At 39.6% G+C, this 72089-nt stretch overlaps 1 protein-coding gene across 1 annotated transcript; it reads left to right on the forward strand.

The window, feature by feature from the left end:
- The first annotated feature begins 2669 nt into the window (after positions 1-2669).
- LOC114680839 (zinc finger protein 883-like) lies at positions 2670-47749 on the forward strand. The gene is made up of 5 exons (XM_028854002.2): positions 2670-2952; positions 40678-40804; positions 41007-41064; positions 41442-41513; positions 42724-47749. Exons 1-5 carry the CDS (start codon positions 2782-2784, stop codon positions 44192-44194), a joined length of 1899 nt encoding a protein of 632 aa, XP_028709835.1. The 5' UTR covers positions 2670-2781; the 3' UTR covers positions 44195-47749.
- Positions 47750-72089: the final 24340 nt, after the last annotated feature.

The raw sequence follows: 72089 nt of genomic DNA on the forward strand, positions 1-72089 counted from the left end.
AGTTTCTTTATTGGTTGAAAACTCTCTTTGAAGCTTAGGCCTTTTTCTGTTCTTTTGGGTTTTTCTTTTCTTTTCTTTTTTTTTTAAATGTGATTTTCTCTGTAAACACGGAGGGCCTGAAACTTGCTAAGCAGACCAGTCTTGACTGAACTCAGGGATCCACCTGCCTCTTCCTCCTGAGTACTGGTATTAAAGGCATATGCCTATTCGTGAATGATGCTTAATGTTCGTGCTTCCCAGCAAAGTGACACCAAATAGCATGTCATAGAAAATAAGACCTCTCTGCTGTCATCAAGAAACACAGCTCACCATCAAGGAAGGATACTGCTGTGGGTAAAAATGTGGAGAGAGGTGGTCAACGCAAAGGCACCAACAAACAATGGCTGTTCGGGTTAGTTTTATGTCAAATTCACACAACTTGTCATGTGGGAAGAGAGATTCTCAAGGGAGAAAATGTCCCCATCAGATCTTCCTGTAAGAAACACTATAGGGAATTTTCTTTGGTTCATTTTATTGAGAGAGGATCTCACCCTAGGTTTTTGTGGCTTGTCTGGAACTTGCGATGTAGAACACATTGGTCTTGTACACCTGGAGAACCATACCTCACACTACCAACTACAACATGGGGTTAAAGCTATGTACTACTATAGTCTGTGACCATTTTTTTTTATTAATAATGATTGATGTAGGTAGGCCCAGTTCATTAGGGACACTGCCACCCCAGGGCAGATGGTCCTCTGTAGTATAAAATAGCAGGCTGAGCTACCTATGAGGAACAAGCCACTAATTAATATTTTCCATGTCTTCTGCTTCATTTTATGCCCCCGGTTTCATGCATTTGCTTCCTACTCTGATTTCTTTTGACTGTGATAGACTGTGATGAGGGGTTGGAAGTGAAAATAATCTTTATTTTCCAAGTTGACTGTGGTCCTGGTGTTTTATCACAGCCATAGAAACCCTTCCTAAGACAAGGGCATATCTAGTATAATATCAGAAGACAAATTTCAAGACAAAACTAGTCTGAAGAGGGTCACTTAGTGCTTACCAGAGGAACAACTTGCCAAGAGGAATTTACATCCTAAGCACACATGCCACACACATTGGTGTAATTAATTCCAGAACTGACATTGGTCCTGGAAAGCCTTACCCCGCAGGGATGAGGGCTTCCCTGTAGCTGCAGAGTCTCCCCGTTCCCTTCATTCTTCTGTGCCTCTGCATAAGCTGTCCCTTCCCCAGACTCCTTTCAGCTGGATCCTCAGGTGAGAAGCTTGTGCTTTCCTCCACTCTCCAGGTGTGGTTTAAATGGTTAATCAGCCCAGCTGTGATCACCTTTGGAAATCCCCCAAATGGAGGTTGCTTACCTAGGAGGACAGTCACTCAAAGCATGACTAAGATTAGTCACAATAGTCCTCCCTCTCATATGAAGAACAACCATGATGGTCATGTTTTAGAGACACAATTTGGTAGACCCCTGGAGAAAATATTTGTGAATTTTACTGTTTGCTTATTTTTTAAATCTTAATGCAAATAGGGGATGGAGAGATGACTCAGCTGTTAGGAGCACACACTTCTCTTCCAGAGGACCACAGTTGATTCACAGCCCCCACATGGTGGCTCAGAACAGTCTGGGACTTCAGTTCCAGGGAATAAAATAGCATCTTCTGATATTCCAGGGTACCAAGCACACAGGAAGCGCACTGCTGCACATGTAGGAAAAACTCCCACAATGGTGAAATAAAATAGGTAAATCTAATGTGGGTGTCAGTGACATGGTAATTCTGGAGAATATCTTATTGTTGAAACAATTATTTCATGGCCATGGAAGCAATAGCTGGCATGGTCAGGTCCCAAGGATAAATCATTCCGAGTGTCTGCATCACTACTAGAGAATGACAGGGCCCTTTGATAGCAATCTGTGAGATCCAGTGAATGGAGGCTTTCTTCATGATCATGGGCAAAGAAAACCTTTTCTGAAGTTTAAGGGTTTCTTTTCATAACTGAATTTTTAGTGGAGTACTCCTGCTATGTGTATTTTATCCATCCATTGTGCAATTGTACTTCCTTATTGGTGTGTTTTAATTATTTTGGCAGAAAATGGACACACTTAAACATGAGTGTGAGAAACTCATGGATTTTTACCTCATCCCTAATCTTTGAGGTTTCCTATCAAGCGCTACATGTGTTTCCTCTGCTTGAACCTACTTGGGACCTGTTTCTACCCCAAAGTCCTGTTTTTGTTTTTTCCCTTTGGGGCAAGAGATTGGAATGTACATAATAAATAAGGTACCATCTTTATGGAAAAGGCAGTTGCCAAATACAGGGTGTGCGAGGCAGTGAGTGAGTGCATTCCAAATCCCAGAGCATGTGTTCTTACAATGCAGTGAAATGCCAAAACAGAACAGGTTCATTCCAGAGAGTATGGATATGTTAAGAGTTTTTGTTTTTAAATTTGTTGTTGTTGTTTATTTTGCTTCCTTGTTTGTTTTGTTTTTTTGAAACAGGGTTTCTTTGGGTACTATTATCTGTCCTGGAGCTAGTTCTCTGGACCAGGCTAGCTAGCTTCCACTTAGTGATCACGATTAAAAATGCCTGCCACCATGCCGGGCTTTTTTGTTTCGTTTTGGGTCAGGGTGTCACCACGTAGCCCTGAATGTCTTTCACAGAAGTTCGCTTTCTAGAGTGTGGGAAGTCAGGGGTTGCACCTGAACTTTCCTAAAATGTTTTGATACTTATCGCTGAGTCAGTAGAGTTCTCCAATCAGGGACCATAGTACTAAAAGGAATGAACTGTCCAATCGGGAGCACGGATAGTCGCAGCGTGCGTCCCGGAAGTCTTTTTAATGCTTTGCTTAGTAACGGGGATCCTTGTGAGGACCTGTTTTGGGAGACTTTGTGTTCTGCCGACTACAGGCATCTTTGGAAGGAAACCCAAACACATCAGAAGCCAGGAATGGTGAGTGTGCCTTGGGCTCCTGGAATCTTGGGTGTCGGGGTTGGCACACCAGCTTTTTTTAAGTCGCCAGCACCTGGCGTTTCTCCTGGTGCCTGCAGTCCAGTGGAAATTGGAAACTGGGCCAGCCGTGCCTATGCCCACGCCTACGTGCTCTTGAAGTGTGCACCCCACAGGCAGCCTTGCGCCCCAAGCAGCCCAGTTTTCTCTCCTGGTGAAGCTGCTTGCTCGCAGTCCCCAGCCCTGTTGGGTGATTACTTTCCGTGTACCTGCGCCTACACAGACCTGCAGCACTGGCGGGCGGGTTGGTATTGCTGAGTCCAGACTGTGCTCTGTAGAGACGTGGGTGTTCTGTGCAGTTTACCTTCTGTTGTGTTTCTGTTTGCGCTGATTTTTTCCCCCATTATCACGTCGGATTTCATTTCTGTCTTCTTCCTTCCCCTCTCTCATCTGGTCTGCCTCAGAATAGTTCCCCCTTGCTTCGTGGTGTTCAAGAAGTTTCCCACAGAGCTGTATGTCTACTCCTTAACACCTCATTCAATATGGTTTTTGCATTTTCCCCTTTGTTTTCTTGTTTGTTTTAGTTTTTTAAAAAAGTTATTTTAGATGTATTCGTTTTATTTTGTGTGTGTGTTTTGCTTGCATATATGTCTATATCATGCGCATGCTTGGTGGTGTCTTTGGATTTCATGGAACTGGAATTTCAGATGGATGAGAACCACCTTGTGGGTGATAGGAACCGTACAAGTGCTCTTAACCACCGAGCCACCTCTTTAGCCCCCCTTCTTGCTTTAGTTTTACAAAATGATACTGTGTGAGAATTTTTTCTTGTTCTCCTGACTGCAGTTGTTCCATCTAATTGCCTGCAGATTTCATGATGTCATTTTTTAAACAGCCGAATAGTACTCCATTGTGTAACTATACTATATTTTCTTTATTCATTCTTCTGTTGAAGGACATCTATGCTGTTTCCAGTTTCTGGCTATTATGATAGAGCAGCAATGAATATTGTTGAGCAAGTGTCCTTGTGGTATGATGGAGCATCCTTTGGGTTTATGCCCAAGAGTGGTATAGCTGGATTTTGAGGTACATCAAGTCCCAACTTTCTGAGGAACTGCCATATTGATTTCTGTAGTGGCTGTATAAGTTTGCACTCCCTCTAGCAAAGGATGAGTGTTCCACTTATTCCACATCCTCGCTGATGTGAACTATTACTTGTGTTACCCATTTTAGCTATTCTGACAGGTGCAAGATGGAGTCTCACAGTACTTTTGATTTGTGTTTCCGTGATGGCTAAGGAGGTTTTTCCTCAGTCACTTGAGTTTCTTCTATTGACAATTCTCTTTTCAGATCTGATCCCCATTTTTAAATTGGATTATTTATTTTTTTAATAATCTAGTTTCTTGATTTCTTTATATATTTTGGGTATTAGTCTTACGTTGGGTATGGAGCTGGTAAAAATCTTTTCCCATTCTACAGAACGATTCTCTGAATGATGGTGTACTTTGCCATACAGAAGTTTTTGTTTCATGGGGCCCCATTTATTAATTGTTGATCTCAGTGCCTGTGCTATAGGTTCTGTTTAGGAAGTTGTCTCCTGTGCTGATGTGTTCAAGACTATTCCCTACTTTCTCCTCTATCAGGTTCAGTGTATCTTGCATCTTTTGAGGACTTTGATCTACTTTTTTTTTTTTATCACAAAAACTATAGTTTTGTGAAGGGTGGTAACTATGAACTGTTTGCATTCTTCTACACACAGACATCCAGTTTGTCCAGCACCATTTGTTGAAGATGTTGTTCTTTTTTCCAGTGGGTGTTTCTGTCTTCTTTATAAAAAATTGGGTGTCCATAGGTGTGTGGATTTTTGTCTTGATCTTCAATTTTATTCCATTGGTCAGCTGGTCTGTTTTTAGGGCAACATCATGCAGTTTTCACTACAATACCTTTGTAGTACAACTTGAAATTAGGAATATTGGGACCCCCCCCACACACACACACAGCAGTTCTTTTATTGTTTAGAATTGTTTTAGCTATCCTGGGTGTTTTTTTTTTTCCCCAGATGAAGTTGCAAATTTGTCCTTTCCAGGTCTGTGTTTTGGAATTTTGATGGAGATTGCATTGAATCTACAGATCGCTTTTGGAAGGATGGCCATTTTTACTATGTTAATACTACTTACTGATCCATGAGCACAAGAGAGCTTTCCATCTTCTGATATCATTTTCAATTTCTTTCTTTAAAGACTTGACGTTTTTATCATACATGTCTTTCACTTGCTTGGTTAGTTACCTCAAGATATTTTATATTATTCGAGACTATTGTGGAAATGTTGTTTTTCTGATTTTTTTTCCCCTCAGTCCATTAGTCATTCTTATATAGGAGAACTACTGATTATTTTGAGTTAATTTAATATCCAGCTACTTTTTCTGAAAGTGTTTATCAGTTATAGAAGTTCCCCAGTGGAATTTTTAGGGTCACTTATGTATACTACGATGTCATCAACAAATAAAGATACTTTGACTTCTTCCTTTCCAGTTTGTATCCCTTTGATCTCTTTTAGTTGTCTTATTGCTCTAGCTAAGTCTGCAAGTACTATATTAAATACATATGGAGAGAGTGGACTACCTTGTCTTGTTCCTGATTTTAGTGGAATTGCTGTATGTTTCCTTCCATTTAATGTGATGTTGGTTATAGGCTTGCTGTAAACTGCCTTTATTTTGTTTAGGTATGACCCATGTATACCTATTTACTCCTGGACTTTTACCATGAAGGGGTGTTGGATTTTGTCATAGGGACTTTTCTGCATGTAATGAGATGATCATTTGTTTTTTTTTCCCTTTCATTTCTTTATATGATGGAGTACATTTATTTTGTGTGTTGAATCATCCATGCATCTTTGGGATGAAGCCTACTTGATCATGGTGGATGGTCTTTTTTTTGATGTGTTCTTGGATTTGGTTTGCAAGTATTTTATTGAGTTTTTTTTTTTTCTCGGAGCTGAGGACCGAACCCAGGGCCTTGCACTTGTAGACAAGCACTCTACCACTGAGCTAAATCCCCAGCCCCTTTATTGAATATTTTTGCATTCATGTAAAAGTGAAATTGGGCCGGGCGGTGGTGGCGCACGCCTTTAATCCCAGCACTCGGGAGGCAGAGGCAGGCGGATCTCTGTGAGTTCGAGGCCAGCCTGGACTACCAAGTGAGCTCCAGGAAAAGGCGCAAAGCTACACAGAGAAACCCTGTCTCGAAAAACCAAAAAAAAAAAAAAAAAAAAAAGTGAAATTGGTCTGTAATTCTTTCTTTGTTGGGTCTTATGTGGTCTGTCTATCACGGGAACTGTGTTAACTGTAATAAAATGAATTGGGCAGGATTCCTTTTTCTCTTTTGTGGAATAATTTGAGGAGTATTGGCATTAACTCTTCTTTGGAAGTCTGGTAGAATTCTGCATTAAAACCCTTTGGCCTTGGGCTTTTTTTTTTTTTTTTTTTTGTTGTTTGGTAGACATTTAATGACTCCTATTTCTCGAAGGGTTATAGGTCTATATACATTGTTTATCTGATCTTGGTTTAACTTTGGTAAAGTAGCTATTGAGAAAACTCTCTGTATCTTTTAGATTTTCCAGTTTGGTGAGTACAGGTTTTTAAAGTATGTCCTTATGAGTCTCTGGATTTCCTTGGTGTTTGTTATGCCTCCTTTGTATTTCTGGTTTTGTTAATTTGGATATTCTATCTCTGCCTTTTAGTTTATATAAGGTTTGTCTATCTTGTTGATTTTTCTCAACCAACTCTGTTTCATTGATTCTTTGTGTTGTTCTCTTTGTTTCTGTTTTATCGATTTCAGCTCACAATTTGATTATTTCCTGTTGTGTACTTCTCTTGAGTGTGTTTGTTTCTATTTGTACTAGAGCTTTCATATGTGCTGACAAGTTGGTAGTATGAGATCTTCCAGTATTTTTATATAGACACCTAGTGCTATGAATTAACCTCTTAGAATTGCTTTCATTGAGCCCTGTAAGTTTGGGTATGCCATGTATTCATTTTCATTGAACTCTAGAATGTCTTTTATTTCTTTCTTTACTTCTGTCTTGACCTGTTTTTCATCTAGTAGAGAGTTGTTGAGTTTTCATTAGTTTTAGGCTTTCTGTTGTTTTGTTGTTGTTGACATCCAGCTATGTTGGTGGGATAGGATTCAAGGAGTTATTTTGTATCTGTTGAGTCTTGCTTTGTGTGGAAGTATGTGGTCAATTTTAGAGAATGTTTCCTGAGGTGCAGAGAAGAAGTTTTATTCTTTTGTGTTAGGGTGAAATGCCCCGTAAATATCTGTTAGGTCCATTTGGTTTATAATGTCTATTGGCTCTAGTATTTCTCAGTTTAGTTTTTGCCTGAGTGACCTGTCTATTGGTAAGAATGGGGTATTGAAGTCTCCCACTATCAGTGTGTGAGAGTCAGTGGGTGATTTAAGCTGTAGAAATGTTTCTTTTTACAAACTTTGGTACCCTTGTGTTTGGGACATAGATATTAAGAATTGAAATGTCATCTTGTTAGATTTTTTCCTTTGATGAGTATGAAGTTTCCTTCCCTATCTCTTTTGATTAGTTTAGGTTTGAAGTCTACTTTATTATATACTAAAATGGCTACACCAGCTTGCTTCTTAGGTCCTTTCACTTGGAATTTCTTTTTCCAACCCTTTATCCTGAGGTGATGTCAGTGCTTGATATCGAGGTGTGTTTCTTGGAGGCAACGAAAGGATGGATCCTGGTTTTTCACCCATTTTGTTAGTCTGTGTCTCTTTACTGGGATCTTGAGACGATTGACATTGAGAGATGTCAATGACCAATGGTTGCTGATTCTTGTTATTTTGTTGTTGTTGTTGTTGTTGTTGGTAGTGTGTCTGTGTGTGTGCTTCCCTTCTTTTGATTTTGCTGGTCTGAGATTTATTCCCTGTGTTTTCCTGGGTATAGTTAACTTCCATAGTTTGGAGTTTTCCTCCTAGACCTTCTGTATGGCTGGGTTTGTAGATCAGTATTGTTGATGGTGGCTTTATCAAGGAATATTTTCTTTTCTCCATCTATGGTATTTGTGGGGCGTTTACCCACCACCCCCACAGTTCCCCAGAGTTTTCTTGAGTGCGAGAAGCAGGAAATATTAGATAGAAGGATTTATAGCAGAGAATCTTGTGGAGATAAACAGATAGAAAAATAAAGGATAGCCTCGAGAGGGCCTGGAACCTATTCCAACGAAGCCTGACTATCTCTGCCCCAGGGTTTTTATAGAGATGCCAGGGGGTGGAGCCAAAGACCTCCTCCCCCAGCACAGCCAAGTGCAGACCATCTCAGACACCTGCACTCAGCCCCGTGGTCCTGATCATCCTCTATGCGGACCTGCTAGGTAAAGCCATGAGGAACCCGAAAATGGGCTCCCACAGGTATTTAACAGATTTTCTGGATATAATACTCTGCACCGTCATCTGTGGTCTCTTAGAGTCTACAACACATCTGTCCAGGCTCTTTTGGCTTTACAGTTTCCGTTGAGAAATCAGTCATTTTAATAGTCTTTCTTTATTCAGTATGTTTAATGTTTTGATTATTATGTGGTGAGGGACTTTCTTTTCTGGTTCAATCTATTTTGTGTTCTGTATGCTTCTTATACCCTTATAGGCATGGCCTTGTTTAAGTTAAGATAATTTTTTTCTATGATTTTTTTGAAAATATTTTCTGTGCCTTTGAGGTGGGACTATTTTTCTTCCTCTATTTTTATTATTCTTAAGTTTGATTTCTTTCATAGTGTCTCAGATTTTCTGGATTTTTCGTGTCAGGAGTTTTTAGATTCAACATTTTTCTTTGATGGATGTATCCATTTCTTCTATCGTGTCTTCAAATTCCTCTGTAATTCTTGTTCCAATTCCTAAATTTTTCAGCTTTTTTTTTCATTCCCAGAATTCCCTCAGTTTGTGTTTTCTTTATTGCTTCTATTTTCATTTTCAAGTCTTGGACAGTAATTCATTTCATTCCACTGTTTGTGTTTTCTTGGATTTATTTAAGGGATTTATTCATTTCCATTTTTAGGACCTCTATCGTCTTCATATAGACAGTTTTAAAGTCTTTTTCTTCAGCTATGTTGGGATATTCAGGGCCTGCTGAGGTAGGATAGCTGGGCTGTAATGGAGACATATTGCCCTGGCTGTTAATGATTATGTTTTTATTCTGCTGTCTAGGCATTTAAGTTTGGGATATATTATAGGTCTAGGTACTGATTTATGAATTTGTCTTTGTTGGGTGGGTGTTTTGTTCCTTGGTGTATGATTCCCCTTAGGAATTATGTAGAGTCTGATGGCTGTGTGTTGCCTGTGGAAATTTTCTTTGGACCTGATAGTTGTGGCCACTGGGGATTCCAGGTAAAATGTGTTTCTGGGTGTTGGAGCTGATGCTTAAGAATGGGGGGATAAGTGAGGGATCTGAAGGGGTTCTCAGGAAGGAGGAGAGCAGAGTGTTCAACCAGGATCTGCTTATCTGTCTCCTTGGAATGGGGGGAGACAGTGAAGAGAGGTCACCCCAGAGGCTGTGCTCTAGCACTAGGGATGAGACTTGGGGTTTGGATCTTGAGGAACAGGAGAGAGGAAGATCTATAGACAGTCTATCTGCTTTCTGGACAGAAGAGGTCTGTGGGTTAGCAGAGAATGCCTGCTGGAGTTGGGGGGGGGTGTAGATATTTGAGACTAGTAGTTGCTTTTTAGTTTAATTGTAGATTCAGCAATCTACTCTTTTATCATATCATTTCTCTTAACCACATCTCCCCTCCCCCCGCCATTTTTTTAGATAAGAAAGGCTAGAGGAAAAGAAAGAAATCCCTTAATCTAACCTCCTTTGTTTAGTTTCCTCCCTGACCATGACATATATCAACTTCAACCAACCCTCCACCCCAAACAATGGCAAACATCCAAAACCCACCAAACAACCAAAAACAACCCCCCAACCTCTCGTGAAAGTAGGCATCATGTTCTTAAAATTACTTCGTGTTGTTTGTGTGTGATGACATCTTTAGGGGACTCTGAAAGTTGGAATAATGGTCCAGTCCTGAGAGAGCTAGCTATATCATTTGATATCCAGTCTCTGTGTGATGGGAAAGTGCAAGGTTATCCAAAGTTATAGCTGGAATAGTATTTGAGGCTGACCATCTCAGCTAACCACTTTGAAGTTGTCCTGAGCAGTTTGTAGTCTAAAGCTGATCTTTGGGTGGTGGTTATCATCTTAGTGGTATTACCACAATCTAGGTTGATTCATCATTGCAGGCCCCAGCATCTTCTTGGAGACTTTTCAAAGGTTATTGATAGGAATGGTCATAGTTTACTGCTGAAAACTTCAACATTTTAAATGTTATATGCAGCAGATCTCTGAGAGGTTAAAGGACCACAATTTGTTAATACATTCAGGGTACACAAAATAAGTTTCTATTTACCTGTTTCAAACTCGAACCTGAAAACATGTATAGGAAGCTAGATGAATCTCATCTCTAGAATCATTTAGTATTCTATATGACCACCAATATCGCAACAGAAAGTTTATATATACATAATAATTCTATAGATTTTGACATAATACTTATACCTTAAGAAAGGTTTTAAAGAGTCAATGAAAACCAGAGGATGATGAGATTAGTGGCAATAGAATAGTATCTTAATTCTGTTTTCTTCTGTCTCATACCAGGTGGGTCTTTTGACATGAGACTGAGATTTTGGATTTTCTTTTAACAAACATGTGTGACTTTAGAGAAGGAGAGAGCCAAGCTCCAACTCCAAAGCCAGCTCTAATTTTTAAATGAACTGCAATCACAGAAGGACCATTTGCTTTTTCTGTTTGTAGAGAGCAGCAGAAAGAAGCATGTGGGAAGATTTATGAAATTCTGCCCTGTTGGAGATGAGCTCTACTGTTAGGCCAATTTACTCTTTCTCTTGGGACATTTTCTCTTGATGATTTTGTGCTGCTTCTTCAGATGTCTCACTTGTCCAGTAGTTTCCTGATTCTTTAGTTGGATGCTTTCACTCTTCTAAAAAGACAAAAACAAAACCCCACCATAAGCCTAACTTTGGGGAGTTCCTTTTTTTTGGGCAGGTTATATCTTTGTTAAGGCAAAATGATTTTTGGCAACAGAAAAAGTATTATCTTTTAACTTAAAAAATTCGAAAATTTGAAAAACAATTTGAAACATTGAAACTAAAGATACCTTAGTATGTGTGAATAAGTGTACTTATGTTCTCCTTTCTTTTTATATACAAATTCAAAGTTTAAGTGTATTATATTTATATCACAAAGGACATTTATTTTTAAATTCAGCCTGCCTTTCTAGTAATCATGTAGGGAGGTTTTATTATAATAAATAATAATTTATAAATATTGTATATGATTTCTCTAGTATGCAAACATACCATTTAGTAGCTGTATCTGAATTTTGTCCCTGGGTGGTGGGATCAAAGGCGTTCATCACCACCTTGTTCATTGTAATTAGAATTATGAAAACAGCTGACTTATAGAGAACCATCTGTCTCTGTTGGGATAAAAGGAATATCAAGGCCCTGCTCTAATATTTTATCTCCACTCCAAATCAATCTTTCAGGTATTTAGATATTCAGAAAACATTCTTGAAATGTAGTTACCCTTTGAACTTACTTAAAATATTTTAAATCTCTTAACTGGATTTTTCATACCAAACAACAAAAATATCCTTTTTATTTAATAAGAGAAAACTTGAAACCTGGTGACCAAGATGTTTAACATTCTAAGATGGAATTAAAACATGTGGCTTAAGAAAACTCATTTAGCCAGGCACTGGTGGCACACACCTTTAATCCCAGGGAGGCAGAGGCAGGTGGATGATCTCTTTGAGTTCCAGGAAAGGCTCCAAAGCTACACAGAGAAACCCTGTCTCAAAACAAACAAAAGAAAGAAAAGAAAAAGAAAGAAAGAAAGAAAGAAAGAAAGAAAGAAAGAAAGAAAGAAAGAAAGAAAGAAAAAGTCTCATGTTTCATTTTAGGCTAGCATGGCACGTGTGCCTTTGGTAAATTACTATTTGAAAATACTATTTTTTTCAGTTTATTTTTTCATACCTGATCAAATGAAAAGCATATGTTAGTCTTTCTAAGTTCAAGAAGTCTCTCCTGTTTGGATCTAATCCTTATTAATCTTGATGGTATCCATAGCTTTTCTTCTCCGGTGGAAACAAAAGCAAAACCTCTTCCCCAATGTAACACATACCCTGGTTTCCATTCTGAGGTCAACACATCCTTAAAATATACAGGGTGATTTAATTCAGCAGTTTTTTTCTACTAACCAGTGTCTCTCTGCAGCTGTCATTCCTTTCTCATTAGCATTTAAAAATTTAATGTTAGTAAAACACTGTGTAATCTCTGAGCAGGGTCTTTATTTTCTGTTTATAAGCATATCTTTTAAAGTGTGATTAGATCTTTCTATATCTGCTTGACCTGTAGGATTATGTGGCATACCTGTAATATGCTTTATATTGTAATATGCAAAAAACTGCTTCATTTTACTAGAGACATATGCTGGAGCATTTTCAGTCTTAATTTGTACAGGTGTCCTTTAATGGTCATAATTTCTAATAAATGTGTAATGACAGATTCAGCCTTTTCTGAACTTAAAGCAATTACTTATTGAAATCCTGAATGTGTATCTATGGTATGGTGCACATACTTTAATTTTCCAAACTCCAGAAAATGAAACACATTCAGTCACCAAATTTCATTTATTTGTATATCTTTTTGGGTTCCTTCCTGCAGGTAATGTAGTTTGGTTATACAAAAACAAGTATGACATTTTCTTATAATTTTCTTGGCTTGATGCCAAGTGATAGAAAAATGTTTCTTCAGACTTTTACTATTACCATAGTATTTCTTATGAAATTCTGAGAATTCTAGCACAATGCCTAACAGTAACTGGTCAGTTTCATTATTACCTTGTACTAGAGGGCTTGGTAGATCTGTATGGGATCTGATATGTGTTATCTAGAAGTGTTGGATTCTGTTTGAGGCTGGGGTGAAAACCCTGTAGCTCTGAGGGGTTGAGGAGCAACTAGTTGACTTTCTTCCTTAGCCAGCATCTCAGAAAGAGAAGAGCTTTTTCTGCCATTCCAATCCAAAAGGAACTGCCAAACAGAGTCTGTCTGTCCCTCTCTTATACTTCCTGTGCATTTCTCTATCCATCTTCCTGCCTCCCTCTTTACCCTCTGTGACTACTTCCTGTCAACTAGCTGCTGGCTCTGCCTCCTAACCTCAGGTTTTTATTTAATTCACACAGTCTCGGGATTCACAGTGTGATCAAATATCCCACAACAAAAGTTACTCGTTTTAGACTGACAAAATTGACTTGACAGTTTGTCTTACTCTGGGAAGTGTCTCATTCACAATTAGTGACCTGGTCATGCTAACGTGGGTCGATACCCTACTGACTCTTAACTGTATAATGTTGTGCGCAGACAGCAAAAGTTTTGAAGAGAAAAGGAGTAAATATTCCCCAATCAGGGGCTTACATTCTGAAGATGGGTGGAGCACAATTATTCCTTGAAAAGGGTAGCTTGGTGTTCCCCAGGCTTGAGGTCCATGAGCAGAGCCTTTTTCCACCCTGACTTCCCACGGATTTCACGTGGCAATGGACATTACACCTTGCAAGTGTTTCTTGTAATTTGTGTGCACAAAGCGTGGTGTTTCTTTTCTCTTTCTCCTTTTACTCATCTGTTTGCATTCACAAACTCACAGAGAAATTTGGAGGCAGTGACACTTTGTAACTCCTACACACATGAGAATACAAGAAGGAGGAGAAAATGGAAAGAGAGAAAAAAAAAACATTTGGGTTATTGTGAAAAGATGTATTTTGTTTTTAACTATCTCTTTGTCAGCCTGAGATTGTTGTTTCCAATGGAGGCCCAAGAAAAGTGTCAGATCCCTTGAGGCTGGAGTCACAGGCACTTGGGAGCCGGATGACTTGGTTTAGGAGCAGCAAACACTCTTGACTACAGAGCCATCTCTCTAGACCCAAGACAAACTTTATTATCATTTCATTTCTTAGGATATTCTGACTTGTGCAAGATGAATTCACAAAACAGATAGACTTTTGCCTCATCCCCAACCCTTGAAGTTTCCACTCATGCCCTATATTAAGTTTCTGTGTTTGACCCCCATGGGGCCTGGCCCAACCCTAAAGGCCTGTTTTTTTTTTTTTTTTTTGTTTTTTGTTTTTGTTTTTGTTTTTTTCCTTTTGGGGCCTGAGTTTAGAATTTACAGAGCAAACTCAAGACACTGTATTTGTGGTACAGAGCAAACTTAAAAAGCAGTATCTTTTTTGACAGGGCAGGTGGTGAGTACTGGGTCTATAAGGAAGGGAGTGGGTATACCTAAAAATCCCTGAACATGTTGTCTTCCAGTGCAATGAAATCTCAAATTGAAGTAGATTTTTACCGGAGTCCAAGGGTAAGTTATTTTTTATTTTAATGTTTTTGCATTTTTTTTTTTTGGTTGTTGTTTTATTGGTTCCTTGTTTGTTTTGAGACAGGGTTACTTTGGGTAGTCTTGGCTGTCCTGGAACTCATTCTCTAGAACAGGCTAGCCTGCAACTCAGTGATCTGCCTCTGCTTCAGGAGTTCTTGAATTAAAAATGCATGTTACTATACCAAGTTAATTTGTTTGGGTTTGAGCCAGAGTCTCACCATGTAGCCCCCAAATGGATTTGAATTCACAGAAGTCTGCCTTCCTCAAGAGTGCTTGCATTAATGGCTTGCAGTGAACCTGTTCCTACACTGATTTAGAGCTGCCATGCTGGTGATGCTGAGCTCAGAGTGGATTGTGAAGGGACTTGAATGGTCTGTGCAGTTTCCTTTGTCCTCTTTGACTTCTGTGTGTTCTGATTCATATTGTTTACCTCATCATCTTGGTTTCTGTGGAGATTTGAATCAGAATTGCCCCCATAGACTCATGTGTTTGAATGCTTTGCCATAGGGATTGGCACTCTTAGGTAGTATGGCCTTGTTGCAAGGTGTAACCTTGTTGGATGTCAGATGTAGTGTGTCACTGTGGAGCCAGGTTTTGAGGTCTGATATATGCTCAGGCCCTGCCCAATGTTACTGTCTCCTTCTGCTGTCCTCTGATCAAGATGTAGAACTCAGTTCCTTCTCCAGCACTATGTCTGCCTGCATGCTGCCCTGTTTTCTTCCATGATGATAATGGACTAAATATCTGAAAGGTAAACCAGCCCCAACTAAATGGTTTTTTTTATAACAGTTGCCATGTTCGTTGTTCTTCTTCATAGCAAAAACACAAAAACAAAACAAAACAAAAAACCCTAAGACAGTTTCCATTCTTGATCCTCTTCTCTCCTTCCTCTCTGTTCTTCAGAATTGTACCCTATGCCTCCTTGTGTTAGCAAACTTTCCCGCAGAACAGTGTCCCTTCCCCTGACACCTCATTCAATATTTTTCCATTTATCATTTTCTTGTTTTTAAAGGATAGTTGCAATATTTTTTTCTTTTTACTGTGAATGTACTTGCTCAAAATTAACTCTCTGAAGGAAGAGAGAATTTAAATTTGCTTTATGTTTTATTTGTTTGCAGTGATCTTTTTGAGGCCCTAATTGGAATTTGGAAAAGTATTGTAACTTTGCTGAATGTGCAAAGGTCAATGAGGCTGGCAAAGGCTTCCAGGGATTAGCATTATGTTTTTTCCCTGCCCCTCGTTTTGTTGTAGGCTGCTTTGAACAGAAGATTTTGGGAATGTAATTTTATAATCAGTAATTTCTAGGATTGTAATCTTTGAAAAAATACTAACATTTCATCTCTTTGTTTTATCCTCCAGATAGTTGGTTTTTGTATGTAATATAATTTCTTTTTTTTTTTTTTTTTTTTTTTGTTTTTCGAGACAGGGTTTCTCTGTGTAGCTTTGCGCCTTTCCTGGGACTCACTTGGTAGTCCAGGCTGGCCTTGAACTCACAGAGATCCGCCTGCCTCTGCCTCCCGAGTGCTGGGATTAAAGGCGTGTGCCACCACCGCCCGGCAGTAATATAATTTCTAACTATTGGTAAATCTGTAATAAGTTCATATGAGAGAAAGATGATTGTGCTTTCTACCTGTTAATCTCAATGGTGAGAGGAGAGAGACCACTTACCCAAGTCACCAACACCAACTTAATTAAAGCAAGCTTTTTATTTGTATACATGGGCTGCTTCTCCTTAAGGGGACATTCGTGAGGTCATCATTGGATATGAAGAAGACAAAGCTTTTATGGAACTCAGGGATAGAATCTTTCCAAATGGAGATTTGGTAGACAAAATAGGTAGGGCTACTGGACGTTGTGGGAACATTACTTTAACCATGTAAAGAAGTGTTACATTTGTTTTGGAATACTGCTTTAACTTTGTAAAGATGTGTTATATTTGTTTATGCTGCACTTCTTTAACGATGTAAAGATGTGTTGTTTTGCCTGCCTAAAGCACCTAATTGGTCTAATAAAAAGCCAAACGGCCAATAGCTAAGCAGTAGAGGGATTGGCAGGGCTGGGGAGCAGTGAGGATAAGTAGAAGGAGAAATCTAGGCTCAAGGGAGAACAGAATGGGGGAGAAAGAGGAGATGCCCAGGGTGAGCTAGCCAGGCAGCTGCCAGCCCACCAGACACAGAGGAAGCAGTAAAAGTAGGACATAAAGTATGAAAGAAAGGTGGAAAGCCCCGAGGCAAAATGTAGATGAAGAGAAACAGGTTAAAATAAGTTATAAGAGCCAGTGGGGCAAGCATAAGTTAAGGCCACACATTCATACCTAATAATAATTTCCATGTCATGATTTGGGAGTTGGTTGGTGGCCCAAGAGAAGGCCTGCTACAACTGGATGTCTTTGTTGGGATTTTATTGCTGTGAAGGGACACCATGACCATGGCCCCTCTTACAAAGGAAAGCATTTAATTGGGGATAGCTTACAGTGTCAGAGGTTTAGTTCACTGTTGCCATGGTCAGAAACATGGCAGCTTGTGGGCAGACATGGTGCTGGAGGCAGAGCTTAGAGTTTTACATCTTGATCTGCAGGCAGCAGGTGACTGTGTGCCATGGTGGGCATAGCTTGAGCATAAAAGACCTCAAGGCGGCTCTCCACACTGACAAACTTCCTTCAACACGTCCACACGTCCTACTAACGCCACTCGCTGTGGGCCAAGCACTTAATCACACCAGTCTATGGGGCCACACTTACTCAAACCACGGCATTTCACTCCCTGTCCCCCATAGGCTTGTAGCCATAACATAATGCAAAATGCATTTATTCCAACTCCAAAAGTCCCCATAGACTGTCAAAGTCTCAACAGTGTTTAGAAGTCCAAAATCTCTTCTGAGATTTGCATAAAATTCAGATCAAAAAAATACATCACATATTTCCAACATATAATGGCACAGGATATACATTAATTACTGTTCCAAAAGGTTGGGAAGGGAGCATAGTGAGGAAATACTGGATCAAAGCAAGACCAAAAGCCAGCTGGACAAACTTCAGACTCCCACATCCTCATGTCTGATGTCAAAATGCTCTTCGGGTCTCCAACTACGTTCATCTTTGTTGTCTGCAACACACTGTTGCCTCTTGGGCTGGTTTCACTCCCTGTTAGCAGCACTCCTTGGCAGGTATCCCATGGCTCTGGCATCTCCAGCATCTTGGTATCTCCAAGGCAATCCAGGGTCCACCTTCACAGCTTTACACAGTGACCTCTCTAGGCCTCCATTCAGGGTCATCCCTTAAACACACTTGTCCTCAGCAGATTTCCTTAGACATGGAGGAAGATTCCATAACCATTTTCTTCTGTCCTTGGCTCTAAAGCCAGAAAGAACCATGTGGCTCAACTGCCAAATTCTGCTGCTTACTGGGCCTGAACATGTCCCTCTCTTTCAGTTACATCTTCCTTAGCTTTCTGTTTTGATGGTTTCCTTCACTGCATAAGCTTCATTGTCCTGAAACTCACTCTGTAGACAAGGCTGGCATTGAACTCAAAGATCTGTCAGTCTCTTCCTCTGGAATGCTGGGATTAAAGGTGTGCACCACCACCACACTGGGCTCTGAGCTTTTCTTTATTTCCTTTTCACAAGTTGGAAACTTGGGTGGGTGGGATCTTGCCCTGAGGTCACTACTTCCTTTATTCCATTTGACATCTGTCTGTTCTTTAATCTGTTTATGTTATTGAACACCAGGTTTAGCTCCATTCCACTCCCTACTCTCTATTTTCTCCTCAAGTTGTACATTTTGTATCTTTTCTTGCTCAGCTTGCTTCTTTACATTATAGATCTTTATAAGCACGGCCACTAACAACCACATGACACAGTTCACAATAGGCTGTTTTGAAATCTCCTCTGCAAATGTAATTAATGCAAAGCACTTCACTTTAGTCTCAGGCAGACGCTTAGGACAAGAGTGAAAAGCAGCAACATTTTTCATCAAATATCAGGAGACTGGTCTCTAGGACACATAATATTCTATTCATCTGAAACTTCTTGAGCTAGGCCATCACAGTTCAGATCACCCTCAGCACCACTCTCTTGCATATCCATAGTAGGAGGGATCATTAAGCCCTAAGTCAAGCATTCAGTTGTTTTTCTAATCCATATTTCCCAAATCCATATTCCTCTAAACAAAAGCATGGTCTGACCTATCCCAGCAATATTCCACTCCTGGTACTAACTTGTGTCTTAGTTATGGTTTTATTGCAGTGAAGAGACAGCATGACCATGGGAACTCTTATAAAGGAAAATGTTTAGTTGATGCAAGGCTAAAGTTTCAGAGGTTTAGTCATTATAATTATATCAAGCAATATGGCAGCGTGCAAGCAGACATGGTATTGGAAAGGGGGCTGAGAGTTCTACATCTTGATCCACAGGCAGCACAATGAGACTCTGCTACACTAGGCATAGCTTGAATGTATAAGACCTCAAAACCCACTTCACACTGAAACACTTCCTCCAACAAGGCCACACCTACTCCTACAAGGCCACACCTTCTAGAGTACCACTCCATATGGGCCACACTTATTCAAACCACCACACAGGAGCAGAACATAAGCAAAATGAGTTAGTCATAATGGCCTCCTGAAAAAACATATGATTGTAAAATGGTAAGAACAACAGGTAGACACAACAAGGTAGCCATAGCAAGCCTTTTGAAATAGGGTTGCAAGATAGTTATTAACTTTTTGCAACACAGACATAATTACCTTTCTTGAAATAGGCAGTAGAAAAACCATTTGTAGTTAAGGCTACAGGTGTTATATAGCCCAGTCCCTGAGAAATAGAGGTTTAATAAAAACAAGCATGAGCCTAGTGTATCTTTACTATAAGATGGCTTTTGAAGCCTAAGATGGAGGCAGGTTGGTTCTTCATCCCTCTCCCCTTGTCTTATGTATTCCAGTCAAATCCTTGATAGTATCTTAACATTAATTATCTAGTGAGAAACAAAATTTGTAATGCATCAATAGATGCATTGCTCATTCCTAAATTATAACTGTTTGGTTTGCATAGATATAAGACATATTTTAAGGCCATGTAATCTTGGTATACCAATAGGTACTATAAATAGTCATTTTGTCCCATTTGCCAGGGACTTTCCTGGGGCCAAATATTCCACTCATTTATGGAAGACGGGGGATAACATATTCTCTTCTGTAACTACTTCCTGCTGAAATTAGGATGCTATTGTCATGTCCCACGAAGGCTGGAATATTAGCCAAAGGCCAGAAGACTTTAGGGAAATTGGGTATTTATCAGAAGCCGCTGGTTTGCTGACCCAGGTGATGAAGACACATGGAACAGTCATATTGACTGGACTGGTTTACATCAGCTTTCAGAAAGTCCACAGTTTTATGGTTTTGAAGAACTACCTGGGTCTGGCATGGTGTAGTTCACCTTTGGAGCAGTTTGTAGTTCACAATTTATTTTCTGATCGTGTCTACCATCTGAGTGGAACAGCTTTGCTAGAACAGATACAGACTAGGGAAAGAAGTTAAAGTAAAAGAACTTAAAGGAAACATTTATATTTGTAGCTTCTCCTTAGGAAGTAGGAGTATGCAAGGAAACATAGACTGTTGTCTATAGTTAGAAGACAACCAGAGGAAAGTTAAAATCTTAAGCATGTGACTGATAATAGTAGTCAGTTCTTTTTTTTTTTTTTTTTTTTGGTTTTTCGAGACAGGGTTTCTCTGTGTAGCTTTGCGCCTTTCCTGGAACTCACTTGGTAGCCCAGGCTGGCCTCGAACTCACAGAGATCCACCTGGCTCTGCCTCCCGAGTGCTGGGATTAAAGGCGTGTGCCACCACCGCCCGGCAGTAGTCAGTTCTTTACCAGTTTATCAGAACTCCATTGATTAATGTTAAAGCTTTGAACTTTTGAATTTTTAGTATAATAGTAGCATATAGTTATTTGTAATTTTATACCTTAATTCATTTTCTTAGATCCTCATAATTTATTTAGACTTTATATCCTTGGATGTTTATAATTTAAATTATTTTTAGACCTTTGTAATTCATATAAACCTTAAACTTTTTTTTCTGTTTTTTTTTATCATTAAATATACAGAAGTGGATAATTACTAAGAGCAATCTTTGCAAAACAAGTTCTTTTAAATAGTCAAAGTTACACCTGAAACTTGTTTTTTTTTTTTTTTTTTTTTTTTTTTAATATGAAGCCTTGTAGTATGAAAAACCTGTTTGTGAGTTTGCTTTTTTTAATCAGGTGACCTAATAGCTCTAGAAAAGTAAAGCCTGATTTTTATATGTGAAATGCATTGACCAGGAAACTGCTGCTAAATTGCTGAACTTAGAGTCATCAACACCATCAGAGATTTGAGAAGGATAAATTAGTGGGAAAATAATCCAAATGGCCGATTGATCAATTAAAACAACAGACTTACCTACTTAGACGGTTGCCCTAGGCTTGTGTTGTTTCAGTGGCTTCAGTGTGGGAAGTGGTTGTAGGTGTTTGGCTGTCATAGGAGACAGCAGTAAATCTTCAGCTACCACACAGGATAGCATCGGCCTTTGGCTGCAAGACCCAGGCCTGAGAGATTTTCCTGTAGAAGAGGAACCTGGGGGACTGAACTTACCTTGATGAGATAGATTGGAGCAGTCACCCCAACCATGCCCACAGTTTGTGCAGGGTCCTGGTGGCAAGATTGGCATGTGGTAGTTTTTTCCCCAGTGGTTAACATGATTACAATCCAGGTGGAGTCATCTTGCTCCTTCTGTCTTCTTTAGCGACATTAGGACTAGGATCTTGGGATCTCCATCTGTAATAGTAATCTTTTTTCCATTAAACATTTTAAATGCCATATTCAGAAGATCTCTGACAAGTTTTGAGCACTGTCTATTAAGTATACCTGATTTTAAATAAACCTTACTTGTTTTTAGTTACTTGTTCTAGGTTTAACCTTGAAAACATATATAGGAGGCTAAATAAAGCTTGTCCTTGTAAATGAATTAGATCTGTAAATGATTTGATCATTTATGAGGTGACTATTAATCTGTATGTCAATCATCTTTAAGAGTTTACAACAAGTTAGTAGCTTGTATAAGATTAGGATTCTACAGTTTTATCCCTGTTAAGTGTAGCCTTAAAAAGTTACAGTTCTTGAATTGAAGCTGTTTAGTACCAAAATTAATTTTTAAATTATAAATACAGTCCATAGGGAGACTGGCAACTTTACTTTCCTTGTCTTTTCTTAGTATACCATTGCAGAATATCCTCATTTCTTGTATGACTCAATTTATCAAAATAATAAGGTTAACAAAGTTAGCACAGACAAGGAGGCTAGACATACTTTTTTTTTTTGAGGCAGAGTGCTGGTCCTGTCCAATTTTTTGACCCCCAGTATCAGCAGGGCATCCTCAGGGTCCCAAGGAAGGTCAGAAAAAGAACTGGTAGCTCTAAATGAACTCCTAATTAACCAGAAAAACCCTGAGAGCCATGGGAAGTCTCCATTTGTTTTGGATGGGGGAATGTTGGATATCATCAGATCTCTCACCCACATCCCCAGATTGGATTTCCACAGAACCAGAAGAGAACCAGGAAGCCAGATGCCACAGAAAAATTGAAAAAGCTTCCATGACTTACAAGAGGATGCCTCCATGAAAAGTGAAAGTGCTTTCTGTTTCCCTTTTTTTGATGTGGCAGTTAGCTTAGGCAGTCCACTGAACTGAAGGCGTGCCTTGGGTTGGGGCCTTGAAATCTTCCCAAGGTGTATACTCAATAGGGAGCAGCTCCTCATTCTCAGAGGGCCAGAGGGAAGGCTATGGCTTCTGAATTTCTGAATTTGGGTTGGGGTTTTGATCTTGCTGGGGAACTCTATGTGTTAATAATCCCATAAATGGGAGAAGGACCACCAAGCTAAATCATCATGGCAATATGAATTAAAGGAAGCAATTAATTAATCCTAGCTTTTTTAAAATTGGTATACATGAGTTGCCTCTTCTCAGTGTGACATTCAAGAGGTCCCCATTGGATATGGGGAAGACAAAGCTTTTATGGAGCTCAACATGGGGTTTTCCAAATGGGGATTTGGCAGACGAAAAAGGAAGGATGGGGATTCTGCAGGAGAGGAACATAAGTAAAACAAGTTAGTCATAACGACCTCCTGAAACAAAGACATGATTGCAACATGGTTCTAACAACAGATAGTCATGACACTGTAGCCATAAAAAGTTTGAAACCAACCTAGGGTTTCAAGACAGTCATAAAATTTTTGAAATAAAGATATGTTTGCCATTTCTGAAATGGGCAGTATGGAACCATTTGTAGTTAAGGTTACAGGTGGGGCATAGTCCAGTTCTTGAGAAACAGAGGTTTAATCGTGAACAGGAATGAATCTGCTTTATCTTTACTACAAGATGGCTTTTGAGCCTGAGATGAGGGCATTCTGTTCCTTCACACAGTCTTCTAACACTTGCAAGATGGCATTGCTATCATTTTGCTGAAATTCTGGGCTTGATGGTGCTTTTGAGTCCACCTAGGCTTTGTTATGGGTCCTGTCTCAAAAACAAATCAGAACAAACTACAAACTACAAACATCTGTGGCGTAAGAGGAATGACTACTCAAGATTTCTGTGGTCCAATATGATGAACATTGTATTGAGCAGTGGAAAATCATTGACGAATTACACTTTTTAACCACAGGAAAGAATAGTTATGCAGCAATGTACAGCTAAATTTCCTCAGCTCTCAGAGCCAACAATTAATGTATGTTTGAAAACTTCATATGATTTTGGTCTGGGAAAAATCTTTCTATTAAATACCTTCTAAAGAACTGAATAACTGTTTTTAGAGTAATGTAGGTATAGATACATAGAGATATGAAGACAGGTTCTATTTTTTTAAAAATAATTTCCTTAGACCTGAGTAAATCTAATTAGTGCCTGTTAGTGGCCACATTCCTAAAGAAAAGTGACTTTCTCCCCTAGAAGCCAAAATTAAAACCAGGTTCTCAGTTTGGTGAGGCTTCAAAGAACACCTCAGTCCATTGTGGAATTGTTTGCCACCAGGATCTCATGCAGATCTTGGGAGCATAATCAGAGCAGTTGTGAATTCTTGTGTCAACACGTAAGTCCTGTAGAGAGCACAGCATTTCACAGTGCTCCTGCCTATCCTCTATCTCTTATATTCTCATTTCAGCTTCCTTTTCTGTCCTTCCTTAGCCATGAGTGTTAGGGATATGATAGACATGTCCCATCTATGATTGAGTATTTCAGTTGCTTATTTTCATTATTTAAATAGTATTTCTTCTCGATATAAATGACCACAGCTAGAATAAGAACCTCCTCTGATTCACATTGATACCAAGTGAAATAAATGAATGGAGACAAATATTTAGAAAGCAGTGTGTCAACATGACCACTTTGAAAAACACCATCAGTAGGTTCTCCTTTAGGACCTATGACAACCATAGCTACAAGTTTTGACCCTGGCAGAGTTCGAGGCATGACTTCTTTTATGGAAGGGTTCTGAAATCTTGCTGGCAGAAGTTGGTTAGTTCCATAAGCAGTCTGTTCAGTAGGCACATCTGGTCTGGCACACCAGTATTGTAGCATTCAGGGTTCAGCTCAGGATAGCCCACTGATGCCTTTTCTTCCCCACCTGCTTTTATAGTACTTTTCAGCACTAAGAAAAATATGCACCTGGGACTTTCCTTATCTGTTAATGACTGATTTCCCTGTGTCCTGGAACCTAAGTCTCTGGTGACTTTAGCAATAGGGTTTTATCATCTAATTTTAGTGGACAACCAACAGCCATGGAAGGCTGTTATCATTTTGTCTGCCTTGGAACCATCTCTGACCAATTACCTGTACCTAACCACTGACATTTTATTTAGTCATTCATGGATTCTGGGAGCATCTTCTTCACTAATGTGTGGTGATATCTGCTTGTTCAAGTTTTGTGGATTTCTGGCTAGACTGGTCTATAAAGAGTTTATATCTTGGTCTTTGCACTACAAAAGAGAGTTCCAGGCCAGCTAGGGTTTCACAGTGATGCTCTGTCATCCCTCAACAAAAGTTTTTTTTTTTTTTTTTTAAAGATTTATTTATTTATTACATATACAGTGTCTTGCCTGCATGTGTCCCTTTAGGCCAGAAGAGGGCACCAGATCTCATTACAGATGGTTGTGAGCCACTATGTGGTTGCTGGGAATTGAACTCAGGACCTCTGGAAGAACAGCCAGTGCTCTTAACTGCTGAGCCATCTCTCCAGCCCAAAAGTATTTTTAAGTGGCTTATAGACTTGTGGTGTTGCTTTCTGTTTCTTCTCTGCTCTCTGCTCTGCTCCCTGCTTCCCTCCCCCGCCAGGCCTGGCTCCTCCCTCCTATCCGCTATTTCTTTCTAATAAAGCTCTTTATGACTCTGAAAAAATAAAAAAAAAAAAAAAAATAAAAACCAAACTGTGATGTTTCATAAAGGGTTACTTTTTTATGTTTAGCTGTTGTTAACCACTTTCTAACCCTCCTTTCCTCTACACTCTGTCCATTTTGAAACGTGGAGCTTTGGTGTTTTCTCCTTGCATGCAGATCACATGAGCACTACTATCCCCTATTTTTATATGCATATACTTTTATCTTTTACTGCAGGATCATAGCTTCCCAAACAACTTCTCCCTTTTGGTTTTTCCAGACAGGGTTTCTCTGTGTAGCCTTGATTTTCCTGGAATTCTCTCTGTAGACCAGGCTGGCCTCAGATGCACAGAGATCCATCTCCCTCAACCCCCTGAATGCTGGAATTAAAGGCGTGCGCCGCCACTTGGCTCCCAGATAACTTTTTCATGAGCATTTCATTTTGTTTCAGTCTTCTTCTGGCCTCTGCTTTATCCATTACTGCCAGTGCACTACCTGCTTGAAACTCGGTTATTCCACTCTCTTTATTATTCCACTCTCCACTTTCATTCTACCCATATTCTTCCTATGCCCCTGTACATCCTCCCAATCCATAGCCTGTTTCTAGCTCCTTTCCTCCATACTTAGTGTTAAAACCACACATAAACAGAAAATTTGAAACAAAGAATCTTATACGAGAAAAGCCATTTAGTGTTTCTCTTTTTGGTCATGGGTGATCCCACTAAGTGGAATGTTTTCTAGTTTCATCCTTTTTCCTGAAAATGTCATGCTTTAACTTTATTTTTTTTTCAGTACGGTAATATATGTGTGTGTATCACATTTTCATTATCCGTTTGTAAGTTGGTGGGTAACTAGATTGATTCTTCTTTATAGCTATTGTCCATAGAGAAGCAATGAACATCAATTGCAAGTATCTCAACAGTAAGACATAGAGTTCTCTGGATAGATGCCCAGAAGTGGTGTAGCTAGCTCATATGGCAAGTACAATTCAAGTTTGTAAAAAAATTTATTTGTTTTATATGTGTGGGTGTTTTACCTGCACGTACATTCCCATGCCTCTTATGTGTAGTGTTCCTGGAGGCCTGATGTAAGTGTTGCATCCTGTAGAACTGGAGATACAGATAGTTGAGAGATGCCATGCGTGTACTGGGAATAGAACCTGGGTGGTCTGGAAGAGTAGCCTGTGCTTTTACCTCTTGAACCATCCCTATTTCTAGTTCTTGGAGAGACCTACTGCCTGATTTCCAGAAAGGCTACACTACTTATGGTGGTATTGTATTTGTACTGAAATGTGATTTTAATTGTATGTTAATAAATAAAGTTGCCCGGGGGTCAGAGCTATTAGAGCCATAGCAAGAGCATGGTGGTGGTGGCGGTGGCGGTGGCGACGGCGGCGGCGGTGCAGCATGCCTTTAATCCCAGCACTTGGTAGACAGAGCTAGGTAGATCTCTGTGTGTTCAGGGATACAGCCAGCATTGGAGATATACACCTTTAAGACCTGGAGGGCTGTACTTACAGGCAGTGACGAGGCAGTCATGTGTTTGGGTTTACAACCAATGAGAAGGCAGAACAGAAAGACTATATTAAAGACAAACACACGGGAAGTAGGTCTCTTTCGGAGAAGTAGGAGCACCACAGGAGTAAGGGTAAGGTTTTAGCTCTGAGCTCTGACCTTTTGGCTTTCTCTTTTACATTGGTTCTGTGTTTCTTATTTAATAAGACGGTTGGTTACATCTACAACTACTTTACTGGAGAGGCCTACTGACTGATTTCCAGAAAGGCTACACTACTTTACTTTTCCACCAACAGTGAACAAAGGTTCCCTGTGACCCACATCCACGCCACTGTTTGTTGTTCTTTGTATTCCTTTTGAAGGCCATTGTGACTGGAGAGAGAGAGAGAATCTTCATGTAGTTTGTAGCTGTAGACTAGTGAAGCTAGAATCTCACCTTGTACAAAATTAACCCCCGAATTCTTCAGTGTCCTTGGCGTGCAACATAATATCCATAAATTGCTAGATTTAGAGGTGTACTTGAATTTATGAGCACAGGTAAAGTTTTTCTAAATAGGATTCTAGAATTTCAAGAAGTAAGACTTACAAGTAAGACAAATGTGGTTTCATGAATCAAAAGCTCCTGGGCAACAAAGGGAAGAGACCTGAATGCAAAGGCAGCCCACAGAATGGGAGAAAAATCTTTACCAGCTTTACACCTGACAGGGGATTAGTGTTGGGAATATCTAAAAACAATTTAAAAAACAAAATATCAGGAACTCAAACAACCCAATTAAAAAATGGACCACATTGAATAGGTATGGAGAGAGTGGACAACCTTGTCTTGTTCCTGATTCTTGTGAAATTGATTTCAGTTTCTCACATTTATGTTATGTTGCACATGGACTTGCTATAAACTGCCTTTATTATGTTGAAACATGATCATTGACTCCCTAATCTCTCCTGGAATTTTATCATGAAAACAGTTGTTGAATTTCATCAAATGACTTTCTTTCATCTCTTTGAATTTGTAGTTGTGTTACTTATTTCTGTTCTTTTGACCTGAGTTTCTTTTCCTCCTCTATTCCTATTATTCTTACATTGGTCTTTTCATACTGTCACAAATTTCTTGGATGTTTTATGCCAGGAATTTTTAAGATTTAACATTTCTTTTGACTTAGGTATTCTATTCTCTTAGTGAGGCTTGCCTCTGAGGTAAGCTTTGAGTTCCTAAATTTTTCATTTACTTATTTAATTTTGTTTGGATTTTCTTTATTTATTCTATTTCCATTTTCATGTCTTTAATTGTTTTATTCATTTTCTTCCCCTGTTTTTTTGATTTTTGTTCTCATGAATTTCATTAAGGGCATTATCCATTTTCTGTTTAAGGACCCGCATCATCTTCTTGAGGGCTGTCTTATGGTCTTTAGTGCTTTAGCTGTGTAGCAGTGGTCAGGGCCTGCTGTGGTGGGATAGCTGTGGTCTCGTGGAGACATATTGTCTTGGCTGTTGTTGATTGTTTTTTCCCCCGCTGGAGTCTAGGCATCATGATTTGGAACCGTTGTAATTCTGGGTGCTAATATCAGGTCTGCTGTGTGTTTGATTTGTGTGTTGTTACTCGGTTTCTGTTGCCCTCTCTGTGTCTTAGCTGAGTATGCGGATGATGTTTTCTCTGGTCAGAAATGCTTCTGGGACCTTGATAAGCGTAGCCATTGGGGCATTCAGAGGAAATGTGTTTCTAGGTATTTGGATTGGAACTTATGTATGGAGAAGTGCTAGAACAGGGCATAGCCGAGAGAGTCCACAGGAGGGAGTGTGTGTCCCACCAGGGCCTGCTTAATTTCCTCAGAAATGGTGCAGATAGTGAGGTGAGGTCACCCCAAAGGACTGCTACAGAGCTGGGGATTAGAATGGTGATTGGATTTGGAGCAATGAAGGTAAATGTGAAGATCTGCACTTATCCCCGCTTAGCTGGTCAAAATAATCTGCAGGTTCCCAGGAAATGCCTGCTTCTGTTGGGCACTGTGATAAAGTAATGAGTAGAACAGCAGTTGTCTGTGACCCAATGATATAGGGGTCAGAGAGGAAGGAGAGGCCACAGCATGTGGTCTGCTGCAGGTCTGGGGATGAGACTGTGCGACTGGGTTTTCGGGAGTGGATGGAGAAGTAGAGATCTGCAGTTAGCCTACTGGCTTCCCTGGATAATTGGCCTGTGTTTTCTCTGGGTAGGCCTGCTACTTTTGGTGCCTAGATAAAGCAATGAGTGGGGAAAGGAAATTTTGGAGGTGATGATCCATATGTTCCAGCGAAGATAGGGGTAGAGGGAAGGGGAGGCTGCAGCATTTGGTTTGCTAAAGAGTTGGAGATGACACTGGGTTTTGGACTTGGAACGGCTGAGGAAGAGGCAAAGATATCCAATTAGTATGCCTACTTCTCTGGCCTGAGTGGTCTATAGGTTTCTAGGGATGCCTGCTGGAGTTGAGGACTGGAAGGGAGGCTGGTTAGGATGTGAAGATCTGAGTGATCCACTGGAAATGGGCACAGGGGGGTGGCAGAATGGAGGACGTTATTACTAAAAGAAATAAACTGTCCAACAACCATCATTGACAGTCATCAAGTGCTGTGCGTGTTGCCGCTTTAGGTTATGTGTTGCAGGGGAGAGCAATGTCAGGTCCAGGCTTGGGTGACTGTGTGTTCTGAGGTCAGCAGGCTTCTTTGAGTACAGCTAGACACACCAGAAGCACAAAGTGATGAGTGTTCCTTGTACTCTTGGTTCCTGGGTGGCGGCACTGGGACACTCGCTGTTTTAGAGATGTACAGAGCCCCCACCTGAAAGTTCCCCAAGTGCTATGTAGCCCAGTTGAAAATAGAGTCTGGAACAGCAGTGGCCATCCTCGAGTGCACCTGAGGTATGGGCCCAGCAGGCAGCCTTTATCCCTGAGGCCCCCACTGTTTTGTCCTTCAGCACTCTTGGGTGAGTCCTGGCCATGGAACTGCACCTGCACAGATGTTAAAGAGCTGGCGGGTTGGTGATGCTGAGTCCAGAGTGTGCTGTGAAGGGTCTTCTGTGTGCTGTGCAGTTTCCCTTCTCCTCCTCTTCTTCTGTGTGTGCTCATGTAGATTGATTCCCCTCATCACCTATGATTTCCTTCCTCTCTCCTCTGCTCCCCTTCCCGAGCTGGTCTCCCTCAGAATTGAGTCCTGTGCCTCCTGGTGTTAGAGGAGTTTCCCACAGAGCTGTATCTCCACCCTTAACACCTCATCCATATGATTTTTGCATTTTTCTATTTCTCCATCTCCCTTCTTCTTTCCTCCCTCCCTCTCTCTCTCTTTCAGATCATGTGCAACAGTGTTTTTCTTGTCCACTTAACTGCAGTAGGTCAAAATTACCAGTCTCAACAAAGAAATTTAAATTTGTTTCACATTTTATTTCTTTGCAGTGATCTGGGGCGTGGGCAAAATTGGGATTTTGGAAAGTGTTCATGACTTTACTGCATGTGAAAAAGGCCGGCAAGACTGGCAAAGCCTCATGGAATTGGCATTGGATTTTTTTTTTTTACGCTCCTGCTTGTTTTGCCATAGGTTGCTTTAGGCAGAAGGGATTGGGAGTGTGAATTCTCTAACCTGTAATTTCCAGGATTGTAACCTTTGGAAATCTTTCTAACATTTCATGCATTTCCTTTTGCCTTCAGATAGTTGTTTTATAGGTAGTGAAATTTCTGACTATTGGGAAAGCTTTGGATAGTTCATCTGAGAGAAAGACAAGTGTGCTTTCTGCCTGGTGGAGAAAATGTGTTTTATTTGAATGCCTACTTGAGTGAATGTGTAGAGCAGTCGCAATCTATTTATTACCCCAGAACTCGCTGTTTTGACCACGCTAGCCTTGGACTCAGAGAATACTCTTGTCTGCAACATTCATTCTGGGATTAAAGGCTTGCACCACCATCCCTGTGTTTTGTTTTGTTTTGTTGTTTTACTTAGGCAGGGACACTAGTATAGCCGAGGTCTGGCCTGGAATCATTGTGTGGCGGAGGATAAACCTGAACCTTGACGGTCCAATCCCCTCTTCTCTTTCCTGTCCCTTACTTGTTTTGTCCTTTTCAGTCCTACTGTGACCCCTCTCTACTTGCACATCACATGCCTGCTACTGTGCCTGTACCACCCCCACCTCCCCACAGATCTCATGGAACCTTTCTTCTCCATGCTGGCTATGGACACTCAGTCTAGTTCTGAAACAGACAGGAAGAGAATTTATGTGTAAGAAGAGACAGCATTTTACTTTGTGCTTCAGACTTCTCCTCAGTATAATTACATTTCTAATTTTACACATTTGTTTGCAAATTTCATTTCAGTATTTTTCATTTTAGAGTCAGATTCCAGTGTTTGTGTGCTGCATTCCCATTATGGTGGACATTAGCTGATGGACCTCCAGGCTGTTTCTTTTTGTAGCTATTGAGACTAGAACAGCAATGAGTATGAGTGTGCATGTATCTCTGGTAGTATATAGACTCTTTATTATATGTGGAGAGATATTTTTACTTCTGAGGCAACCTTACACAGATTTGCTTGGTAATTGCAGCAGTTTAATCTACCACTAATGGTGAGTAAATATTCACTTTTCCACACACCCTCAATAGGGTTTGGGGTCTTTAGGATAGCATGGCAAGCTTTTTACCTGGTTACCTGTGCCCTAGCCATACAGACATTGGTTTTATTATTTTGTTAATAAAAAAGGCCAAACCTTTTAAATACTGTTTATTTTGGGGAATTTTCTGCACATAAGTTGATATATTTTAATATCTACAACACATCTTTTGTTTGTGTTTTTTGTTTTTATTTTCTATTACCCATTGAGTTGAACTAGTGCTGTCCAATTTGTGTGGCCATCCATAGGGTATGACAACATACTAGTGGCCACATTTCTGATGAAAAATAAGTGTCCTCCCAAAGCCGTTAGCTGCCAATACCTTCTTAGCTAGGGGTGGCCTTCTTGGGGGCAATCTCATTCTGTCCAAAATTTGGCTGACCCGTGATCTGAAGTGCTTTGGGAATTTTAGAATTTGATACATGCATTGTAGAATATTTTTGGTGAAAATGAGTCATCTCAGTAAGACTACTCTTCTTACCTTGTATGTTTGTCCATTGATTTTCTATGAAACTACAGTGTTCATATTTTATGTAGACAATTATTATTGTGTAACAGATGTAGTGTTAAGTCAATAAGAAATCATTTGTTTCTAAGTTATTGTTCTGAATGACACAGGAAGAAAAGAAAAAGACAGGAAAAAAATGAATACTTCCCATGAATTCCCAGGGCAGAGAATTTGTCCCAAATTGAAACTGAGAAGTCCTGCATTGTTTGTGATTCAGCAGAGTCACCTATTAGTCCACTTTTCCTGTCTCTCCTATTGATTTCTTAATCCATTCCTGTTGAACAGCCTGGCAGAGATAGTTCATCCTCAGCCAACATGTATTGTAGGACATGGAAGCCTCAGGTCAATGTTTCTTTTTGACAAAGTAGATGTTTGCTTATCCACTGAAGCCTAAGGTATCACAATGGAAAGGGGGTAGAAACTAGTGAGGGAAATTTTTAGTAATGAGAGCAGAAATTTTCTTTACTTCCCTCTGTCTACCATTTATCAGGTAGTTAACTGGTTGTTAGGGTCTAATAAGGGTATTCCCATTTAGAGAAGAGCTACCTTATTCAAAACAAAGGCATAGCACAGGACAGAAATATGCAGTGAAAGGTATCAGCAGGTCACATGACTAAGGGTACTCAAGGGTATCTATTTTCTGGGGGGCTTTGAAAGAAAGAGAATTTGGTTTTTTAAAGTATATAGCATGCACAGAGGTCAGTGTTTTGACTGACAGAATTACTTTTCATAAGCCTAGCTAACTAACTGCACATGACTTTGCCAGACCCAGTTTTACAGATGTGCAGGCCCAATTACTTAAAACATGAAATTGTAACAAAAGAAAAAAATTATTATTTTTCTAGAACATTCATTTTGAGAACAGTTTGCCTTATTGCACATGCACTTGAAACTACTTCATTGAGAATCAGCCTATTTCCCATGTGTTTTCCAAGAGGCATTTGAACACACTAAAGAGTTACTTAAGGAACTAACTTGTTTGTGTTTTTAAAGTCTATATAGATACAGCCCACTAAAAATGGTTTTCCAAGAAGTATACCAACAGATTACTAGGTTCACGGAGGACTGTGTGTAGAGCCCAAGCAAAGAAGAGTCCCCGGTCACCTAGTTTTCCCAATGTTGCCTCATCCACTGCTGTCCTAGTGCATAGTTACAAACTTATTATCAATTCCAACTTTTTAAAATTTTTAGCTTGTTCACATTCTTTACCTCTACCAAAGTACTCTGCAATCTTTACATACAAGGTCATTTTAAGTTCTCTGATGTAGGGCACAACTAAATTATGTTATTGGCCATAATGGCACATTAATGGCTGTTACTCTAGTTCCCTACAGAGTCCTTGTTCTCACTGAAGCTCCCTGATCTGTGTGTACTCTGTAGGCCTTTGTTTCACCATTTTTGTCCTTGAGTCATCTGCAAGAAAGACTCATTCAGCTTTGTGTTCAGTGAGTTCAATTGTTTTTCTTCTGTAAAAAACCTTATCCTGCTAATTTCTGCAAATTCCTTCCAAAACAAGTTAAAAATGTCTACAAAGAAGAATCTGGTTAAGTTTACTCAACAGCAGTGGCCCCAATTTTTAAATCCTTTCTTTTTTAACATGTATTTGTTTTTTTATATGAGGGCTCTATTTACATGTTTGCCTGCATGACAGAAAATATCTGCCTCCATTGTAGGTGGTTGTGAGCCACCATGTAGTTGTTGGGAATTGAACTCAGGACATCTGGAAGAGCAGCCAGTGCTGTTAAACACTGAGCCATCTCTTTAAATGTATTCATTTATTAGGGTTTTCATCTGGCTGTCATAAATAACTCCGAGATAAGTGACTTTAGGCAGAAGGAGTTTATTTCATATCACAATTGAAGGATATCTTTCATAAAATGCAGAACTGTGAAGTTGCTAGTCACAGTGTGCACAATCAGGAAGAGAGTAATGTGTAGTTTTCTGTGTCTCAGCTCAATCCTTCCACTAATATAATCCCTATAGAGTTCACAATATGCTACTCTTAGTTATTTGGCAGCGCTCTTACCCGGTGCTCTTACCCTACGAGGAAATGTCACAAAACATGACAGAATCCACTAACGAGAGTTTTATTAAGATAAGAGAAAAGGACAGGAGTGCTCAGGCCTGTTAAAGAGACGCGTGTGAGGAGAAGAAGAAAGCCGGGAATATGGTGCTGGCTTATAAAGGCTGGGTGGCACATGCGTACACAGGTCGATGTGGCTACTCCACGAATGCGAGTAGATCACATGATTGCGTTGCGCGCTCTTACACAACCATGCAAAGCCACAGGGTCCTGGTCATGCGAAATGCCTTGGTCCAGAAATGGCTATTTTGACCCAGAACTGGCTAGACGGAAGTGTCTAGGTCCTCTGGACATGCTCAACCACGGGGGCATGTTGTGAATCTATCAGCTACCTCTCAAGTTCATTTCAAGTTCTCCTGTGTAGGGCAGAACAAAGTTATGTTCTTGAGTATAATAGCACAGAAATGGCCATTACTCTAGTTCCTGACAGAGCCCTTATTCCCACTGAGTCTTCCTGATCCATGTCTCCTCTGTAGGCATTTCTTTACTATTTTTGTACCTGAAGCGTCTGCTAGAATTCTTGCTGCCTGGAGGACCAGCCTCCAGCAGCACAGGGCTCATAGAGAATTTACAGAGTTTACTAAAAGTGTACTAACACTTTTTTATCTAAAGGGGTGAGGCAAAAAACCACACACTCTTGGATGGTTTCCTTCAGACTTTTTCTTTACTTTTTCATATTCTCTATTCTTTATTTTCCTGGTGATTTCCTTCTCTTACTCTTGATATTTTCCTTTTAACTTTATCTTTATTCTTGACACTTTCCTTCAAACTCCTTCTAACTCTCTTAATGTTTTCCTCCTAATTCTCTGATTCTTGATGTTTTCCTTCTAACTCTCTCATTCTTGATGTTTTCCTTTGAACTCATTTTAACTTTATCTTTATTCTTTCCCTTATAGCTTATATACCCCAGCAAAATATTTCAGGCAATATAAAAATTACAATGTAGTTACTTTCTGCTTTTCAAGTGAATGATTACAATGAATACAAGTAAAAAACAGCATGTTTTCCATATCCCTTACAAGATTAAACAGTTTACATGTTACAGGTGAAAAACAAATTATCCCAAGAACCCACTTATATTCATACCCAAGCAACTTGTTATAGATTAGCAGAATGTAAGTAAGTAAGGTATTCTTTTACTGGTAGGCTGCATTTTACAGTCATAAAGAAAGGACTAGTCACTTTATTACTTATCTCAAAAGGTAATCTTATAAGAAATCTTAAAAGAATCACAAATCTAAACTTTATGTGAAAAAGAATGAGTCAACTCCACTTTAAATCTTTAGGGTGCATACCTACTCATCAGTAGTTTCTTTTAATTTTTTAATTGCATCTTTGGGAGTTTCATATCATGCACCCCAATTCTGCTCACCTCCCAGTCTCCCCATATTCCTCTTCATCCCTATTGCATCACCCCATGAAAGAAAGCAAAACAAAGTAAGTAAGCAAACAAAAGCAAAAACAATAAATCAAAACAGAACAAAAGCCACACCAGAAACAGAAAAATCTCTGCTTCTCCTTGTCTCCTGACTCTCTATCACATCTTCATCCATCCTCATGGCATTGGAGGCTTCGGTGTATCATGTAGTATACCCCTTCCTTTGTACCACCACTTGACTGGCAACTGTTCATTGCAATGAGTCATTGCCGTGGTTGAAGGCGTCTGGTTTTTGTTACACCAGCCTCACTGGATCCTCACCAGAGCTCTTCTGGAGTATCCAGTGTCTTGGAGATCTTGCAGGTATTCTGCAGGACCAGTTCCTTCATGAGCTCCAGCAGGACCTAAATGGGGTAGATGCTTGTGTGGGTCAACACAAGACCCAGTTGTGTGTCTGCGTGTTAGCCAGGCAGGTCAGATCGAACCTCAGGTGCAGTGGAGGAGTCAGCTTCCCTACATGCATGCCCTTGGGATAGGTTCATTCTCACCTCCAGGGAAGGGTGGGAGCCCTTTCTCCCGAGTTCAGGGGACACCCCTCTTGCGGGAGTGGCCCATGGGAGGCTATGCCAGCTTTCCCAGGACAGTGAAGGGTGGGACTGGCTCAGTATAGTCCTCTGATTTCATCTTGCATCATTCCTAAGGCCTCCTGAGGTGACACTGGCCATAGATACCAACACAAACCCCAGCTGCAGCTGGACCATGGACCCAGACATGGTCCTTGGCAGCAACTTAGGCCCAGACGTCGTCCTGGCTCTGCATGGAAGGAATGGCCAACCAGGTGGGTGTAGTTGGAAGTTTTTCTGTGTCCCACCTGGCTCGAGGTCAGGACAAATCTCTCACCCACAGTCCTGTAGCCTTTTATAAAATAATCACACAGAGGCTTAATATTAATTATAACTGCTTGGCCATTTGCTCAGGCTTATTACTGTCTGGCTCTTATATCTTAAATTAACCCATTTCTATAAATCTATATTTTTGCCACATGTCTTGTGGCTTACCAGTATCTTTACATCTTGCTTCTGCTAGCGGCAGCTACGAGCGTCTCCTTGCTCTGTCTTTCTCCTTCTTCTCTCTCTAGTTAGAATGTCCTGCCTAACCTTATTCTGCCTCACCATTGGCCACACAGCTTTATTTATCAACCAATCAGAGCCACACATATTCACAACATACAGAACGACATCACCCATCAGGTGGGAATTGTTCCGGCAGCTGTATGGTCACTGGACATCACCAAGGCCTCAGGTTTCGGCCCCAACCCTGGGCCTCTACTGGATCATGAGTGACAGTGAAGGACCTGGAACTCAGGTCAGACCCCAGCCACAGTAGGACCATGGTCCTTAGCAGCAACTGGGTCTGGATGTCACCACTGCTCCCAGCGGTGACAAGTCCTCTAGATACTAACTTGGCCCTTGATCTTGGGTGTCTGCATGGCCTTTGATGGCAACAAGAACATGGGACATCAGCATAGACCCTGGCTGGAGTGGGGCCATAGACCCTGACATGGCCCTCACATGCAGCTTGGACCCAGACGTCACCATGTTATTCAGTAGCAGCACAGGCCACTCCGACATGGATGCTTCCTGGTCCTCAGACAAAAACCCGGACTCAGGTAGCTGGTTCGACCCCAGCCTTCTTCTTCTTCTTCTTTTTTTTTTTCTAGATGATAGAATTTTTGATAATTTTATTCACATTCTACTATCTTTTCAGTATTTGTAATTGGACAAAGCAAAGAGCCAAGGGACTTGGTTTGTAGTTACTTTATATATATAATCTTCACAAATAGATGGGTCTTTGAAATTAGCTCCTAGAGTCTAATGTTTGAATCTTTTTTTTATTACAATACCATTCAGTTCTACATATCAGCCATGGGTTCCCCTATTCTCCCCCCTCCCACCCCCTCCCCTTACCCCCAGCCTACCCTCCATTCCCACCTCCTCCAGGACAAGTCCTCCCCCGAGGACTGCGATCAACCTGGTAGACTCAGTCCAGGGAGGTCCAGTCCCTTCCTCCCAGACTGAGCCAAGCGTCCCTGCATAAGCCCCAGGTTTCAAACAGCCAACTCATGCAATGAGCCCAGGACCCAGTCCCACTGCCTAGATGCCTCCCAAACTGATCAAGGCAATCAACTTTTTCACCTATTCAGAGGGCCTGATCCAGCTGACCCCAGCCTTCTTTATGGTGCTTGGTGGTAACCTGAGCCATGTATGTCAATCTGGACTTTGGCTGCTACAGGGCTATGGACCCAGACATGGCCCTTGGTGGCAGCTTGGGCCCAGATGACACCCTGGCCCTGGGTGTTAGCACAGGCCACCCATATCTATATGGCCCCTGCTGCGGCGTACTTCCCCCCCCCCCCCCCCCCCCCGACTCCACCCAAGCCATAGGCTTCAGCCCAGATCCCGGGCCTCTGTATGGGCCCTAGTGGCAACCTGTGCCACAGAGTTCAATGCTGACCCTGGCTGCAATTGTGCCACAGACCCAGACATGGCCTCATGCACCAGCTTAGCCTGGTTGACATCCTTGTTCCGAGTGGTAGCTCCAGGCACTCAGATCAGGATGGCTCTGATGGCAGAGCCCCTGGACCCCAGTAAGGCCATAGGATGCATCTTAGACCCCAGGTTTCATGTGGTCTTTGGTGACACTGTGGGGACATGGGCATCAACATAGACCTCAGCTGCAATAGGACCATGGGAACAGACGTGGTCCTCAGCATCAGCCTAGGCCTGGTTGTCGCCATGGCCCCAGGTGACAGCAGAGGCCACCCAGATCAGTACGGGCCCAGTGGCAGCATGGCTTGTGCACCCAATCCTGACCCAGGAGGTGGCCCAGCCCACTGGAGTCAACATGGCACTCAGTGGCAACAGAAGCCATGGATATCAACACAGACTCTCGCTACTAGAGGACCAGAGACCCACACATTGCCCTTGGTAGCAGCCTGATCCAGACATTGCAATGGTCATAGGTGGCAAGCAGACCTCCTTCCTCAGTCTATTCCACACCATCATCATCACAGATCTAGGTGGCGAGCTGGCCTTCAACATCTGCCCAATCCTCTTCATCTACCTTCTTCCTTTGTGTGTCTTTTCATGGGGTATGAATCTGATTCTCTAACTCTCCCAATTCTCTACCCCTTATTTCCTTAAAATGAGGGGGCCCACACACCCCACCCAAGGACCCAGGCTAGCTTTCTTCTAACTTGCTGGGAAGCAAGCGAGGCCCTATCTGAGTGGGCCTGCATCAGGTCGGTGTGACTGTCCTCTGCCAGCCTGGCATCAATAGTTTCTTATATTAGGAGGTTGAGGGCAGAAATGGGTACAAGGAATTAATCATCACCTTTGGACATCAATCAGTCCTAGCAAGAAAGGCATGCCAGCTAATGATAATTGGGCTGCTTTGTTCTTGTTCCCTGACCTTAATGAAATCCTCATTTAACTATGTGCCTTTCTAATACTAGAAAAATTTCTAATACTAGATTGTCTTCTTAGGTATTTGACAAAAAGATCTTAGTCTAACTTTAAGTTATTTTCAAAGCTTTGTTTCAGCTATGATGGTCTCCAAAACCTGTGAACACATCTCCCAACATTAAGGTTAATAGAATTTAAGTTAGCTGGGCTATTGGGACTCAATTGTTTTTCTTCTTTCAGCTTTATACTTTCTTTTTTTTTCATGGTCAATATTATTTATTATCACTTTTATACATAAATAAAGAAACAAACATGTAAAAATTAGCTAATATTATCCTTTCAGAATACCATTTTTGTCATTTTTTTCTTTCATTTTTCTTTAAGAAATTTTCTACTCACTCCACATATTATCCACAGATCCTCCCTCCTCCCTCCTCCCTCCTCCCACCCCCAACCATTTTTCCCAAGCCACCCCACATCCCCACATCCCCCAAATCAAGGTCTCCCATGGGGAGTCAGCAGAGCCCCCAGCACACTGAGCCTAGGCAGATCCAAGCCCCTTCCCACTGCACCAAGGCTGTGCAAAGTGTCACATCACAGGCACCAGGATCCAGAAGCCTGCGCATAGACCAGGGACAGATCCCGATCCCCCTGCCTGGGTGCCCCCCAAACAGTTCAAGTCAAACAACAGTCTTCCGTATCCAGAGGGCCTAGTCTAGTCCCATGGGGCTCCCCAGCCACCAGTCTACAGTTCATGGGCTTCCACTTATTCATTAACCTAAGCCACAGTCTATATGGCTCCTCAACAGAAACTTGTGTCTAGCTATGTGACACTTCCTTGTTTATAGTTTTATTCATCAAAACTCTATTTAAACTAAGATTATTATCATCAATTAGACAGTATGGCTTAGGAAGAAATCATCTTCATAATAATCCACAGGTAAAAGTGCCCAGTAGAACAGGTTGTTTCCATAAGATAAACATACTACATTATAAGCAGTAGGGATCTCCCCACATCCATTCATACCAGAGAAAGATGGCATCAGCAAACATATAAAGGCACAGAGGAAACAAAAGACATTCTGGAGTCTGGTCCAGAGTCTTGCCTACTGAGATTCACCCATGAGCGATTTCCCTCCTGGTGGACTGACATCTGAACTTCAATTGCCATCTGTTGCATCTGCAAGAATGACTCATCTAGCTTTGTATTTAGTGTGTTCAATTGTTTTTCTTCTCTAAAGAAAATTTTATTGCTGATTTCTGCACATCTCTTCCAAAGCAAGTTAAATATTACTACAAAGAATCTACTGAGGTTTACTTACAACAAAGGTCCCACCTTTTAAAATTTTTTTTAAAGATATATTTGCTTTTGTATATGATGCTCTATTTGCATGTATGCTTGTATGAAAAAAGAGGGAATAAGATTCATAATAGATGGGTGGTTGCTGGTAATTGAACTGGGGACCTTAGAAGAGCAGCCAGTGTTCTTAACCACTGAGCCATCTTCCTAGCCCTTAAATATATTACTTATATTAGGCTTTTTATCTGGCTGTCAAAAAAGACTCTGAGAAAAATAACTCAAGGCAGAATGAGAATTGAAGGGTACAGTTCATAAAATGTACAACTATGAAGATGGTCAAATGAAACATAATTGTGAATAGAGAAATGTGTAGTTTTCTATGTCTCAGCTTCCTCCTTCTACTAATCCCTATATAGTTCAAAAACTGCTGACTCTCAAGTTGCTGTGTGTGTTGTTTTGAATGTGACTGACCTCCATAGGTTCACATATTTGAAATCTTGGCACTGTTTGGAACATTTTAGGGTATATGGCCCTATTGTAGGTGTGTCAATGGCGATGCTTTTTGAGGTTTTAAAAGTCCATGTCAGGTACAGTGTCTGTCTGTTTGCCTGCTGCCTTTGGATAAGGAGTAAAATATTCACCCGCTGTCCCAGCTCTGTGCTTGTTGGTTTTTCACCATGATAATCATTGACTAACCCTTGAAAAGTGTAAGCAAGCTCCAATTAAATGCTTTCTTTTATAATAGTTACATGGTGGTAATGTTTCCTCATGGCAGTTGAATAGTAACTGAGACAGTGGGTCTTCCTTTATTACATCAGGTAATCAAGATAACATCCCAGATATACTCTTCGGTAACTCCTATTTATTGATCATTTAGAGGTATTTATTTTCAGAAACATATATGCTAGATGATTCTGTATCCTGTCAGTCTGTCAGTTAAAACTAACCATCCTAATGTATGCACTCTTAGGAGCCAGTGACCTTTGAGGATGTGGCTGTGAACTTTACCTTAGAAGAGTGGGCTTTATTGGATTCTAGTCAAAAGAAGCTCTACAGTACTGTGATGAAGGAAACATTTTTGAACCTGATCTCCATAGGTAAAAAAAACCAAACATGCTCCCATTGCTTATTCAGTCAGAGAACAACTATTTTTCTGCTTATATGTGTACTGTTGTGATTATTTGGATTCTTGAAGGGAATATGTGGGTGAATTTAGTATAAATATTCATGTCATAAGAGCTAGGTTGTAATAATTTTTTATGTTTAATATGTCACAAAGTATTCTGGATTTTCTTCTAGAGAAAGCACTAGAAGAAAAGACTGAAGAGGACTACAAAGATCTCAGCAGAAATATGGGGTAATTTATATTCAAATAGAAATTAATATATGTCAAAGATTTGGGGATCATGGGACAACTGAGATCCTATCAAATGTTCCAAGTACACCTAAGTGAAAAATGATACTACACAGATTCCTATAATGGAGCATTGAATTGTGTCTTTAAAATTTGAGAATCTCATGTGTGTAATCTATTAATATCACCAATGTGTCATATAACATTAAGCTCTAAAGAGCTTTTCACAAAAACTTCTCATCATATCCAAAAGTATTTACTACCTTTCTATATATTCTTTTGAGGCTTTGAACATAAATGCTGTTTTGTTTGCTTTCTTTTGCTGTGACAAAAGCAACTCTGGGGTCGAGCTCATTTTTATTTACTCTTCCTTGTCACAGTCTCATCATAAAGCCAAGCCAGGGCAGGGACTCAAGCATGGCAGGAACCTGGAGGCAGGAACTGAAGCAGAGGTGATGGAGAAATGCTGTTTACTGATATGTTCCTCATCCCTTACTCAGCTAACTGCCTTATTCAGCCCTGGCCCACATCTCTAGGGGGACACCACCCACAGTGGGCTCGAACATTCCATATTTGTGTCAAGTTGACCAAAACTATCCAGCAGGTACCTTTCCTGCATAGCTGCTGTCCTCCTGCCCTTGGGCACACTACCCAATATTTTTTAAGCCCTCCTTCATCAATCAGGAATGTGAAATGCTCCCACAGACTCATTTTTTAGGCCATTCTCATTGAGCCATTTTCTCCATTGAAGGTCTCTATTCTTAGATGACCCTAGGTGGATCTAGTTGATAACTAACTAACCAACACTGGCTTAGCATTTAGAATGCCAAAATGCCACTGTGTTTAACCACTTTATGTGATTGTTATGTTGGTCTACTTCATTAGGACTTTTGCCTTCATGTTTACTCCTTTTGTGCCTCTCAATTATTTTATATGTGTGTATGTGTATGTATTCTTGTGTGTAGCTGGAGTTTTCTCTCCAGGTCCTGACAAGCCCCGGCAGTCCCTTAGCCCACTTATAAAATAAGCATACAGACGCTTATATTATTTAAACTGCTTGGCCATTAGCTCAGGCCTATCATTGTCTAGCTCTTACTCTTATATTTAGCCCATTTTTATTAATCTATAATTTGCCACATAGCTCGTGGCTTACTGGTACCTTACATCTTCTTTGTCCTGGCAGCAGCTCCATCAGTCTCTCCCTCTGCTTTCCTGTTCCCTCCATTCTCCTCTCTGTTAGTCCCACCTATACTTCCTGTCTGGCTACTGGACAATCAGTGTTTATTTATACAGAGCGATATCCACAGCACTTGTGTACACCACTTGTGACAGAAACATTTATGGAAGGCAGAAGGGAGCAAGAGATCCTTGAGATTAAATAACAGGAACTTATGAGCCCTCCACATGAATGCTGGTCATCAAACTTTGGTCTGTTGAAGGACCAAGAGTTGTTCTTAACCTCAAAGCCTGTGGTACAGCTCCTTCATAATTAAAGTCATCACCCTACACATGGCAGGGTCTTTACATGTGGTCCACATTATCCTTAAAACGGGTGGAATTCTTCTGTTGCTCCTGAGATGGAATAGTTGTAGCAACCCACAGAAGCAGTGTCCAATATTTCCCTTGACTACAGTAATGCTTTTCTCATTTTTTTTTTTTCAGAATTCGGGTGATTGAGAAAGACTGTGAATATGAATGTGATAGTAACTGTGATAAAAACCAGGAATCTATTCCAGAGAATATTGTCAATAAAGATATACCTCCTGGAGTAAGAGTTCATGAAAGCCCATTGCATGTAAGAAATGTCATTAGTTATTCATCCTCACATGGATATCTCAGAGACCAAACTAGAGGAATACTATCTCTATATAAGGAAGCTATGAGAAAGGCTTTTCCACATCAGAAACAGTGGAAAGATATCAGTCATTTTGAATCACTTCAGGTACTTGAAACTCCTAAACAGAAACCCTATAAAAACCAAAAATGTCATGAAACCTCTAGGAGTCTCCCTTTTGATCAGCCTCAGAAGAGAACTCACACTGGAGATAAACTCAAAGAGAGTGACTTAACAAGAGACACATATGGCCAAAATAATGAAGGAATCCATAAAGAAGTAAAACCTTTTGTATGTAAACTCTGTGAAGAATCCTTCATTGATTCCAATGATCTTATCAACCATGAAAAAAGTCATATTGGAGAGAAAAGGTACATTTGTAGGCAACATGGCAAAACATTTAATTATGCAAAATGTTTTGAAAACCATGAAGTAATTCACAAAGGAGAGAAGCCTTATGCTGATAAACATTTTGGAAAAGCCTTCACACAGTTCAGTTATCATAATAGTCATGAAAGCAGTCACATTAGACAGAAGCCTTATGCATGCAAGCATTGTGGGAAAGCATTCACCAGTTCCACTTACCGAAACATCCATGAAAGAATTCATACTGGAGAAAAGCCTTATGTGTGTAAGTATTGTGGAAAAGCCTTCACCAGTTCTGCTCATCGTAATATTCATGAAAGAATTCACAGTGGAGAAAAACCTTATCCATGTAGACATTGCGAAAAAGCCTTCAGTGACTTAAGTCGTCGTAACAGACATGAACGGAGTCACACTGGAGAGAATCCTTATGCATGTAGGCATTGTGAAAAAGCCTTCAGCGACTCCAGTCGTCGGAACAGACATGAAAGGATTCACACTGGAGAGAAGCCCTATACATGTAAGCATTGTGGAAAAACTTTTACCAATTTCACTTCATGTAAAGTTCATGAAAGAATTCACACTGGAGAGAAGCCTTATGCCTGTAAGCATTGTGGAAAAGCATTTACCTGCTTCAGTCAGATGAATGTTCATGAAAGGGTTCACAGTGAAGAGAAGCCTTATGCATGTCAACATTGTGGAAAAACCTTCAAAACTACTGCTTGTCGAAACTTGCATGAAAAAATTCACACTGGAGAGAAAGACTTTGTCTGTAAAACATGTGGGAAACTGTTTATTCAGTCTAGTGATCTTAAGAAGCATGAAAGAGTTCACTCAAAAGACAAACCTTATACATGTAAGCATTGTAGAAAAGCTTTCAGTGACTCCAGTAGTTGTTGCAGACATGAAAGGCGTCACACTGGAGAGAAACCTTAGATATGTAAGCCTTGTTGAAAAACCAATTTCTGTTTGTATAAGGCTCTTGAAATAGTCCACACTGAAGCGAAACCTTATGCATATAAGCATTGTGGAAAAGCATTTACCCACTCCAGTCATCTGAACATTCATGAAATGATTCACACTGGACAGAAGCCAAATGCATGTAAACATTGTGGAAAAACCTTCAATACTTCTACTTGGTGTAACTTGCATGAAAAAAAATCACTCTGGAGTCAAACCCTTTGTGTGTAAAACGTGGGAAACTTCATTCAGTCCAGTGATTTTAACAAGCATGAAATAGTTAACTCAAAAGACAAGCCTTAGGCATGTAAGGGTGTGGAAAAGGCTTCAGTTGCTCTGGTGATCTTAACAGACATGAAATGTTGTTCATGTCTGTTAAGCTTCACACTAGTTGGTAGCCTAATGCTGGTAACCTTCACTATTTCTGGTTGGCACAAAAGTAATAAAAACATTCACACTGGAGAGAAATCCTTTGTTTGTAAACATTTGAAAAACTATTTCTTTGTTCTTGTCATTTTATCCAGCATAAAAGATCTCACACTGTTGAGGAACCTTATCATCCTCAGCAGTGTGGGAAAGCCTTCACCCCTTACAGTTCCTGTAACCCCTCATGCAAGAATTTACATCTGAAAGAGGCCTAGTGCGGGTGTGCATTTAAATATTGTGCAAAAACCTTCATCAGTTGCCAAGATGTTCTTGAGAATTCACCCTGAAGATGGGCCTTATGTGCATAACCATGTGGAAAATCCTTTAGAAGCTCAAATACTCATTTTTCCCCCCACTGGTGTAAGTCATTATGTTTGGAGTAAATGTCCAAAAATATGTAAAGTTTTTAGAAACCTTGTCTTTTTAAATAATCTGTTCCTGAATTTCTGTGTTTCAAATCCATGTTTAAACCAAAATGTTCTCACAGCGATAACTGCAGTGTGTAGAACTCTTACTTACTACTATTAACTGTGTGACAGTGCACTCGTCAAATTCTTGTGAGGTATGAAAAAAAGAATGTGGTTGAACCATGAGATGTAATAGTTGGTAATGGTTCTCGCCAGAAAATGTGATTATCTCAGTTACCTTCGTGAATCTTACCTGGTGGAAATGGAGACCCACTTCCCAAAAGTTGTCTCCTGAGAATCACATGTACACATCCTAATGAACAGAGAGTAAGAGATGGAAATGAGTAAAGAAATAATGACATTTTCATAAGAGCAGAGACATAACTAACAAACACAATATTTTAATGAGAAAAGAAACAGATTGTGAGACTTGCAAAAGTGTAATTTTAATGCCCAATATTTTACTATATATAGTTTGAAAACCACTTGCAGTATGAGCAATAATACCTTTTTTTGGTGGTGTTTTTGTTTTTTTGTTTTTTTTTTTTTTCTTTAGCTGGCTAAGGCAGCAGCAGCTTTGAAAACAGCTGTAGTGGTTATATACTTGAGAATGGCCCAGTAGGCTAATAAGTGCTCCCATTGGTGGGCCTGTTTGAGGACAATAAGAAGGTATGGCCTGTTGATGAATATCTGTCATCTAGACAGCTTTTGAGATTTCCAAAGACATTGGTACTCCTTGTGTTGTCTCTCTGCCTCCTGGTTATGGATTATCATGTGAGCTCTCACTTGTTCCTACCACCATGCCTATGCTCCGCCATCACAGCCTCTAACCTTCTGCAATTATAAGCCCAATATGACAAATCATGTTAAAAGTTCCTTCACTATTTCTGATGTGTCACAGCTATAGAAAAGAAACTTAGACAACCACCTTGAGGCTTTAAGAAGAACCAATTCCAGTCAAAAAAATTTATTGCAAACTTGTGAAAAAGCTGGGTGTCATTTAAAATGAGATAAAAGTTGTGAAACTTTTTCATATACTTGAATCTTATATCAGAAATAAATACTTTCTGGAAGTTATTCCAGGAATTTCAGAAAAAAAAGTTTAAAAGAAGTACATTAAAATTTTGAACATTTTTATTATTGGCTCATTCCTATACAGGAGATTTACTTTGAATTGTTTTATTAGGAAGGCAAGGCATGGTTTCTGTGGTTACTCCAGGTTATCTTCTCACATCTGAAGATTTGGAGCTAGGAAGCACAAAGACAGAAGAGAAGAGAGATTTATCTTTCTGAGTCTGGGTTAGCACACTCATTTTCTATTTGATTCCATCTACCAAACAGTTTTTCGATTTAGGAATTCTTTGTGCCTGAATAGTAAAGGGAATACCTCGATGTGGCTGACATGAGGGGCCACATGTGAAAACTTTGGAGGAAGAGATTTCTAATTAGGGATGAATTGAAGACAGTCAATACAGGAGAGAAATGAGGGACAAATACCATTGTTTTTTGGTAATGGTTAAGAAGTAGTTATTTTGTAAACACCCAAAATTTTATACCATACATAGTGTGAATAGTAAATATATCTATTATAGAAAAAATAATGATATATAATATATAATAAAGGTGTGAATACAAGATTATGTACACTCATGGATAAACACAGATACATATTAAATGAGATTATGTCACTTGGCTTGACAGTCCCTACCCCCAAGAATCCCAGTCAAAAAAATTTATTGCAAACTGTGAAAAAGCTGGGTGTCATTTAAAATGAGATAAAAGTTGTGAAACTTTTTCATATACTTGAATCTTATATCAGAAATAAATACTTTCTGGAAGTTATTCCAGGAATTTCAGGGGAAAAAAAGTTTAAAAGAAGTACATTAAAATTTTGAACATTTTTATTATTGGCTCATTCCTATACAGGAGATTTACTTTGAATTGTTTTATTAGGAAGGCAAGGCATGGTTTCTGGGGTTACTCCAGGTTATCTTCTCACATCTGAAGATTTGGAGATAATAATAATAATAATTTTATTATTACATTAATAAAAACAATAGTACTAGGCATGAGGAATCTCCATTTGTGTATTTCATGATAGTCTATGTAATTCCTCAAGTAATTTAACATATGACTCTTTCCTTTGGTCATATCTGAGAGGTTGAAGGTAAGTCGTATTTGCCAAACCATCCCACAATTTGGATGTAGGACTGGGAAGGGTTAATCTGGATCTAACACCAAAACCACTTTCATTAGTCTGTCATAGTAATAGATACAGTGCAATTTGGCAAGTGGGAGAAGTAGCCAATAGGCCTCCCAGCTGTGACTTCTGTTGTGATTTAGATGAGAATCCCCCCACCCCCCATAGATTCCTATATTTTAATGCTTGGTTACCAGTTGGTGGCATTGTTGGGAAGGATTAGAAGATGTGGCCTAGTTGCAGAGGGTTAGTTACTGGGGTTGCTTTAAGATTTCAGTGCTGACACTGTTCCAAGTTAGCTCTTTCTCTCTGCCTCCAACTTCTACATCATGATGTAAGCTCTTAGCTAGTGTCCATTACTATGCTTGCCTGCCTGCTGCCACATTACCTGTAATAATAATCCAGGGCTGTAACTTTTGGAAACATGAGTGCCAAGAAGTGTTTCCTTTCATAAGTTTTGGTCATGAGGTCTCTTTGCAACAATAGGAAAGTTACTAAGAACCATATGAAGCCAAACAGTGATCAGCCTGGCAAGGTATCAGTAATGGTGCGATAGTAGCATCCATGTCTTGTTGGTAACCAGCTACTGTATATTTAGATTTAAGGCTTGCCCAACAGGAGGGGAATCATGCCTGTTACTAGTGGTGATACCAATGAATCAGGATAGTGAGATCATGAATTTTAGAGAACCTACTTCTGCCACTTTCCAGGACTCCGCATAATTCCTGAGTCTTAAAACTTATCTTTATACTCACAGAAGTATAGCCCATACCTTTCTGTAAATAATCTCTCTAGAGCCAACAGACAATTCCAGCCTTGCTTTATTCTCCTCTTGCATTTTGAGGAAAGGGGGTGGTAGATTTGGATACTTTCTATTTTTATAGTGATATAATCACTGAATAAAAGTTGTATCTGCTTCTTGTCAGTCTTAGTTCCTTTCCAGTTATTCCTCACCTCATATTTTCTCTAAATTTGTTGACGTTATGTTAAAGTTTTTAATTTTGTTTATTGAAGGAATAGATTAAATGAATGTAATACCAAGGCCCAAGACAAGGAAAGCATGTACATTGATCCCCCTGTTGTGATACTGATGACTGGCAGTTCCATTCTCTGACATACACTGACCAAAATGTAGTCATGTGACTTAAGGAAAACTGTAAACATGATAGAAGTAAGGTCTGAAGGATGTCCTTTAGGGGTTGCATGAGCTATGACATCTCTTGATACCAACTTTAAAATCAGCATCAAATAGCAATTGCTTAGTGATCTAAGTGTTTAAAAGAATTATCCATCACAACTAAATATTAATCTTTATGATTATATTAGACTTTTAGATTATTTTTCAACCATTTAATGATGATGTCTCCGCATGGGAATACTAGACCTCCAGAGTAGGTTCTTTTATTTTACAGACATTTCACATTGTAGCTGAAAGTTTTCCTGTGCTCACCTGGCTCCAAGATCCCATAGCCACTTATAAAAGTCCTGTGTCCCGCCTGGTCCTGCAACCGCTCAGACCCAAGTAAACACATAGAGACTTATATTATTTACAAATGATATGGCCTAATGGCTCAGGCTTCTCACTAGCTAGTTCTTATATCTTAAATTAACCCATTTCTATAAATCTATACTTTGCCACGTGGCTCTTGGCTTACTGGTATCTTTACATCTTTTGTTTCTCATGGCAGTGGCTGGCAGCATCTCCTCTGCTCTGTCTTTCTCCTCCTCTCTATCTGTTTGGATTTTCTGCCTGCCTCTAAGCTGCCTTGCCATAGGCAAAATGGCTTTATTTATCAACCAATCAGAGCAACAGTTTTTTCCACAGCAAACAGAAAGATATTACCTCATCATCACATAACATAACCATGGGATTCTAAAGGAAACAGTTTACCTTTTTTTCCAAATATTGTGGCTCCATAATCACATTTTCCCCAATAATTCCAGATTCAATAAAATATTAATGACCTATCTGCTAAAACAAGTTACATTTTGTCTTAGAAAAAGAATTCAAGTTTAAGCCCTGACAGTTAAGGGCTCTTGTGAATCCCTACTTTCTGACTGGGAAACTTATGCCTGGATGACTAAAGCTGGATTTCAGTGGAAACCATGCTATCCCAGTCCTCAGTAAGCCTTTAGGCCTTGGTTTTAGTCAAATTAACTAGAATCAACCAATGTAATAGCTCTATTGCATTGTAGTCCATTTGTAATACTTAAACTGCCTCAGCTACTACTATGTTTACCAGGTCTCAAATAAGCAGGAGATACTAGTTTCCAACCTTTGCAGCTTTTGACACCTGTCAGTATGATATTTAGGGTGGTATTGTTTTATAGTATCTTAAAATGTTATTTCTATAAAATGAATATTACTTTGATCATGAAAAGTAGTTTTCATTCAGGTATGAGTTAACACTTACAGAAATTTCAACCATTTATGTTGAGAATTTTTTAATTTTACTTTAATTATGGTGATCCTTATGAGTAACCAAAATAATAAGTCAAAAATTTGTTTTATTTCACTTGGCATTAATCTGGATAATATACATAGTAAGTCCTTGTTGGATGAATTTCTATAAATTACTTTCCAGAAGTATTTTTCTAAAATTTTTTAATTTTATTTTTCATGCCTGTGGCTATTTGGCCTGCATGTTTTTTTGTACCTCATGTGCATGCCTTGTCCCCATGGAAGCCAACTTGGCTCTTTTTCTGTGAAATTTCATTTTTCTTTGTTAAGTTGACAGGATATAAAATACCAAACAAAAGTCACATTCAAATCTAAGAATGCTTATTCTATACAAATAAAATTGTCTATGCTGGTAAGTATTAAAAGAACAATAGTACCTCATTTCTAAGATAAATTTTAACTTATAACATTAAGAAGTAAAACTGATGAACTGTCTACATGTGCTCTCCTCTTTAATAATTTGTTTTCCCAAGTTTGATTTTGTCCAATTTAATGTAAAGAAAAAGTTAATTTAAATATCAAAATGGTGATGTCTGTTCAGCCTCCTTAAAGTCTTATCAATAATTAGTTTAGGCTCTCTGTCATTGACATCCAAGTTTCTTAGATTACAGTCATATCTTTAAAAGGATAGACTTTAGATTAAGGATAGCTAATGCTAGTAAAATATGATCAAAGATCTAACCTACAGTGTAATCTAAAAATGAAAATTAATAAGTCTCTGCCTTTAAAATGATCTTCATGATACCTATGCATGTGTGAATTTTTTGCATGTTCTTTTTTATATTGTTTCCATAGTATAATTTGGCTTATAATTAAGAGGTATTTTAATTAAAACTTCCAAGTTGGCCTAAATTTCTTTTATTTTTTTAGTGTAATTAGAGCCTTTTGTAAATAAAAGTAAATTAAACATGATCTAACATGACATTTGATTAATCATCACCTCAGCTCTGCATTTATAAGAAGTCTAAAATACCCTTGTTTCTCTCAGGACAGAATACCTTCTATACCAGGGTTCAATTTAATTATTATGAACAATATCCTCATCTTGGAAAGAGTTCATTAGGCTTTACCATTCCTAAAATGTAAAGACCGAGAAAATAAATTAGCCCTGTGATTTCAGTTTCCTAAGTAATTAATATGGTTAAAATATATCCCCAAGTACTCTGTTTCTTCAGAGTATTTGTTTATGTTTTCAATTAAATGTCAGAATGCTAATTAACAAATAGAACCTTATGTCAAGTTTATTTAAAAGTCTTTCCTTATCAAGCTTGAGCCAAGTATTATATATCAGACAAATAACATTTTACTTTAAAAAAAAACCCTTAGATATATGTATTTTATTTTATATGTAAGAATGTTTTGCCTACATGCATGTATGCTCACTATGCTTCATTCCTGTGTAAGTCAGAAAAGGGGACCAGATTCCTTGGAACTGAAGTTGTGGTTGATTGTGAGTCTCCAAGTCATTGCTGGAAATTGAACCTTTGTCTTCTGTAAGAACAGGAAGTTCTCCTAACCCTGCACCATCACTGTAGCAGCAGCAACTCAACTCTCAAACAGAGTTTTTAAAATATTTGATCAACCATCCTTCTGGGTGTTTGATACCCATACTTGGAAACCTATATCAGTGTGGACAAGGACCAGAAGAATAATGTTTTGGACCCTATCTCTAGTTCTTATAAGTCCTGTGGGATGTCAGGACACCTTGACTTTTCCTCCAACTCTGATAAATCTCCTGACTCTGGTTCAGAGAGGTTGTGAGAAGGAAGAATCAGATATTGGATCTAAGTCATGTATACTCTGGGCAATGGAGAGAGAGTCAACATGGGGAGAAAATGCCATCAATGTTCCCAAGAGAAGTACTATGATCCACAAGGACCCTGACTCATCTCAGAAGGCAAAACCCCTGTTAAAGGTTAAAGTAGATGGTGACTCCTCTCAACCAAAACCTCAAGGACTGGAGTCTAATTTGGCCTTAACATCACCTGCTATAATGACAACACTATTTTTATAAAAGTAAGAATAGTAAGTCAAAACAATGATAATGATGGCGATAGTTAATTTTTTGCCATCCACATCAGGAAAGTATAACCAAAGATGAAAATGCTATCTATTAGACAAAGCTATCCTGGACTTCCAGAGGGACAAATGATAACTGAGGCTTTGACCATTCCTTCCTACCAATTGAGTCCTGGGTAAGATGTATTAACATTCTGTAGAGGACAATCTTAGCCATCCCAAGTATAATGCCAAAATATGCTCTATACTGATCCCTTTAGATGGGTTTACCTAAATCTATCATAAGTCACATCATTTTCATGCTCTGATTTTCTTATTTTTCTTCCAATGCTGTCGGTACTCAATGGTTAAAGTTCCAAACTCTCTTTTAATCTCTTCCAGGTCTCTCCAGGTTTTTCTTTGTTTCTCACCACATTTTTAATATGTAGTCTCCAGCTATTTTTTGTTTTGTTTTGTTTTCATGATCCAACAGATCATCACCCACTCCTGTCACTGACATCTGAAAACAATTAGAAAGCCATGTCTCACCAACAAACATGTGCCATGACTTTTTTGGTGTCCCTTGCCATTTCAGAGATCACAGATTGTCATATTTCTGCTACTATTAAATAAACTTTAGCATCTCTGAAAAGGTTTGAGACATTGAGACATTAATGTAGATTCTTCTTGATCTTGAGACAAAGCATTCTGTATAATTATTGAAATCTTAAGATCTAAAGGAGTAAAATACTCAGATTAACAGTATTCTGCAACTTTATCCTCATGGGAAATAATATAAAGAGAGACCATGAAAGCAGAGTTAAAATTCATGTCAATATTTTCTTAAATTGAGATATGGAGAGGATGGGCAGGAGGTGGGGGGGGGGAGGTCTTCTGGAAACATTTCAGCTGATCAAGGCAGGGCAGACAAATATTCTGTGTAGCCAGGTCCTCCCACGCAGTCTAACTGGAGGTCAAAGCCCTCTGTCCCTTGGCCTTTTTTTGCTACCAGTATGCCAAGAGAGGCACTGAAACACAATTCCAAGAAATGGCTGGTGGTGATCCACTTCCTTAATGATGGCCTAGCTGAGCTGCCCCAGACCTTAGGTTATTTTGTATTGTTTTCCTGCTTGATTTTTCTGTTTTGTTTTTACCTCATAGTGGAAATAACAAAATATAGATTGTTCATGGTCCCTTCATGAGAAAAATTCTAAAAAAAAAGCCCAACCTCTAATACAGTAACAATTACAATTAGAACATTAAGCAGTTAGGTCAATGTAGTAAAATTTCCTGAGGTTTTAGTCATTCAGGATATGGATGAATTTTTTTCATGTATAATAAATATGTAAATGAATGCTTGACTTTCATAGTAAATGACCTAAAAGAGCACAATATAATTTTGAGTTAGGTCAATTGGATATGCTCTTCTTTGCTTATCAAAACTAAGGATATTTGTCTCTGCTCTTTAAATTACTTTCTGGAGACTCCATTTAAATTATACAAAAACATGTATCACCTGAAGCTAAGGGGATCACTAGCTTATTAAATGATGTTGCTACTAAAGTGATAGCTCATAAAACTTAATCCCTCAGTGCTAAAGAGCCTGTATGACTAATTGAAATTCAGGCTGATTATTTCTCCACACAATAGTTAATTGGCAGCTTACATTGATATTCTACTCTATCACATAAAGGATAGAGATATCTCTTGGGTGTATATAAAGTCTTTATCTCAGGATTTACAAATTCAAAATAACAAAAATTTACCTTAAACTTGTAACAAAAGGCTGGTAGTTAAATCTATGCAATGGTGATTTTAGTTTGCTACAATATACTACATATATGAGTCCATGTTTGTTTAAATAATATGGGTCTCCTAAAGCATACTATGTATGCATAACTTAAATTCAACTCTTGTTTAGGAAAATAGATGTTTTTGAATAGCAACCACAAGGCTTGCCTCTGTCTTGGCGGATGACCTCCTCAGGATGGAAAAGACCATGTGGCTAACAGCCATCTTTAGTATATGCTATGTAACTTCACCATCATCTTAAGAAGACCAGCTGGAGTAAAGCAACTGAGTCAGCACCTACATTACTTCTTAGTTGTGCTGAGCCCTCTGCTTATTTTATCTTCTTTTTAGATGAAGGAGGCAACAGCAGGTCTGCAACATATTTTGCATTAAAATGAATTTTTATTGGATAAATTCCTAAGGATATAAAGGCATACTCAGGCTAACAAAAACTAGCTTAAATATGTACATCTAACTACTGTGTCTTTGCTAACTATATACCTACCCACTTACGTCTTCACTAAGTATTCTAGATAATTTTAAATAAAAAAACCAGCATGTCTCATAAATAAGGTGTATTTAATAAACAAGATCTGAATTCCTAAGGTCTATTCAGGCTAGAAAAACTGATTCCAAAACGTATGTCTAACTTCTGTATTTGTGGCTCTATTTATGATTTAAAGTTTTATTGTGGTGATAATTGATCTTCAATACAAAATTGAAGGCTCAAATTTAATGAATATAAAACATCAAAATCCTCTTATAAAAGCTACTAGCTCATAAAATGTAGAAGACAATTAAATACAAGTTAATATATCTTATAAATGATCAAATTATTTAATGTGCTCAGAACTATATTTCGAGTCATGCTCTATATAAGTATAAATGTAACTGATAAACAGTATCTTTGTTTAGCCATCTGCATATGTCTTCAAGGTTAAGCCTAAAGCAAGTGACTAAAACCAAATAATGTTTGTTTATAATCAGACACACTTAATAGATTATCCTCAAAATCCTCCAAGATATACTAAATATAGCATTTAAGATGACTCTTGATTAATAAAAAAAATTATCTGGAATTATAATTCCAGCTCTAATTTATCTTTCTCAGATCTCTGATGATATTGATGACTAACTGGAACTTCATCAGTTTAACAGCAGCATTAGCAAAATAAATAACTATCTTGTCTTTCATTACTAAAACTTCATTTTTAAAATTTATATTTTTATATAGCATAACAGTTGTTAAAATAACAATGTAAATAGATGTGATCAATTTTTAAAAATTAAGTAGAAATAAATTGAAATTTAAAAATTAAAAAAAACTTTGGTTAATATGATAGCTAAAAAATGCAAGCATAATTATGTGTTTCTAAAATTACTCTGGTCAAACTAAAAGTACATTTAATAAAAATTAAATTATTTAAAAGTTTTCACTTAAAATTATTTTTAATACAGCATGAAAATCCATTACATCATACTGTATACAAAATGTAATAAAAATTAAAGCCTAACAACTTCCTCCACAAAATTGTCATGCTTTGATATTGTTTATAATTAATTTTTGTTTGATATTGTTAGCTTCATGGTAATTACATATATGTGAATAAACATTTTCTGTGTAACATTTTGTAGATTTTCAATAAATATTTATGGTTTGTATGTGTGTGCCTGCCCACACATTCATGCAAGTGCCAGAGGTCAGAAGAGGCTGTAGTGCCATCATTACCAGGATGTCCCCCCATAAGACAGCAGTGCCTTGGGTCAATAATGGGCATGGAGATAAACCATTCCAGAGACAGTTTCATGGAACATCATCTGCTCTATTGTACATAAACAACTGCATATATAGTGGAAGCCTATGGACTTTGGTTAGCACATTACCTCTGATTGGACAGTGAGCACTCATACCACCAGTCTCTATACAGGAGAAGCACATTAAAGGAGACATGAAGAGTGTCTCCTGTGTAGCCTCGCTATGATCTACTCATGATATTTTAGAATTCAGTGTTCTGACTTCTGAGAATAGCCAAGAACATGTACCATGCTTCTTAATTAGAATGACAGTATGCCAGGTGGGCTGGATGGGACATAACCTATATTTTCTCCTACAGTGTATGATGCCCAAGAACTAGAAGCAGTTGTGAACTGCCTGAGAATGATATTAAGATACAAACTCCAGTATGCTGAAAAGAGCAGTAAGTGCTTTTAATTTTTGCATCATTTCTACCCCTACATTTATATAAATTCTGTTTGTACTCACAGGATTTATCAAATAAACGTTTGCAGTGTTTTATTTTTCAAATTTTACTGACCCTTTAATCTTTAAACTGTTTCATATATTTAATAAATTTAATATTTCAAATTTTGAGTTTCCCATTTCAGTCCAATCAGACCAAATTAGAAAAGCCCCAGTTTAATGGGTAAAGCATTTCTGGGTGATTCTTCAGCCCCCCAGAGAAGAGATCAGAGAAAATTTTCAACTACACCCATGTTCATTGCTGTTCTAGTCCCAATAGCTACCAAAAGAATCAGGCTGGAGGTCCATCAGCTGATGTGTACATAATGGACTTAACAGATATCTACAGAACATTTCACATGAACACAAAAGACTATATGTTCTTCTCAGCACTGCATTGAATCTTCTACAAAATTAATCACATACTTGGCCACAAGGCAAGTCTTAGCAGATTAAAAAAAAATTGAAATAATATCTTGTATCTTATCAGATCACCATGGATAAAAGCTGGATTTCAACAACAATGAACACAAACAGAATCCTTAACAAACTCATGGAAAATGAACAACTCTACTGAGTAACCACTGAAGGAAGGGAGGAAAGAAAGAAAGAAGGAAGGAAGGAAGGAAGGAAGGAAGGAAGGAAGTTAAAGACTTCCTAAAATTCAACAACAATGAAGATATCCAATACCTTTGAGGCTGTGTGCAAAAGTGAATACTTACATTTGGTGTGAGTATAAAGCGCTACAGTTACAAAGAAAATCTGTGTGAGCTTGCCCCAGTTTAAAAAAAAAAAAATGGAAATGCCATCTCACCAAGATGTAACTCTCTAGGCTTATGCTGAAAACACTCCAAACACTAAAACAGATACAGGCACACATATGGTCATTGCTGCTCTAGTCCCAATAGCTAGAAAAAGAATCAGCCTGGATCCCAATCAGCTGACGTCCACATGATGGAGATGCAGCACATAGATGTAACCAACTGTCTTATTAAATAAGAAACACAGAACCAATGTAAAAGAGAAAGCCCAGAGCTCAGAGCTCAGTGCTAAAATCTCACCCTTCCTCCTGCGGTGGTCCTAGCTTCCCGAAAGAGAGCTATTTCCTGTGTGTCTGTCTTTAAATAGTCTTTTTATTCTGCCTTCTCATTGGTTGTAAACCCAAACTCATGACTGCCTCGTCACTGTCTGTATGTACAGCCCCCCAAGTCTTAAAGGCATATGTCTCCAATACTGGCTGTATCCCTGAACACACAGAGATCTACCTAGCTCTTCTGCCAAGTGCTGGGATTAAAGGCATGTGCCACCACCGCCACACTCTTGCTATGGCTCTAATAGCTCTGACCCCCGGGAAACTTTATTTATTAACATACAATCAAAATCACATTTCAGTATAATTAGAATACTATCACATTTCCCCCTTTCTATTTTAATAAAAAGAAAAAAGCAAAAGGTTATAACTAACATAAGAAAAACTATATATAAAAGTACAATAACTATATACAATATATACAAGTAATAAATACCTAAACAATGTCTAGTCCATTTGTATTTGACAAATCAGAGAAAATAATTCCATTATCTATCCTATTTTGGTAAGTCCAAAATGTATCTAATTCACTTTCTATCCTAATTAATCTTCAACTATAACTAACTAACCTTCAACTATAACTAATCTTCAACTCCCTCAGAGATGCAAGAAGGAAATAATATTAGCTAACAAAAATAAAAACAGGAAGTGCATGCAAGCAACTTCCAAAAAATGTGTGAGTTGACAGAAACAGCCAGGTGCCTGGACAGTCACCTGAGGTTTCTCCGCAGTGTTGGGGCATCATCTTCAGCCTACAGGCTTAGCGTATCTGACAGACTCATTTGTGAAGTAGAATGTACATAAGGTCAACAGTTCCTATTGGGTGAGCAGTCCATGTACCAGAAACACCCGAATTCCACTAGCGTCATGTCATGATTCAGGATTTTAAATTCTGGAAATTGTTGACGGTTTTTGAATTCAGCTGTCCATTCTTCTTGGCTGTGTATATATGGCTTCAACTCAGCATCCCCTTCTTCTCCACATCCCTCTATTAAATGCCAGTCTACTATTGAGAGGCATGAGCTTTCAGCTGCTGTTCCACTGCACAACAGAAGCCATCGGCCCTCTTCCTGTTAAGCTGCCTTCAAAGAAAAGGGCGCTGTACCTTTTCCGGATTTCAAAGGCCACTTCAGGGATGGTGCCATATTGTCCTGGCCTCAGAAGATGCCTTTTGGTAAAGCCATAACCACACTTGTTTTGGCAAGAATCAGTAATCCTTTGTTTCATGTTCTGTCTGTCCATTTTGTCCTGTTGATTCGAGGATACTTTGTTGTCCAGTGGCTAACTTTTGCCACAATGAAAGTTGACTCTATATGCAGTTTCTTCAATGCCTATATTTTCTCTGAAGTAGATTTATGTTTAAAATGTTTTACATTGGTATAAATTTTAGTTTATTGATATAAACTTAAAAGTTAATTTTGTTATCCTGTATTTATATGTTTCTATTCTTGTTTGAGGTATTATGTTTATGTAACTCATTTAAAATTGTAATGGATAATTAAGAAATAGATTAATAATTAGTCATCTATGATAATCATATTTATAGCCATGTTAGATAAGTCTTCTAGGTATACATAGATATATTTCAGATAGATAGGTAGTCTTCAAACACTTCAAAGACCTACAGAATATGGCATTTAAAATGTTTTAAAAATTTAGATGTTCTGGACAGTGAGACATGTCTGTTCCTGGTAGCACTGGATTACTTCGGAGAGGAGGATGGGCATCAAAGACACTCCATATGGAGTTTATCTTCACCTTGACAAAGATAGCCATTTGGGCAAGAAACTGTTCTTGCCTGGACTGCTTGATCGACTGGACATGCAAGACCCATGAAAGGATGACCACTAAGCTTTGCTTAACAAGATGGTCCTTCAGGTTCCTGCTTCGCAGAGAAAACTGCCAGGTATTCTACAGGACACTGAAAAAAATGACGGAGAGACTCTAGCCCTGTGAACTAAAGCAGATGCTTCAACTTTAGAAAGGAACATTAGGTGACTGTCCAGGCTGTCAGCTGTCTCTGTCTATCCTGCAAGACTCCTGAAAGTTACATACATCCTTCTCTCATTTCTCAGGTAATATTATATCCTTCTGAGGTCTTTGATGTGGTTAAAGACTAGATAGTTGTAATTTCCTCAGTTATGATAAAAGATAAGTTATATATAAAACCTTAAACTCACAAATATAAGTTAGATAGGACATCTTTAATATTGTAATTGTAATTCTTGCTCCATAATTGTTTTGTTATATGTAATTTTACCATGTTAAAGTTAAAAACCTTCCTTTTTAAAAAAAGAAGAAAAGAGGAAGTGCTGTGGATATCACTCTATATAAATAAAACACTGATGGCCAGTGACCAGGCAGGAAGTATAGGCAGGACAAGGAGAGAGGAGAATTGGGGAAACAGGAAGGAGGGAGAGACACTGCAGCCACCGCCAGGACAAGCAGCATGTAAGATGCCGGTAAGCCACAAGCGACGTGGCAAGGTATAGATTTATAGAAATGGGTTAATTTAAGATATAAGAACAGTTAGCAAGAAGCCTGCCACAGCCATACAGTTTATAAGTAATATAAGCGTCTGAGTGATTATTTTATACATGGATTGTGGGACTGCGGGGCTTGGTGGAACCTGGAGAGAAGCCCTCCAGCGACATGGTAGCTCATCTTTGGTGGTCTTTCTGGGGGTCACGATCTGGGTACAACAAGACATTCTATGATGAAACCAAATTTCAGCAATATCAATCTAAAAATCCTACTATAGAAAGTTGCTCAAATGAGAACTGTAAACTGAGAATTTTAACTACATCAAAATAAACACAAAGAACACAAAAAGTCCAAAGTAGCAAAATAAAGAAGGGGAAACACACACCACCACCACCATAAAAACATCAGCAACAACAAAACATTAACAGGAATAAAGAAGCATTGCTCATTGATAACACTCAATATCAATGTTGTCAATTCCCCAATAAAAACATACAGACTAACAGAATGGATTAAAAAATGGGTCTACATGCTACTTCCAGGAAATAAATTTTAACACCAAGGATAGATGTGATGTAAAACTTAGGGTAAAAGGATGGAATAAATTATTCCAAGCAACTAGTCCCAAGAAACAAGGTGATACAGACATTTTGGTATTTGACAAAATAGACTTCAAATAATCCTGATGAGAAGAGACAATTCATCAGAGAAAAAAATTCTACCATGATGACATTTCAGTTCTTAACATCTATGACCCAAACATGAGGTCTTCCAAGTTCATGCAAGAAACACTACTACAACTTAAATCACATATTGGCGCTATTGCAATGATACTGGGAGACTTCAGTACTCTACTCACTCCAATAGACAGATCATCCAGAGTAAAGCTGAATAGAGAAACGCAGCAGGTAACTGATGTTATGAACCAAGTGGACCTAACATATATTTATAGGACATTTCACCTAAATACAAAAGAATATATCTTTTATTAGATACCTCATGACATCTTCTCCAAAATTAAGTACATATTCAGGTACAAGGCAAGTCTGAAGAGATAGGAAAAAAAATGAAAAAACACCCTGCATTCTATCTGGACATCATGAATTGAAACTGGATACCATCAAAAACAGAAACAACAGGAAGATTATAAAATCATGGAAACTTAAGAACTCATTCCATAATAAAAATTATATGAATAAAACTATATGAATATATGAATAATGAATAATATAGAAATCAAGAAAGAAATGAAAGACTTTCTAGAATTGTATGAAAAAGAATTAAAAAATTACCCAAACTTATGTCACACAATGAAGGTGCTGTGGGACGGTCTGTATGTCAAATTGCTCTGATTGGTCAATAAATAAAACACTGATTGGCCAGTGGCCAGGCAGGAAGTAGGTGGGACAAGGAGAGAGGAGAATTCTGGGAAGCAGAAGGCGGAGGCGAAGAGACACTGCCAGCTGCCGCCATGACCAGCAGCATGTGAAGATGCCAGTAAGCCACCAGCCACGTGGAAAGGTATAGATTTATGGAAATGGATTAATTTAAGCTGTAAGAACAGTTAGCAAGAAGCCTGCCACGGCCATACAGTTTGTATGCAATATAAGTCTCTGTGTTTACTTGGTTGGGTCTGAGCGGCTGTGGGACTGGCGGGTGACAAAGATTTGTCCTGACTGTGGGCAAGGCAAGAAAACTAAAGCTACATGAAGGTATTTCTGTTCATTTTTTAAACTAATTTATTTATTTTGCATCCCTATCAGTTTCTGCTCCCTCTTCTCCTCCCAGTCTCCCCATCTCATTGCTCACCCCCACCAATCCACTCTTCCTCTGTTTCTGATCATAAAAGGGCAGGTCTTCTATGGAAGCAACAAACATGGCATACCAAGTTGCATTAAGACTAAGCACCTCCCATTGTACTAAGGATGAACAATGGGTTCCCAAAAAAGAGTCAGGAGAGCCCCTACTCACATTGCTAGGTGTCCCACAAGAAGATTAAGCCACACAACTATCTCATATAGGAAGAGGGACTAGGTCAATCCCATGCAGGTTCTCTGGTTGTCAGTTCAGACTCTATGAGCTCCTATGAGCCCAGGTTAGTTGATTCTGTGAGTTTTCTTGTGATGTCCCTGACTCTGGTGGCTTCCACAATCCTTCTTCCCTCTCTTGAGTAAGATCCAAGTTTGGCCTAATGTTTGGCTTAGGGTCTCTACATCTATTTTCATCAGTTGCTGGATGAAGCCTCTCTGATGACAATTGGGATAGGCACCAATCTATAACAGAATATCATTAGGCATCATTACATTTTATTTTTTTCTCCATTTGTGTTTGGTTCTATTCTGTGTCTTTGGGCCATCTAGCCTCTGGGTGCTGGTCCTGAGGGTATTAGGGATGGTCTTTCCCTCATGGGATAGGGTTGAGGCTAGACCAGTTATTGGTTGGCCACACCCTCAATCTCTGCACCAGTCCCATAGGCAGGACAGACTGTAGGTTGAAGGTTATGTGGCTGGGTTGGTGTCCCAGTTCCTCCACCGAAAGTCTTGTTGGTCAGAGGTGATGTGTCAGGGACAAGGATAGAATCTCTAGTTAGTGGAAAAATACAGACCCCCATAAGACAGGGAACTAGATTATCTTACAGTCAGGTTGCCTAGCAACAGGACGTTGAGTCAGAGTCCTTGACCCTTTCACCCTGTAAACATTCTACATAAACATCCTGTTAGCTTGCCCCACCTTATGCAGATGACAGCTTCTTGCTCCCCCAACCCTGTAGGAACTATATAAACCCTCCTGGAGAAAAATAAAGTTGCACCTTGATCAGAATCTTGACTTGGTGTATTTCCTTTGTATCTCCTGTCCCTACATTCCATCCTTAGGGTGGTCGAGTACCCATTAAATCCCTGCAGGCCGGGGCAGTGATGGCCAGTTCATGGTACCATCCATTATTGCTAGAAGTCTTAGCTAAGGACATCCTTGTAGACTCCTGGGGGTTTCCCTTGCACCAGGTTTCTACCTCACCCTGAAATTCCAGTGATTCTTCCAGTACTGATCCCTCATGTTTCTGTCACTGTGTATCAGGAACTATGGGGGTTCAGCTCCTTGATAGTCCCCTTCTAGGGTCTGGGAAGCATCTATAACCAGCTGATAATTTAATTTTTGATGAAATGAAATGAATCTACATACACAAATCTCTTTAGTCCATATACTTTATTCTTCTGAGTCAGTTGTTTCTCTACATTGCTTCTATTCTGGTCTCATGCCTAGCTTCTTTCTTGCCTGATTTCTCTCTACATTTATCTTCTGTCCTCTAAGTTCTACCTTAATTCTCTCATCTTAGTTCTGCTGCATCTAGGTTCTCATCCATCTAGTTCTTTCCCATCTTAGCTCCTCTCTCATCTCCTTCTTTCTCATCTTGTTCTTCCCCATCTGACTCTTCCTCATCTTCCATCTCATTCCTCTAGTATTCTCTTCTAGCCTTTCCAATCTAGTTTTTCCCCATCTCAGTTCATTCCTCTCCAGTTCTTACCCATCTAGTTCTTCCATTCTCTTTTTGCTTTTCTGTCTAGTCCTCAAGTTCTCTCTCTCAAATTCCTCCTCTGAATCTCCTTAAATCCCTCAGTCCTTCCTTCTCAAGTTCCCTAGGGTATTCAGTTATAAACCTAAGCAATAGCAATCTTCCTCCTCCAGCCAGGCTTGAATTCCTACAGGGTCATAAAGACAGGTAAGGATTTTTCTCAGGCAGTGACCGTCAGGCTTTCTTTTACAACTTGAAAATGGAGTGGTTAAAGGAGGAGGTCACCTGAGAGCTAACTATCAGTTTGTATATCAGGAAGGGGATTTATGTGCTCAGTCTACATTCCTAGAAGTAGTTACATAAGAAATCAGGACTCTATAATGTTAGTAATAAAAAAGGAGGGCCTCAGATTGCACAAGAAATAAAGCTATCTGCCTGACATAGGAGACAGATGTTGTTTCCATAAGGGTGTTACCTTAGTTCAGGAGATCACTGTTACTTTAGTTCAGGAGATCTCTTGGCCTTGGATGCTTGATAGGTATTTTAGATAAATACACTATTAGGAGTTCTTGGAAGTGTTGTACCTGTTTCGAGAAACCCCCAGAGACCACCAAGGAGCTGGTTTCCGATGCAAGCACAGAAGGGTCCTTTTATTCAGTCTCAACCTGGGCTGCCACATGGAAGATGGAAGGAAATGTGGCAACAACCATGAGCCCAGGTGTAGAGGGCTTTTATAGGGAAAAACCACAAGCCAGGAATTGGTAATTTGGGATTGGGTAGAAGGGGCAAGGTGATTTTTTGAAACTATTGGTCTAGACTTTGGGCGCACAATCACAACCCACTGAACAGGATTATCTGGACTGCTCAGCAGGATTATCTAGATATCTCCAAGGGCCATAAACTACAGACAGGATCTTGTTAAGCTTTCCTTTCCTGTATAAACAGCAGACAGGATGTCTGCAGGAGGATACTGCTCTGTATCCGTTCAAGTTATCAAGTTATTCCTGAGCCTGTGAAGTTAAATCTAGGCCTTCACAGAAGCACACAAGAAAATCATTTTAGGAGCCAGCTAATATATATACAAAGGCTAAAATATCACCAAGACTTTATTTATTTATTTATTTATTTATTTATTTATTTATTTATTTATTTTTAAATTACACTCATGATATTCATTAATTACACTGATGATATTAATCACATTTGTGGTATCCATAGATTACACTCGCAGTATTCATTCAATTATATATATTATATCTATATATCTATATACCTATTTTAATTTTAAATGCCTAATGTCATTTCTTGAAGGGGGAGGAGGTCTTAAATACAGGCTTACAGCACAATGGGAGGATCCCGGAGAGCTGAAGTTTGCTACTGATGTTTTACAATCTTGCATCCAAGCTGTTCATGCCCATTATTCAGCATACACAGACAAGGAACTTCCCTTAAGCCTTCAGGAGGGTGAAACCTGGCAGGGAATTAGCATAGGGAGGATATCAAGGTCAAGGTCTGCAAGCAAGGCAACAGTTACCCAAAAAGGGGGCCAGGGTATGGCACCATCCCTGAAGTGGCCTTCACAATCCGGAAAAGGTACAGTGCCCTTTTTTTCGAAGGCAGCCAAACAGGCAGTGGGCCGATGGCTTCTGTTGTGCAATGGAACAGCAGCTGAAAGCTCACGCCTCTCAATAGTAGACTGGCATTTAATAGAGGGATGTGGAGAAGAAAGGGATGCTGAGATGAAGCCATATACACACAGCCAAGAAGAATGGACAGCTGAATTCAAAAACCATCAACAATTTCCAGAATTTAAAATCCTGAATCATGACATGACGCTAGTGGAAATCAGATGTTTCTGGTACATGGACTGCTCACCCAATGTGAGGTTGAACTGTTGACCTTGTATACATCCTACTTCACAAATGAGTCTGTCAGATACGCTAAGCCTGTAGGCTGAAGATGATGCCCCAAAACACTGCAGAGAAACCTCAGGTGACTGTCCAGGCAGCTGGCTGTTTCTGTAAACTCACACATTTTTTGGAAGTTGCTTGCATGCACTTCCTGTTTTTATTTTTGTTAGCTAATATTATTTCCTTCTTGGGTCTCTGAAGGAGTTGAAGATTAGTTAGTTATAGTTGAAGGTTAGTTAGTTATAGTTGAAGATTAATTAGGATAGAAAGTGAACTAGATACATTTTGGACTTACCAGAATAGGATAGATAATGGAATTAATTTCTCTGATTTGTCAAATACAAATGGACTAGACATTGTTTAGGTATTCATTACTTGTATATATTGTATATAGTTATTGTACTTTTGTATATAGTTTTTCTTATGTTAGTTATAACCTTTTGCTTTTTTTTTCTTTTTATAAAAATAGAAAAGGGGAAATGTGGTGGTATTCTAATTGTACTGAAATGTGATTTTGATTGTATGTTAATAAATAGTTTCCCAGGGGTCAGAGCTATTAGAGCCATAGAAAGAGTGTGGTGGTGGTGGCACACGCCTTTAATCCCAGCACTTGGTAGAAGAGCTAGGTAGATTTCTGTGTGTTCTGGGATACAGCCAGCATTGGAATCATATGCCTTTAAGACCTGGAGGGTGGTACTTAAAGACAGTGATGAGGCAGTCATGTGTTTGGGTTTACAACAAATGAGAAGGCAGAACAGAAAGACTATTTAAAGACAGACACACAGGAAGTAGCTCTCTTTCAGGGAAGCTAGGAGCACTGCAGGAGGTAAGAGTTTAGCTCTGAGCTCTGACCTCTTGGCTTTCTCTTTTACATTGGTTCTGTGTTTCTTATTTTAGTAAGATGGTTGGTTACATCTACACCAGGGCCCTACAGGTCCCTTTTTATTAAAAAATGAGCTTCTGACTTGGGTTGTGTGGGACATTAGCAGGTCACCTTACCCATCATGGAGACTCCTGCCCAGGCCACACAGGTGCTCTGTCTTAGGTTGGTGAGTGCCCCCTAGGCATTACCCATCTCTGAATACTCATTATCATATAGGCTCAATCGTGTGTGAGCCACATAGTTAATTGCTGCCAAAGATCTCAAAGTGGCACTGGGCTTGCAATCTATGTGTTCCATACAGAAAGAACCAACAGAGGTACTATATCACCCATAGCCAGTAGGCTAAAGGCAACTGAGCCATTCCCTTCCTTAACGAGCGATACTGTATGTTGGAGTCCTTGTAAGATAGTATCCCAAAAGCAACTGGAACTTGAGTTTATAAATTTATAATTCTCTCAGCCAATCGAGATGTATATAACTACTGAATTAAATTTATCATGCCCAATAGAATGAAAGATTAACTAACTGTGGTAGCTACTTTTGTTGCCAGGGTCTTCACTGTGCTGGCTGTAGTAAGCAATTATGAAATGGTAATCCCAGAAACAGTAGCAGCGGTGTGTGCCATTGTTGTAACAGCAATGGTGGCAGCAGCAATGTCAGATTCTCTTCTGGATTGTGTAGACATCCACTGGCATGGATACAACTCCAGTAACACGAACCTCCAAGGCTCGTTTTTCTTGATCCCAGCACGACTTTAGCTGGCTGCTCTTTTGGAGAATCCAATCTCATGGCTACAGTTCCTAGGCTTACATTAATGCTTGCCAAAGCTGGCCATATTGGGCTCAATCTCCATTGGCATCAGAAGGGTAGATTTTTTTCATGAAGACCCATTAGGTCTCTGTCATGTTGGGGGTCAGCAGTAGCCACAGGGCATGTTCAGTGCTCAGGAATCCAAAGAGGAACCTCATTGTCCCGAGGAAAGATGTGGGCCCCGGCCCCGGACTGTGAGTGGCTGCCGCCTTGCTTGCCGACCTTGACCAGAAGTCCTCCCTATTCAGATTCCCTGCCAGTTTCCTTCTCACATAACAATCACTGGAGAGCTCACTGGAGGTTCTTTGTTCCTGTATCCTGCATTTGGTGTAAACAACTTAGATGCAAGAATGTAGAATATTCATGCCCTCTAGGGATCCTCCATTGTGCTGCAAGCCTGTTATTTAAGGTTTCCTCCCTCTTTCAATAAATGGCATTTGGCTTTCAGCTGTGGCAAATGACTCGCTGTCTCTTGTCTCTATTTTTAATCTGCAGCCCCTCAGTCGGACATGGTGAACGGGTATCGGTAATGCGGGCATTACTGTTACAAATGGAGGTTCCTACTGAGATCTGAGAAAGAAGAAATGAGCTGACGGACACTCTTGGAAGGCCGGCTAGCATTTTAAAGAAAAAAGGAGAAAGGTAAGAGTGAATTGAAATGGGTGCAGCTAGCTCACAGTCACTCGTCGTGGAACAATTAATTGGACTGTTGAGGCGGCAAGGCACTATCATTAAGAGCAAGATGGCTAAAGATTTCGTTCAAATCCTCCAGAATGTTAGTCCTTGGTTTCTGGTCTCTGGAGGATTTAATATACCAGATTGGGAACAGGTCAAGGTTGACTTACAAAAATATTTGCATAAAGAAGGGCCTGATTCCATATCCTTAGCTACTTTTTCCTTGTGGCACTTGGTTAAAGATGCATTGCTTAGTGATGATATTGAAGTCCAAGAACATTTAACTGAAGCTAAAGCTGTGTTGGAGGAGTCTCAGATAGAGGAGGCTGTCAGAACCCTTCAAACTTCTGATGTTTCTGATTCGGCAGAGTTGTCTTCTGATTCTGCAGAGTCATCTTCAGAGGATGATGATGTAGAAGTCAAATCAGAAAAGGATGCTAGATGCCTAAGAGCGAAATCACAGATTTCTCGCAAGGATAAAACTCCAACCCATAACCTTGACTTTTGCAACACGGAGGTTCTTCCTTCCACATCCATAGAGGGGTTGACGGGGGAGTTGCTTACCCAGTTATAGAGACTCAAAATGCTCAAGGACAGAGATAAAGGGAACACTATCCTCTAGATTTTAAAATCATTAAACAGCTTAAGGAAGCAGTAATGTCGTATGGGCCCCATGCTCCTTTTACCACTGCTATACTTGAATCTTTTTCTGCCTTAAATTGCACCCCTAGTGATTGGATGCAGTTGTGTCGCACTGCTCTCTCTGGGGGGGGGGATTATTTAATTTGGAGGAGTGAGTTTCCAGAGCATTGTCAAACTACAGCTAATAGAAATGCTGCTGCAGGCTTCCCGGCTCATAATCTTGAGATGCTCACGGGTACAGGGCAGTATGCCACTTTACAAGCACAAATTTTGTATGGCCCCGCAGTTTATGCACAGATTAGTGTGGCCGCTACCAGAGCATGGAAAGGGCTGCCTAATAAAGCTGCTGGTGAACAACTATTTAAAGTCATTCAAGGGCCGTCAGAACCATTTGCAGAATTTGTAGATCACCTGCTTCAACTAGCAGGGAGAGTATTTGGGGATGTTGATCAAGTCATGCCCATAGTAAAGCAACTGGCCTTTGAAAATGCCAATAAATATTGCGAGGAGGCCATTAGACCTCATAAAAATAAGAACTTAAATGATTATCTTAAACTATGTAGAGATATAGATGGGCATCACATCATGGGACAGGTAATGGCTTCAGCCATAAGGGGGAATAATTCTGGAGGAAACCGCCCAAAAACTTGTTTTGGATGCGGCCAGCAAGGTCATGTTAAGAAAAATTGTCCTGGAGCCCAAGCAACGGCAAAGACACCAGGACTTTGCCTGCGATGTAAAGAGGGCCATCACTGGAGTAATGAGTGCCGATCTAAAGTTGATGCTCAGGGAAATATGTTACCGCCGTAGGGAAATGGGCAGTGGGGTCTGCTCCGGACCCCCTGAAGCCAGGTGTACGGAACCCTGGATACACCTGTCCCAACTCGAGTTTTCCACCATCCCATCCAGTTCATTCCTCAGAATCCCTTTCTGTCCAAGACCTTATCAGAGGCACCCCTGGAAGTGCAGGATTGGACCTCTGCTCCTCCGCCAGAGCAGTATTAACATGTCAGATGGGTCCCCAGGTTCTCTGTACTGGAGTTATGGGTCCACTACCTGCAGGGTCTTTAGGACTGATTCTGGGCAGGAGTAGTGCTCTTATGCAATGTATGAGAGTAATTCCAGGAGTGATAGATGAAGACTCTGAAGGAGAAATTAGAATTATGGTTGAGGCTGGTAAAGGGGTGACAATTATTCCCCAGGGTGCTGGCATAGGACAACTGCTTTTGATGCCCCGCTTTCATACTAATAATCCTTTTCTTAAACCACATAGAGGTGAGGGTGGATTTGGCTCTATGGGCCCTCTAGCATGCTAGGTTTCCACCTTAGAACAAAAATCCATGCTAAATTTAAAAGTTAATGATCACAATTTTCAGGATCTTTTAGATACTGGTGCTGACACTTCAGTTATTTCTTTAAAACATTGGCCCGAAGCTTGGCCCCTTAAAAATTTTTCCTCTAACCTACAAAGTATTGGCACAGCTCAGATGCCATTGCAGAGCAGGCTACTTTTAAATTGGAAGGATGAGGAAGGTCATGCAGGAACTTTTCAACCCTTTGTGCTACCTGACATTCCAGTAAACTTGTGGGGACGGGATGTGTTAGATGGTATGGGAGCTGTGCTTACTACACAGCCTGTACAACAGATGCTGAAGAATCAGGGCTACTGCCCGGGCAGAGGCTTAGGGAAAATGTTGCAAGGAGACCCACTCCCTGTAGCAGACAAAAACTGTGTCACTAGAGGACCTGGGTATACTAGAGGATTAGGATCTTTTCCATAGGGCTCACTACACAGCAGCCTTCAATAATACAACCGATAAAAATCACTTGGAAAAGTGATGGCCCTGTATGGGTGGAGCAGTGGCCCCTTACTAAGGAAAAATTGGAGGCTGTGTATGCATTAGTTAAGGAATAGTTAGATGCTGGACATATCATTCCTTCCACTTCACCTTGGAACTCACCTATATTTGTTATTAAAAAGAAGTCAGGAAAATGGAGGCTATTACAGGATCTTAGAGCTGTAAATAAAACCATGCTTCTCATGGGAGCAACACAGCCTGGTTTGCCTGCCCCTGTGGCAATTCCTAAACATTGGCATTTAATTGTGGTTGACTTGAGGGATTGTTTCTTCACCATTCCTTTGCATCCCGAGGACAGTCCTTGTTTTGCTTTCAGTGTTCCTTCAGAAAATCTGAAGGAACCTTATCAGAGATATCAGTGGGTGGTATTGCCTCAAGGAATGGCCAATAGCCCTACTATATGCCAAATTTATGTGTCTTTGGCTCTAGCTCCAGTTCGAAAAGCTTTTCCAGGTGTTTATATAATTCACTACACAGATGATATATTAATGGCTGCTAAAGATAAAAAACTTGTTTTTGATGCCTTTTCTAAATTACAAGAGGGTCTTAGCCTGGCTAATTTACAGATAGCCACAGAAAAGGTATAGGTATCTTTTCCCTGTCATTATTTAGGTCATGAATTGTTATGCTTGGGCATACACCTACAAAAGATTACTCTGCATATGGCTCAGCTACGCACACTTAATGATTTCCAAACCTTTCTGGGGGATATTCAGAGGCTTCAGTCCACTTTAAAAATTCCAACAGGTCAGCTTCACCCTTTGTGTGATGTCTTAAAGGGCGACCCTGACCCTTCATGTCCCCATAAATTAACAGCTGAAGGACATGTAGCCCTACAACGTGTGCAAGAGGCCCTGGAACAGGCTCACATGCAGTATATAGATCTTTCTTCTCCCTTATTGTATTTGATATTTTGTTTTACTCATTCACTTACTGGAGTGTTTTGGCAAACAGGTCCTATTTTATGGGTACATTCCCCAGCTTCCCCAGCAAAAATCATCACTCCTTATCCACAGGCTGTTGCTCAGATTATATTTAAGGGAATCAAGATCAGTGTTCAAACTTTTGGTAAGGAGCCAGATATTGTGGTGACCCCATACACCCAGTCTCAAATAGCATGGTTGCAAGCTAATGATAATGATTGGACCATATTGACATGTTCCATGCAGGGTCGGTTTGATACTCACTACCCCTCCAATGATGTGTGTCAATTTATTAAATTGCATCCTGTTATATTTCCCAAGATAGTATAGATGACTCCTATTCCTCAGGCCCGTGTGGTATTTACTGATGGCACTTCACGTGGTTTTGCTGTGGTGGTTTCTGGTAACATAGTAAAGAGAATAAAAGTCCAGGGCACTTCTGCCCTGATGGCAGAGGTACAGGCACTGTTGCTTGCTTTACGGATGTTTTCTGGTGAGAGTGTAAATATTTATATTTATAGTCACTATGTGGCACATGCCATTATGCCTTTGGAGACAACAGCCTACATACCATCCATTTCTCCCATTCATGAATATTTATTGCAAGTGCAAAGGACTTACATGGTCCCGCTCACATAAACTTTTTTTTTTCAAAGCAAACAATTTTAATTTATAACTGTGGAGAGAATGAAAGTCTTAGGGTACTCTACATTCAATTGGGCATAGACTTTGACATTGACCTTCAATGTTTGAGTAACTCATGCTCTTCTGAAACTTAATGCATGATTTTAAGTTTAACTACCAGACTTTCAGAATAATTACACAAGTTGGTAAATTGCTCGTTTTCTGTCTATGTAATCTAGGAAAAATTTCATGTCTTGAGGTAAGATAAGCATTATTGTAGCAGGAGTCTTTTTATTTTCTTTTTTTCTTGAGTTAATTTATAATTTTTTTTGAGTAAAACCAAAATTTATTATAAGCCACAGTCATCCTAGGGACCTCCATGTTATATATATAGCCTCCATGGTTCTATGGGTTGTGGTCTGGTTGTTCTTTATTTTATATCTAGAATCCACTTATGAGTGAGTACATACCATGATTGTCTTTCTGGGTTTGGGTTACCACACTCAGGATGATTTTTTCAAGATCCATCCATTTGCCTGCAAATTTCATGCTTTCATTGTTTTTCTCTGTTGAGTAGTACTCCATTGTGTATATGTACCACATTTTCTTCATCCATTCTTCCATTGACAGGCATCTAGGTTGTTTCCAGGTTCTGGCTATTACAAATAGTGCTGCTGTGAACATAGCTGAGCATGTATCTTTATGGTATGAATCAGCATTCCTTGGGTATATGCCCAAGAGTGGGATGGCTGGGTCTTGAGGTAGTTCGATTCCTAATTTTCTGAGAAACCACCATACTGATTTCCACAGTGGTTGTACAAGCTTGCATTCCCACCAACAGTGGAGGAGTGTTCCCTTTGCTCCACATCCTCTCCAACATTGACTGTCATTGGTGTTTTTGATCATAGCCATTCTGACAGGTGTAAGGTGGTATCTCA

The sequence above is a fragment of the Peromyscus leucopus genome, chromosome 22 (assembly GCF_004664715.2).
Source record: "Peromyscus leucopus breed LL Stock chromosome 22, UCI_PerLeu_2.1, whole genome shotgun sequence".
In the NCBI taxonomy this organism is placed as follows: Eukaryota; Metazoa; Chordata; class Mammalia; order Rodentia; family Cricetidae; genus Peromyscus; species Peromyscus leucopus.

Bases quoted from the DNA above. Each gene is read 5' to 3' on its own strand.
- LOC114680839 (XM_028854002.2), top strand. From the start codon at position 2,782: ATGAACTGTCCAATCGGGAGCACGGATAGTCGCAGCGTGCGTCCCGGA. The intron at 2,953-40,677 runs GTGAGTGTGCCT...ATGCACTCTTAG, and splicing joins CACATCAGAAGCCAGGAATG to GAGCCAGTGACCTTTGAGGA. The intron at 41,065-41,441 runs GTAATTTATATT...TCCTTGTCACAG, and splicing joins GATCTCAGCAGAAATATGGG to TCTCATCATAAAGCCAAGCC.